Here is a 71,920-nt window from a genome sequence, read left to right on the forward strand (position 1 = left end):
GATCCTTGTGGATCCCTTCCAACTCAGAATATGTGAATCTGTGAGAAGACAACAAACAAGAGTTAAAATCTTGTTCGTTGATCACGATCAGTAAGATCACGATTTCGAGTATCTTATCTACAGTCTGGGGAGCACGCCATCCAGATTCAGATTCCAGCCCTGGGCATGCCTGCAGATTTTACGACTATCTCAAAGAAGTGAGGGTCCTGCACGAGAAAAACGATGCCATATATGACTGCTCAAATCACCTGTTGAAATTAAAAACGAAATACAGGTTAGCAACGGTACGAGATTTCTGTGCTGAGTTTATAACAGCTCCTGTTAGCAGACAGGCAGGAGTGATTTTAAATCTAATACTTATTTTAAAAGGCGAGAACGCTGGTGAGAAACCCGCCCCCTCCAGCCCAGGAGCCGCCACCGGAGCGCACCCAGCCCCAGCCCCGAACCCCAGCGAGCCCTTCCCTCAGCCCGGCACAGCCAGGCCGAGCCGGGAAAGGCAAATTAAGCGGAGAGACGTCTTTCTACGGGACCACAGCATTACAGAACGACTTGGGTTGGAAGGGACCTTAAAAACTACCCAGTTTCAACCCCCTGCCATGCGCAGGGATACTCTTCCACGGGACCAGGCTGCTCCGAACGCTCCCAAGCATGGGGCATCCACAGCTTCTCTGGGAAACGTGTTCCTCTGTCTCTGAGGAACCTCACGGCGAAAATGTCCCTCCCAATACCTCATCCAACCCCGCTGATTCCCAGCCGGATCCAACCCAGCCGGATCCAACCCCGCCGGATCCCTTCCCGATCCCTTCCCGCCGCCTCCCTCACAGGCGGGGTGAGGGGCGGAGCCTCCGCCGCGCTCCCGGCCCCGCGCGCGGGGTTCACTTCCGGCTCCGCGTCTCCCCCCGCCCCCTCCCAGCGGCGGCGGCGGCAGCGAAGGAGTTCGGAAGTTCAAAATGGCCGCCGCGGCCGAGCCCGAGCAGCGACCGCCCGAGTAAGGACTGGCTGGAGGGGGGGAGGCTGCTCGCCCTGGAGCTTTGGGGAGGAGGAGAAGGGAGGTGGAGGGAGAAGCGCGGGCGAGGGGATTGGGGAGGCGGGACATACACACGGGACGGGGACGACCAGAGCGGCCCGGGTGGAAGTGGTGAGGGAGGAGGAGGAAGGGGCTGTGGAGAGGAGGACGGGGGAAGGCGGCCGCGCCGGGGGAGAGGGGTTGCCGTAGGCGCCGCTGGCCCGCGGCGAGGCGGCCCGGCGGGGCCTGGGGCGCTGGATCGGCCCGTGGATTCGGGAGGGCCGCGCGGGGGGAGGGGGAAGGGAAGCGGCGGCGGGCGCGTGTCCCCGGGAGTCCCGCGTGCGCCTTCCCGCCCTGGGGTGCTCCCGCCGCGGGGAACCGGGATTGCCGCCGGCCAGCCGGGGTTGCCGCCGGTGCGGGGGACGTGGGACGCAGGGATGCGCATCTTCCGCGTGGCTGCGAGGCCGCTGCTGCCCGCCCGGGCGCGCAGGGCTCGGGCATCCCTGAGGCCGGTCCGGGCCGGCGCTCCCGGGATCCCCGCGCCGCTCAAAGCGCGCACACCCCCCACACCCTCTCCGAGCCGGGCCGGGGGCTCCGGGCCAGCGGGGCTGCCCTGGGGCCGCCGAGCCGCTGCCCGCCCTGCGGCGAACCCTCCTCCTCCCTCCCTTCTTCCCCCGGGCCCCGGCCGCTCTCGCGGTGTGGAAAGTGCCCGTGCGGGGGGAAGCAGAAAGTGATTTGTCGCCGCCAGCCCCTCCTTCCAGCCCTCGAAATGACTGGCAAGTGGCGGCTCCCGTTGGGAAGCGGAGATGGAGCTGCCGCCTCCCTGCCGGAACGGGGCTCCCGGGCGTGCGATTTCCAGGAGCCCCGGTTTGTGCCGCGGGGTTTGGGCTTGTCCACGCTCTCCTGAGTGAACACAATCTTCTGGAAATTCTGCTGGGAGTTAACGATCTAATGCTTGCTCTATCGCTCCTCTTTACTACATTAATATTTTAGCCATATAAACTGCTTTCTGTGTCATTTTTTCCTTAAAAGTTGTGATTTGAGGCTTGATTTTATTGTTTATCCTGGGAGTAGAAAACGGGTGAGGAAAAGCAGTGGGAGTATATGTGAGCCGTGTAAAACACATGCTCATGGAGAGTAGCATTTAGTATTGTAGAAAGTTAAGTGATAGGGTAGAAGCTGATGATAGGACTCCTGTGTGAAGGAAGAGATGGGTGAAATCGCTGCACATCCTTATGAACTTCCTGTTATTCTTCTCCTTGAATTCAAAAATAGGAAAAAGTAGGGCTGTAACAAGTTCATGTCACAGTTTCTCTCTATTTAAAGCCATTAGCGCCTAAGCATGTAGACATGCCTCATCACCTTCTGAAAAGGCTTTTTCATCCTTGTCATTATATCTCTGAAGCATTTAGTGGAAGTAAAAGTTTATCCCCAGTTTAATGAAATTACTTGAAATAAATGTATTCCCTATACATGAAGAAAACTTGAACTGTTTCTTGCACATTAATCAACCTGATGTTATTGTTGAGCTACACAGACAGCTGGCAGCTGTATTGGCAGCCTGTAGTGGCCTGAGATGCTGCTGTGGTGATGTGTCTTGTCTGGCACCTTAGCTACCAGCTGGCTTTTCCAGAATGTAGGATGAGGTTATTACATAACTCCAAAATAATAGCAAAATAACTTCCTTAAAGATTTTGGTGTCACTTTCTGCTGTTAAGAGAAGGAAGCCTTACCTGGAGCAGTTTGAATAGATGCAATTTGTATTGTATTTATTATTTTTATAATGTCTTCAAATCCCTTTAATGTGCTAACTGGGGACTTACATGGGATCCTGGATCCAACTAAAAGAAGTTTTGAACAGCACATAGTTCCCTTAGAATTCTCCTTGTCACATTTCCCCACTTATGTCACAGATAGACTTGCTCAGGATGGCAAATACAAGTTGAAGAAGTTTTGCATTTAATGCTGCTTCTTTTTTAAACTTTTTATAATGCCAAGTGCAAGATTAAATAAGCTCTTTTTAAGCCACTTTTTCCTCCTTTGCTCTGATACTCTTTTATCATAATGGTGTGGAGTGTCAGGGGGTAGCAGTTAAGAAAAACACCTTTCTGTGTGCCTTGAATAAACAGAAGTAGTAACAAAAACATCAAAGACAAGCAGCATTCTGAGTTAAGTCTCTCAGTATTTTATATTCTTAACTCTAATAGTTTGTTCCTTTTGGGCATTATTCATTTCATAGCACTAGAGTTTTAAAAAGTAATTTTAGCCAATAATTTAGTGTACTTTGCAGAAAAGCCAACTTTATTTACTAATACAGGAATTTGCCTAACTCGGGCAGGAGAGAGTAAATGTGCACTGCATGAAGATCCTGTCCTTAATTAGGAAGACACTAATCAAATTCATAGTGAGGTGCTGTCCTTTAGGTCTGGCTTAGAACATCTCTGATACATTTATTGGATCAGATGGTTGATCATATTCTTCAGCAACAACTGAGACCAGTAGAGTTCAGAAGATAATTTCCACATTTCTGTGTACATTCACCCCCTGCTCCTGACTGTCATGTTTGGGGGATTTCTTTTCACCTAATGAGGCTTAGTGTGCAGCAAAGAGCTATGTTTAAGTTATTAAAGTGGCAACTAGTAAATTTCAAAGCTGTTGTTTAGATGGGGTGAGTTTGTAGAGAAATGAACTCTGGCACCTGTGATATTTCAGAAGGCAAATGTCTGTATTAACAGCCAGTAACTTAATTGGTGTTCTGAAGGAGATCAGGAGGTATTTGCTCAACATTGCAAAAACCCCTATTGCTAAGCCAGTTTCAGTGGCTATGGAAGATAATGCCAGGAAATCTGTAATATCAGGACTGAATTTTATATTTTTTAAAGATACTGTTTGGAGAAATGATAGTTAATTGAAAATATTCTTCTTAGAAGAAACTGTATGTCTTTATTTTAATAACCTGCTGTAGACTTAGTTTCAGCAGTTTTGGTCAATGGCATTTTACAGGTGTCAAGATTAGCACATTTTTTTGAAGCTACTAATCTGCTGCATACGGTCAGAAAGCTGCTCTGAAATTAGACTTCCTTAATTTGTCCCATTCCTCAGCAGTGTTACCTGTATTGCATAAGTAATATAAATGTGTAAGAACATTTCTGGAACTTCTAACAGGTGTGTACACTTAGAGAAAAGAATTGCAGCTAAGAGAGTCAGCTCTGGATGAGATTTTGCAAGAAAGTTTCATAAGGTGGTCAGCATCATACCTTGAAATAAATTTTGATCTTTGGAGCACAACTGTTTTCTGCCACTTGAAAATACTTGTAAAAGCATGGCTAGGGTTAGGCATTGGAGTGGAGCAGAAAGTGACATAGATGATGGTGTAGTACAGACAAATAAATATTCAGCACTGTTGTATGCTGTTAACAGATGGGTCAGAATTGAATGTAAAGGTGTAAGCATGGATTCCATCCGCACTTTTGGTTTTGTCAGTGCATTTGCTGTCTGTTCCTTCTGTCCTGCTTCCTTCTGCAGCCATAGCTGTCTGTTCCTGAGGAAGTGTATCTGCTCTTATACCTTACTTAAATTACTGGTACATTTTTAATTCTCCAAAGGTAGGTGAATAAATGCCAGTTAGTTTCTATCATAAAAGGCTGTCTATTTAACATGAGATAAAGGACTACAGTGAGTTTATAGTACTGATCTCTGTGTTTCTTGCAGGGTTGAGGATGCTGAGGCATCCGAGAAAAGTGTGAATGAAGAAAATGGGGAAGTGTCAGAGGCAGACCAACCTCAGAACAAGCACAGCAGACACAAAAAAAAGAAACACAAACACCGAAGTAAACACAAGAAACACAAACATTCTTCAGAAGATGACAAGGACAAAAAACATAAACACAGACACAAACATAAGAAACATAAATGGAAAGAGGTGGCTGATGCCTCTGACAAAGAAGATGGACCAGCTAAAAGAACTAAAATTGACTTTTTGGCTCCTCTGGAAGACTTAGAGAAACAAAGAGCATTGCTGAAAGCTGAACTTGAAAATGAATTAATGGAAGGAAAAGTCCAGTCTGGGATGGGATTAATATTACAAGGTTATGAGTCAGGATCTGAAGAAGAGGGGGAGATTAATGAAAAAGCACGAAATGGAACAAGACCTACAGCAAAGTCAAATACTAAGGGAAAATTAGAGCCTGTGGACAATAAAACTAGTTCCAAGAAATCAAGTAAGAGTGAATCAAAAGAAAGGACTAGGCACAGATCTGACAAAAAGAAATCCAAGGCAGGAGTTGATGGAGTAAAAGAGAAGACTACTAGAAGCAAGTCAAAAGAAAGGAGGAAATCCAAAAGTCCTTATAAGAGAAGTAAGTCTCAAGATCAGACAAGAAAATCTAGGTCTCCAATACTTAAGAGGAGATCTCAGGAGAAAAACAGAAAGTCTAAATCTCCTCCAGAGGATAGAAATAAGGCTGATGATAAAAGTAAATCAAGAGACCGCAGAAAGTCTCCAGTCGTAAATGAAAGCAAAAGCAGAGATCGTGGTAGAAAATCTAAATCTCCAGCAGAACTAAGAAGCAAATCCAAAGATAGAAGATCACGGTCCAAAGATAGAAAACCTAGGAGATCAGAGACTGACAAAGAAAAAAAGCCAATTAAATCTCCTTCTAAAGATGCTTCTTCAGGGAAAGAAAACAGGTCCCCCAGACGGCCTGGCCGCAGCCCAAAGGGGAGAAGCTTGTCTCCCAAGCAGCGTGAGAAGTCCAGAAGGAGCAGATCCCCTCTCTTTAACGACCGGAGATCGAAACAGAGCAGGTCCCCCTCTCGAACCCGCTCTCCCATTAGAAGGGTGAGGAGCAGATCTGCAGAAAGAAAAAGGAGAGAATCAGAAAGGAGGCGTCTTTCTTCTCCCAGGTAACTTAAAGTGTCGTGAGCCGCCACAAAAATGTGTTAGGGGATGAACTATCTTCTAGTTTGCAGTTTATCTCCTCCTTTTGTTCAGAAAATAGGTATTTAAAAAGGTATACAGATAGTGCATTATATCATGAACTTCCTTTGTATGTATTCACGGGTTTTTTTAGGACTATTTTTCCCAGCTGTCAGAGGCGCAAATTCATCTTGTGGTTGTTAAAGTGCTAAGTTATTTGTTGCTCACACTCTTACTGTGAACAAGTTTTGTAACTGTATTCTTCTCTTTAATCAGAATTTGGCTACTATTTTGATTCTTTGTCAGTAGTTCTGTTGCTTTCTGAAACTTCTGTGGAGTGAGAATCCTCTACAGTGTTACATATTAGTGTTGGCTGAAAGTGGGTAATTAAACCCTCTTCCCCCTCAAGAAAAGCCCTTGTGATAGTGTCAGTATGTGTGAAAGTAAGCCAATTTTTATATCAAGATATTCTTCTCAGATTTGTTTTTTTCCTTCAAAATACTGTGGATTTTATTTGCTAGTGGAATGGTAATGTTGCTTTGTTATTGGACTGCCATATATAATTATCATATTTTGCATGCACTTAAAGGAGAAGGATGGATAACTCTTTATTGTATTGGTGTAGTCTTGGCATTTTTTAAAAAATATTTAGCCTATGAAAGCAGTTACCTTGAAATTTGAATGCTAATAATGCCTGGGTGGTGAGTTTCCAAGAAGAGAAGAATATGAGTGTACACGTTTTTGGAAGTTAATTCATTGGCTGTAAGAAATTTAAGAATTGAAAAAGTTCAGCAGTGGACAATAAATAATTTAAAACTTTATATCGGGGGTTTAGTTTCACCCAGGCTGAGAACTAAGAAATATGAATTTTAGAATGAATTGGAACCACAAAGCTTAGTGAATAGGCACCTAAAAGTGCGAAAGTTTCAGCCTGAATGACTGTGGTTACTCTGGTTTCGGGTATGGGGTATCTTTGGGTACTTTGGAGAGTGGCCCCAGTGATGCTAACCCGATCAAGCGAGAATTGTAAATGCTGTCAGTTTATCAGGAATGTGTCGGCCCAACCACTGAGTGTTTCTGGCATAGTAGTTGACTTTTCCTCTGCAACGTTTTGCATCTTTCAGTTTTCATTTTTCTTGACAGCTTGCATTGCAGCCAGCTTGAATTGCTTGTCTAGACACCTATTTCAAGTGATGCATGTGTCTAGAATTTTGCTGTCAAAGTCATGCTTCTGTAACTGCGTGGTGAGCAGCATGTGAGTGGGGGACTACTAAAATATTTTCTGCTGGAGGTGTTTGCAGATCAGCAGGAATAATCTTTCCTTGTAAGACATCTAAATTAATTCCACCTGTGTTCGGGGTTTAACTACTTGTAATTACCCAGACTGCCAGAGAATTTCAGGAGCTTTAATGAGCAGTTTTAACAAAAACAAAAATCCTTGTAATTTCATTTTTCAAGTTTGTTTCCAGTATTCTAATCTTGTAAGACACTTCTCAGGTCTTTGACTGAAGTTACTCATTATGTGATGTTACTATGAATTTTTAATCATCTTCCACTTTTTGTCTCACCCTTGTGATCTCTGAACTAATTTAGTTTTTGTGAGAGATATTGTGATTAGATTTTGGCAGTACAATGGCTCTGTTAGTCAGGAAGCCTGGAACTCTTCATCCTGTGCCTTTTTATGTAATATTGTTCACAGGAACGTAATATAAATTAATTGGGCTAAAGATATTGGCCTGTTCCAGCATTTGAGTGCAGTAATTCCTTGTAGAAACTGCCAGTACTCTGCATACGTATAAATTTTCCTTTTGCCTCACTGTTTACTATTTTGCATCAGTTCTGTATGTCTGATCATTGTGTCTAGTTAAGGTAATTGAGATTGATGTGGCAGTCTCAAAACAAACAAAATAAAGTCGCAGAATGAGTGGAATTAGTCTTCAGACCTAAGATATTTTGTTCATTGATGAGATAGAACGCCTGTTATTCCAACTTGTTCCAACTTAAAAAAAAAAAGAGCAGGAAAAAAAATAGAGTGGCAACATTTCCTTTGAAATAGGGTGAAACTATTTTCCGATTGCTAATGCAGCTTCGTAAGAGTAGTTGTTAAATTTATAATTTATATTCTTTCTAGTTTTTAACTGACCTCTTGCTGTCATGCAGTTAAGCTTTATAATCCCATCAAGGATTTTTTTTCCTTGAATAATTATGAGAATAATCTGTTTAGGCAAGAATAAAGACATTTTGAAGAGTGTATATAGTATCAGACTTGAATTATTTTTTAATTTGATAGTTTAGATTTTATTTAAGAATTCTAGTTTTCATCTGCTGTTTTAGAATGTGTGAAATGTTGAAGCCATGCAGTTGTAGTGCCCAAATTGAAACAGACATTGTTGTCAGTCCTGTGAAATAGCATGATCCTAAGCCTAAATTTCAATAGCATGGTGGGAAGTTGGTGAAATAATTCTCAAGAATAAGAGTTTGGGGTTTATGTATTGTTTCAGTACTGTCTGGTAAACGTGAAAACAGGCCACTATTTATGTAAGACCTAAAAACAAGCTTTGTTGTAAAACCTCTCTTAGCTTGTTGGTAGTAATTAATGAGCTGTTTCCAGACTTGTCCTGAGCTAGAGCTCTGCATAGGCACACACTTCCCAGGGTGGGAAGAGACACACAGGAAAGGCAGCCAGCTCTGCTGGCTACTTATCCATCCCTCCCTCAGAAGCCCATCTGGTGGTCCCTCACCTGCAGTAAAATTTTCAAGTGAGTTTTTAGAGGGAATAATTTATTTGTTTTCAGCTTGCTCCTGATTTTTACTACCACTCTCTTCCTCTGTTTTAAGAACACGGACCAGGGATGACATTTTGTCCAGGCGTGAAAGATCCAAGGATGTCAGCCCACCCAGCAGATGGTCCCCGTCCAGGAGAAGATCTCGGTCCCCCATTCGGAGGAGATCTCGAACGCCCCTTCGGCGCAGCCGATCTCCCAGGAGGCGGAGCAGATCTCCTCGGAGGAGGTGAGGACACCCTGAGATGTTAAGTGTATTTTGTAAGATATTACAGGATGAATAAGGATTGCCATCATATGTGTAAAGAGACCATGTTTGGGTTTTTTTGTCCATATTAATATGTGCTAGCACAGTTAAATTCATTTTGTCCTCCATTAATGAAGTTGTTTCATTACTTGGAATCATTTAATGTCTTACTTTTCTGAAAAGATTTTCCTTCTTTTCTTAAAAACAATCCCCCAGTCCAAAATCCAAATCTCTTGTTTTTATCAAACAGGGATAGAGGCAGGAGAAGTAGATCTCGCCTTCGGAGGAGGTCCAGGTCACGTGGTGGCCATAGACGTCGGAGCAGAAGCAAAGTTAAAGAAGACAAATTTAAAGGTAGTCTTTCTGAGGGCATGAAAGTTGAACAGGAGTCTTCATCTGATGAAAAGTAAGACTATATATCTAACTTACACTGATTATTTATAATCTGCAGTTCAGTTGATACCAGAAATGAACTAACATTTACCTTGATGCTGTAGTTTTGAGTTGTCACCTAAAACCATAATCATGTCTTTGTACTTGCGGTCTTGTCCAAGTTCTGTTGTGAGAATCTGAAAAACTTAGGAAGATGCAAAAAATACCAAGACCTGTTGGCTAGTGGGCAGACCTGTGGGGAGGATGTATCATTAGGTTTTTAGGATCCTAAACCTGATCAGGATCTTTTGAAAACTTTTGACCTGCTTACTAAAGCTTAATGCTTGAGGAAAAGCTTTAATAGCTGAAAGGATTAACTGCTGTCTGCAAATTGTGTTTATATTTCCTAAACCTCTGCCTATTTAATTGTGTAAGAGTATGCATTCTTAATGAAATTATTAAGGAAAAATGATGCTGCAGTGCAAAGGAACAAGGATTTTTTGTTTGTTGTGTTTTAGAAGAGAGTTGTTAATTGTTTGCAATTAAAAATAGAGTGCAGAAAGTCTCAGTGAGATACCAAGAGATAAGTTTTCTTTGTAAGGAAATGTAAATATATGCAGTGGGATACGCTGCATAGCTTTCTGAGTCATTTGAACAGCTATTGTTTAATATATTCTGTGCTTTATATGCCAAGCAAGTGCACTTGGTAAAATTCAGTAGATAATTATATGTTTATGAAGTCATATTAAAAAATCATGTTTTTGTAGTCTTGAAGACTTTGATTTGGAAGAAGAGGATGAAGAAGCAGAGATAAGACAAAGGCGATTACAACGACAAGCAATTGTTCAGGTACATGGTTACAGGAACTGATTGTGTGTTTTTAGTGTAAAATGTCAGGGTAATGGAAGGCTCTTTGCCTATTGCTGAATTGCAATAATAATGCCTATTGCTGTATTTTTCCAGTTAGTTCATTGTAAATGTTAGTCTCTCTTAAACTCTCCGCTTCTATTGTCACAGCATTGCTTTTAAAACTGAAGTGACTCTTCTGTGAGTCATTTTTTGCTACAGTTAAACATTCTCTGATGGTCTTAAGACAAGTTAAAAATGTTCTTCAGTTACCTTTTTCTGTAGGTTTTCTCCGTAGCTGCATCACTGATACAATAACATCAGCATAACAGAAAGTTACATGTCAATTAACCTAACCTGGTCAGTTTGTTTCAAGTCGAAGTTGTCCTTGTCAATTTCCAAAATTACGTAAAGCCACTGTCATGTTGTCCTCCCTGAAAGTACATGTGAGTTGCATGAACTTCATACTCCAGTAACAAGGTAACAGTAATCACAAGGGTAATGTGTGATCAAAACCCCTGAAAGAAGCTGTGGCCAGAGGGGCTGTCACTGTACAGTAGGAGTCAGCTATCTCTTTTCAAAGGTGGGATTTGGCACACAATTAGAACATAGTAAGCAAAATGCTGTAGTGTATTTATGTAGTATCAGGTACAAAATTACTGGCTTTGATGTAGTGCTTATTTTAAATAGCACTAAAAATATTGTTCATGGCTTTATGCAAAGCCCATTGTAAAATCCTTCAGAACTATGACTGAGCCAAACCATATAAATTCTTTTTAAAGACTGGTTACACCTGATGTTGGTGCAGGCTGGAAGCAAATTGCAGAGCTGAATTCCCTAAATGGAAAAACCTCTGCTTGTATGATTGAATCGTTCAGCCTGGACAGCTGAGTGGTAGCAGCATTTCTTCATCTTGATTTTTTCCTTTTGGGATAGGAAGTGAGGTCTGTATAATTTCATAGTACCAAAGGGTGACAAAAATTGGAAAGATGATGTTTCAAGTTTTTTAATGCTTTGGAAATTTTTCAACACAAATGAATAAATAGGATTTATAGTTCACATTAAAAAAACTAAATCTAAAGGCTACTTTTCTGTACTATAACACTAATAAAACTGGGAAATATTCTAGAATGTAGGATATAAAATAAGTAATTTTTCGCCAAAGACTGTATTTCAGTGTTTGTGTGCCAGGATGGTTTAGTAATAAATTTGTTGCTGCTCACATTTTGTTGTGCATAACTAAATAGTTAATATTCATTAATAATCTGTTTTTACAGAAATGTAAAGACCTAAAGAACATACATTAATATTTCAGTCTTATGGTCTGGACTGTGATGCATTGTGACAAATTGAATTTTCAGAAGTTAGATCCCATTCTGAAAATAATCTGTTGTCTTTATAGACATAGGTGATTATGAAAGCAAAGATTGTTTCAGCTGAAAGCTCTAACCATTGAAGGGGTGGATATGAAAATGTTTAAATTGTGATAAATTGTAACAAACTGTGAGATTAAAAACTAAATTTCTTTTTAGAAATACAAAGGCCAGACAGAAGACAGTAACATATCTGTACCATCTGAGCCGAGCAGCCCTCAGAGCAGTACGCGCAGTCGCTCCAATTCTCCTGACGACATCCTGGAAAGAGTTGCTGCTGATGTTAAGGAGTATGAACGGGAAAATGTGGACACATTTGAGGCATCAGTGAAAGCCAAGCACAACCTCATGACAGTTGAACAGAACAATGGTAAGATTCTGAAATCTCTCTAGTGCTATTTATGAAAGCTCAGACACTTGGCTTAGTTTACTTATGCGCTTCCAGACTAGGAAGTAGATTGACTTTTTGGATGGAATTTGTGCATGTTTTTGCAAATATTATAGTGCTTAAAGCATAGCATTAAAATAAGTCTTCCTCATTAGGAAGGATAATATGAGTGGAACACGTTCTCTGCATTTCTGATAACTCTTAACACAATTTGTGCTTTACATTTGGAAGAGCAAACAAGGATATCTGTCTATATAGTTAAGAATTACCCTTCCAAATTTTTCTTTTCACTCAGGCAAGTTGTTTTCTTAGAAGCTTAGCATAGTCCTAGACTTTATTTTGTGAGGGTTGGAAATTAGGCTCCTTTTTTATACCTTTTTTTGGTCAAAGCCACTTTTACAGAAGAATATAGGTGGGTCCATAGTAATTTAGAATGATTAAAGCTTTTGAGAGTCATTGCTAGTAAGTCCATTTTAGCAGCATAGCTAATTGCTCAAAAGGGTATTTCTTTTCTCTTCCCCCCTTCATGTACTCTGTTGTACAGCCATGTTGAAATGAAGTAAATTTTGATAAAAACCTGCCTTTTGCCAGCTGCAGCAAAAGGAGCATGGTAGATCTCCCAGCACACCCTGCAGTATTGAAAGTGTGCTGCTTTTTTTTGTCTTTTGAAAGTGGATTACTGTAAATCTTCCAAGTAGTGAGAGGTGTGTGCAGTTGCTGTGTGGTTCTATTTGAGCTAGTTTAAGGTGCTCTGGTTTCTCTCTACAGTTTAATTGCAATTGCAATGTTTAATGAGGGCTGTGGAGCCTGCCCAGCCCCTCTGAGGGAGAATTGCAGTTAGCTTGTACTTCATGTCCTGTGCCACACCTATCTTTGGGGGCTAAATACGCTGTCTCTAGTGGATGCTTCTCTTCAGAGTAATAAAGCTGCATCTCTTTGGGACTGCTGTACTGCTCTGTAGTTTATCCTGGCGTTCCCTTGAGCCATATATTTTCAGATTGTTCTCCTGCAACATTGGTGAAAAGAACTGTTATAGAGCTTTCGTTGCATACCACAAGTTTAGTTTTATGTTGTCTAATAGACAATGTGTTTTTCCTGTTTTGTCAAAGCATGTACTGCTCTAATTTTGTCTATTAAAGCATATGAAAATTAAAGTCTTAACTACCTAGGCATTCTCCCTATGTAAAAAAGATTTTTAAAGTTACATTCACATCTGGGTGGTAGGATTCTGGGTTGGAGGTGGCTGTAACAACAGCTGAAACCAGTGGGTTATCTTCCTCTGTAAAAGTAAATTTTTATTTCTATCCTTACCTCTTATAGGGCCAGAGTAGTAAGTTGCTAAGGAACTAGTCAATAACTCATTGTAGCCCAGTACAGGTAACTGGGACAAGGGAAAGCTTGAGGAAGTTTCTAGGAGAGTCTGCAGCTCAAAACAGTGGTCTAAACTGCCTCCCCATAAGTGTCAGGTGACAGTTCTGTACCTTGAAACAGTGGTATCAGCATGCTGGATGATTTTTTATGCTGTCAGATTTTAGTCTGGTTATTTGGTGTGGAAGGGGCTTGGCATCACGAGACCTGAAGCTTCCGAGCTGAATTAACTGTTTATTTTTCTTCACTGTGTAGTGAAGGGAGGGTCTCCAGTTTACCATGTTCATGGAGGGCTGCCATAATGTGTGCATGAATGAAATAGTTTGAAGTTTGCTTGCTTTTACTAATGTGTACTTAATTTATATTTCTTTGCTTTTATCTTATCAACCAAGTAAAATGTCTTTGGGATTTAAAGATGATTAAAAGGTGAGAAAGGGATTATCTTGCCCATAACAAAACTGTTTCTGTTTAACACAATAGTAAACGTTGTGTTTGACAAAAAGCTGTACACTGGGTCCTTTTTAGCAGGGTTGGAGAAAATGTTTTCCAAACAAAGAATTTCTGGGCTTTACAACTTTGTCTTTTGGTAAAATATCTCATGATTAGCAGAAAAGCCTGAACTTGTGTATTGAAAACATGACTGTATTTTTTTATGTAGACACATAGTAATTTTATACTTCTTTCTATACATATATATATATGTAGTCATTATTTGTAGGGAGCATTTAAGTATGTAGTTTTTTCTTTCTGCTATGTTTACTTGAAACCTATTGCACACAGTTTTTTAAAGAGATAAAAATTTTTGAGTTGTTTGAAGAACTTAACTAGTCTGAGTTTTATATTCTAGAAGGTGAAATGATATTTGCTAGAAACATCAGTAGAGCTACCTGTTTGCCAATGTACTGATCTTAGACTATGTTGTAAAGATACCAAGTGCCAAATTATACTGGCAACAGAATTGTCATTTGACATCTTTTTCATGTTGAGTAATCTGAATTTCATTTTAAGGTTCATCTCAGAAGAAGCTGCTAGCTCCCGATATGTTCACAGAATCAGATGATATGTTTGCTGCATACTTTGATGTAGGTAATTCTTGGAGATGAAATGTATGGGGTTTTTTTCTGCTTGATTTTTGCTAGAGTCACTGTCACTTGAGGGTTGTGAGAACTTTGATTTGTAAAAGCATGTGCTGCTAAGTGACTTGTATGTTCTTAATCTTTTGGTCAGCCAAGGCAGGCAAAGTGCTTCTTCATTAGTATTTCAGTGAAATAAAACCTGCTGAAATTAGTGGCAATTTTACCAGAGTTAGCAATTGGGGAATTTACCTGCTGTTTGAATACAATGGCACATGGTAAAAACATGAGTCTATTTATAAGTTCAGCTTTGTATTATTGTTACCATGTTGCCTGTTCTAAATATGAGCTTTTTCCAGAGATTCATGTGTGGTTAATGAAAAAATGTGTAAGATACTGTAATTGGCTAATGATGCTATGCTGGAGTAATCTGGTGGTTTATTTGGAGATTTTTTGGGGCGAAGACATACATTTCCTGGTTTTACTGTAAGACTTTTTCATTAGCTTTTCTCTAAATATGCTGCAGTGACCCTCAGATATTGGCAGTCCAGTGACTACTCTCGAGACTTTATGTGCCATTCTCTATAAATCCTCTGTGTTGTAGCTGATGCACAACACTGAGAAATAACTAAAGAACTTTCTTCTTAACTTAAACCAAAATTAACTGGAGAATTTTTATGGCAAATATAACACAGGCTGTGGTTTTACTCTTAATAACTCTGGTATCCCTCTGACCTGGAAAAATATGAATACTTGAAGAGTAATGTGTGTGTGAGGGTGCATTTTTAAAAGTTCAGAAGTTACAAGTGGGGATTTATATGGCTTGTAAGTGAGCAGCTCCCCCTTCCAGAAACTGTTGTTCAATTGAAGATAAACTTTACTACTCACTGTTTTGAATTTGTGGTTAAAATACTGTCCAGTCTATTAAGAGATGTCAACAGCAGTTGTAGAAGTGTTATGGTAGTATGTGTAACAGTATGAAATAAGTGGCATGTAATGAACAGAAATTCAGAGCTTAAACAGTTGTGCTTTCCTTGCAAACTGCTGAACTTTTTTTCCATAAACTTACTGTAAATAAGTAGTCTTACTTAGATGGTCCAAAATGTGCATTCTGACGTGACTTAGATAAATTCCTTGTCAGTATTAATTGAAACTTTGCCCATTTGTGTTTAATAATAATAATTTTGTTGGTGGATATCATCCTTTTTCCTTGCATCAGTCTTTAGATACTGGTATGTAAATAGCATTAAGTTGTTTCTCTCTCCTGCAAGATAAGTGTGTTTGTGTTGTGGAGAGAATAGTTTTTCAGTAGGGAAAAAGGGCTTTGGGAAGTAAACGTCAAAGGAAAATACAGAGCACACAAGCAAAGCTGTTACTTTTCTTTTTATTTCAGAGTGCTCGTCTAAGGGCTGCTGGGTTTGGAAAAGACTTCAAAGAAAACCCCAATCTCAGGGATAACTGGACAGATGCAGAAGGCTATTACCGTAAGTTGTGTTTGTCTGTCTGCAAGGACAGGTAGAGTGAGGGTGCTGAGTGAGGGTCAGAGAGTATTGAAATGTTGTTCTAATGTAGATGTATCCCAGATCCCTCTCTGAGTGTGTAATGTAATGGATGAAACAAGCATGCAGGTCTTAACCTCAGTTTTGAAAGGACTCCAGACTTAGAGACTTACCCTTTGTTCCCCATAATTTCCACAAAGTTAGGTGATACAAAACATTGTGCACCATGAAATTAAAGGATCTTGCTATTTGCCCTCATATTTTGTAATGATAGAGAGTGGTTTATTTTTCTTGAAAAGTTCCATTATGTGAATCCCTCATAACTTGAACTTGCTTGGTTGTATCCCTCAGGTGTTAATATAGGTGAAGTTCTGGATAAACGTTACAATGTCTATGGTTACACTGGTCAGGGAGTCTTCAGCAACGTGGTGCGAGCCAGGGACATGGCCAGAGCAAACCAAGAAGTAGCAGTGAAAATCATCAGGAACAATGAACTTATGTAAGTAATGGGGCCTTTTGATGGTAATAAAGCATGTGGAATAGTTGGAAGTTTTTCATGGTGTGATTTGGATCTCCCTGTTTCAAGTGAAGTAACAGATCACAGCTGTGATTCCTGCCTTTTCTGCTAATACGAGCCAGACAATGGGAAGCGCTTCAGGACTGTGTATCCACGCTTCTTTACAGCTATCACAGCAAGAAGGCTATTTGCATTTTCGTCAGGCACTTTCTCATTTGCAAAACTGAAGGAACAGTGCTAGCAAGAAACAAGGTTACAGCTAATTATGAGCCCTACGTTTGAGATGGGAGTTGTGAAGTGTAAAAATTTTATTTTGATGGACCAAATCTATTTGGCAGGCTGTGCGTTGGATCCCAGTCAATCATCTGCAACTTAAAAAAAGATCTCCATAGATGTAATTATTTTTGTATGTTTTCTAAACATTTGCATGTATATAAAATACATAGAAAGAGATGGTACTCTCACTGTTGAAATACAAAAATAAAAGAGGTCTTTCAGAATGAGTGAACATTAACAAGTAAGATCTCTTAAACTATGTCATTTGAGGACTTGACTTGTCTACAGTACTTGTTTTCACCATCTGCTGCAGTATTTATGCAGTAATTTCTTGTGTCCTCTTCCGTTAATGACAACTTAAATGAAAATCTTTTCCATATATTTTACCTCGGAAATTTTAGGAGTTGTCTTACTGTGTGTATAACTGGAATTGTTTTAGTTACATGAATAAGTATCCAGAAAAGTTTTAAAGGCAAAAGGGAGGGTGATAAGCTGTTTTAGTTTGGTGAGTTGTATAGGTAACAAGCTTGGATGTGTAATTGAATCCATAGTCAGTTCAGTTTAAGTCTTTTAATACTGTTGTATGTGTTGAAACAGTTTTTAAACAAGTAAACTTCTCAGGTGGGTGATGTTTGAAATTGGCCACGTTACAGGACAAAATCCAGTTTTAGCCTTAGATGCAGCTGAGAATGAGGAAAGAATAATTAGGTTGCAAAGGTACAGTGAACATCCAGGAATTAAATAAACTTACCTAGTGTGTAGTCACTGACAGCAAACCATTGTTGTGATTTTGGTTTTTCAGCTGTGGTACATTAAGTATTGACAAGACAGTTCTCATTCCTGGATAATTATAGCTACACAAGTGAATGTTTAGATTTAAAAATATATTAGAATCTAACTGATTTTGTTTTAGAGTCACACTTCTCTGTTTTCAGGCAAAAAACTGGCCTAAAAGAACTGGAATTTTTAAAGAAGCTCAATGATGCTGATCCTGATGACAAGTTTCATTGTCTACGGTTGTTCAGGCATTTCTACCACAAACAACATCTCTGTCTGGTATTTGAGCCACTCAGGTAAGATGACAAATGTTTGGGGTTCTCTGTAAAAGGTAAAGTACTACTGTATGTTCTTTACCTGTCTGGTTTTGGCTGTTGTTCAGATACCTTGTTGAATCTTGTGCCAAGATTCAAGAATGCAAGGAACTTTGAAACAAAAAAAAAATTGTCTGTGGGCACAAATTCACAGACTACTGGACTATTTCTGATTTATTTTTAGCACTGTTGTGAATTTTCTGCCTGGAAAATATTTGAAACAAGATAATGTACTAAAGATGGTTCATCTCTCTAGTACTGCTCTTAATGATTTTTTGGTCTTAATGATTTATGTCAGTGTTTTTATTAGTTTTCATAATTCTTCATTTTAAGTGTTTGTGTTAAGATGCATTCCCAGAGAGATTGAAGAAATGCTGTATATTCTGTAAAGAGTACACATACAGTAACAGCCTTAGGGAGAAAGTTGTTACAGTGATTCTTGCATGCTCACTTTCTGTTCAAGTAATTAAGCTCTTGTGACAGGTTGATTGTAGATATTGTTTTATGATCAGATGTATTAATTGCCTGTTTTATGATCAGATATATTAATTGCCTTAGTCCCCATTCCTGCTTAGAGACATCAGTTGTTCAAATCCTAAGTTTTTTGTGTATGTCATATTTTAAGTTTTGCCATATTTGGGGTGATAATAAGTTATATACTACAACAATGCAAATTTTGTGAGATTACTATCATGTTTCATGAATAAGCTGTAGAACAAATTGTTCTCTTGTGCTACACTGTCTTGATAACACACTTTTACCTTATTTGTGTCCAGTTATGTTTTTGTCCTGGAATGATCATCTTTTTATCTGCTGCTTAGGTCACCAAAAAAATCTCAGCTTTTATCTTTTGTGTGCTTCCTTTTCATTTATTTCTGGAGAAAATTAGTACAAACGGTTTACAGTTGTTAAGAAAATTCTGTTTGTGTGCAGATAAATCCTCTCATGTAAATATTGATTAAAGATATAATCTGAATTAAGTAAGTCCAGTGTAGTAAATAATTACACAGTGTAAGACAGATCTGATTGACCAGCCTTTTTATTTCAATTCTGTAGCTCACATAGTGGAATATGGAATGCTACATTTCTCAAAAAATATGTAAAGCTAACTGGTTTGTTCAAGTTTGTTGTAGAATTTAGGAGATCACTGTCAGTTTTTCTGTTAAGCTTTTTCCAATTGTTTTTTTTCCCCCTTTCCCTTAACAGTATGAATTTACGAGAGGTGTTGAAGAAGTACGGGAAAGATGTTGGGCTGCACATTAAAGCTGTGCGTTCCTACAGCCAGCAATTGTTCCTGGCTTTAAAACTTCTTAAAAGATGCAATATCCTACATGCAGATATTAAACCAGATAATATTTTGGTAAGTAGCAAATAATTAAAACTTTTTTTGCATAGTCTGTAGCGTAAAATGAAGTATTTGAAATTCATATCATTCTGTTAATTTAGGTGAAGTCAAATTTACTGAAAATGTTAAGAGTTCACACTTTGATATAAAATGATATTGTGGTATAAATAGTAAGAAAGGAATACAACACAGCATCTAAATAAAATCTTTTTCAAACAAACTTTAATCTCCTTCTGTCTTTATAGAAAGCAGACTTTCCAAAGCAGGACATTGCCTTACAGGAGAATTATTTCAAAATTTCCCTTCAAATTTTCCCATCAATAGTTGAGAGATGTTCTTGCTTTCTGCAAAATGGAAGCAGATTGTTTGAGTCTGAAATGGAGATTTTGTTTATGTGAGTGAGATGATGGGGAAAGGTCTTTAATGCCTCTTTTCTGGTAGGGCATGAGAGCTACATCAGAGGAATCCAGTGGTTTCCTTTGGTTTTTTTTTTTGGACATCATCCCTGTGACAAACTCAGATTTTTAATTTATCTAAAATGTTTTCTTATTACTATCTCAGCAGTAAAATCTATGTAAGCATGAGTGTGAATAATACACTGTTTTATAAGTGGTACTCTGGGTTCTGGAGTTGCAAGTCTAAATTGATAAAATTTCAATACCTGGAATGAAATCTGGGTCCGCCAAGGATGTTTTGTACATTCTTGAAAAGTACATGAAACTGACTTTTTTTTTTTGTATTTTGTAGGGTCTGAAGATATTAACTCTCACTTTCATTTTGAGCTAATGGATATTTATGTTTAACTTGCAGGTGAACGAGTCTAAAACGATACTAAAGCTTTGTGATTTTGGCTCAGCTTCACATGTTGCAGATAATGACATCACACCTTATCTAGTTAGTAGATTTTATCGAGCTCCAGAAATCAGTAAGTGCATTTTGGATTAGCTACATCTATCACTTGCCAGCAAGTGCCAGTATTAGCAGATGAAAATTTGACTTGAATTTATTCTCTAGTCTTAGCAAAACATGACTCTGAGAATACAATGGCTGTTAAAAAGTTCAGACTTTGAAGACACATTCATGTGACTCTTGATATATGTTGGCGGTCAGCTCAGTGAGAAGTCATTCTGATGGGTTATAGCTATGTTTCAATTTAGAGGTATTATTCTGACTTCTTGGATTTTGCTAACTTAAAGATATTCAGTTTAGGTGTTAGGTAAAAGTTTCCCTTTCTAAAATAGGAGTACTTCAAAAGCTAAAAGGTTTATGTCCTTCTTTTATGGTAGCTTTTTATTCCCAAGAAGAGTGGCACCAATATAGTTCACAAATCAGAATTTTTTCATCTATCTGCTTTTGTGATATTATATCAAAGTCTACTTGTATGGAATTAACTGGAATTGCTCTGTTTCAGTTATAGGAAAAATCTATGACTATGGTATAGATATGTGGTCTGTAGGCTGCACATTATATGAGCTTTATACAGGAAAAATACTGTTTCCTGGCAAAACCAATAATCATATGTTGAAACTTGCCATGGATCTCAAAGGAAAGATGCCAAACAAGGTAAGAAAAATAAGTACTTAATATATGAAACTGCTCTAATGTACAGTAGCACATACAGTCTTTTTTTTCCTGGAATTCTGTTTCTTATCATATACATCTTTCCTTAACAGTAAATAGTAGACTTTGTTCTGACTGTGTAATTTATACTGATTTAAAATCTTATGAAGTGAAAGTATACAGCTTCTTTTTCATAGACTAAGTATAAAGTGAAAACAGAAACCTTCTAAGCACTGACCTGAAAAACCTGCGTAAGTCAATGAAAGATACTGTGTCCTTTCTCAAAGGGTTTGAACTGTATCTTGGTATTCAATCTCAACACCTCTTCCTGTCCTTTGGGGTTTTTTTTATTGGTATTAAATTACATATGTTAGCAAATTAATAGACATTGATGTTAATTGTGAAATGTGTAAGACACAGAGAACTTGCCTGAAACTCTTGCCTCTTCCTCATTTTCCAGATGATTCGAAAAGGTGTGTTCAAAGATCAGCACTTTGATCAAAATCTCAACTTTATGTATATAGAAGTAGATAAAGTGACAGAAAGGGTAAGTCTAAGTCCACCATGTGTTGACTAACCCATCACTTTTTCCAAGCTTTCCTACTACATGGTCTTTCAAATGTACCTTGACTTCCTAATTAAAAACAAGATTTTATAAGCTGTTAGAAAGTCCTTTTGCGGCAGTATGGACAGTTTACATACTTATAAAATGGCCAAATAAATTTTTTTTCCCTAGGATGTAGGAACACAATTAAGAAAACTGAATTGAATCTGGTAGATATACAGGGTATCCCCATATAATCTGTCCTTAAATTACTAATAAAAGAAATTCTGCCTTTATTTTGTAGAAGGATGTTTTGTGTGATATGGTTATATTGTATGAAGTCACTATTAATTTTGGTATCATTTTGACATATCTAAGAATCATAAAATAGTGGTCAGATATGGGAACTTTCCATGTTCTGAGTTATGGGATTTTAGGTTCATGTGTGAACCTGTTTTTGTGGGCTCCCCCTCCACAGTGTTTTTTCCACTCTTTTCTCTGCACATGACGATTTTGTGAGGCCATGTGGGGGCAGGGTGTTGCTGCTCAGGTACAAGACAAGCCTGCTGAAAAGCTGCTGCTGAAGCTCTGTAGAAGGGACGGATAAGGGGTTTGTGCATTACTTCTGTTCTACAAGGCTACCATTTCTATGTTTGTAGGAGAAGGTAACTGTTATGAGCACCATTAATCCAACCAAGGACCTATTAGCAGACTTGATTGGGTGCCAACGACTCCCTGAAGACCAGCGTAAAAAAGTGCACCAGCTGAAGGACTTGTTGGACCAGATTCTAATGCTAGACCCAGCTAAACGGATTAGCATCAACCAGGCTCTGCAGCACGCCTTCATCCAGGAGAAAATATAAACCAGATGAAGAAGTTCAAAGGGTTTGATTAATTAAGATACAAAGACTGAAGAAATTTCACAGCAGTTATTAATGTATATAAACATAAATATTTCCCCTGCAAAGTTGAGGAAGAAATGATACATTTGAATTAACATCAAGGCCGATATTTCTTTTAGAAATGTTAGAGTAATTCTGTTTTGTGTCTTATGTGAAAATTTTCACTGTAGAACTGTTTTAATTGCCAAGACTGCACAAAAGTACAATGCTAATGTATATGGTTGCAGTTCGTATATATTATAAAAAGAAAAAAGCATCTGTTATAAAAAAAAAGAAAGAAAAAAAAAAGAGAGCAGTAATACTGGGTGGTTGATTTGTTTTTAGCAGACTTGGCTTCATTTTTGTCTTTACAAAATGGCCAGCATAAATGCTGTTTATATTCACATTTTCCTAGGTGTGTGTGTGCAGGCCACAGCAGCATGCCCTTGGTGTAGTCAGTGCCGAAGGGGGTCTGTTCCTTCTTGAGCCTGCCCGCAGGGATGGTCTCCTCTTTTAAAGCAGGTTGTGTACAACTTTCAGTACACTGAAGGTAAGCTAACCCATCAACATCACCGGTGTTTAAGCTGTTATTTTACTGGAACAACTGACAAATGAGAGACAATAGCATTGTGGCAGAATTCCCTGCATGTTTGAGAAATGATCTTGTTTTATTTTCTGGCATTGCAACCGTGGCATAGTTACAACTTCTGTTCTGTTCATCACATTTAAAACTGGGAGAGAGCGCACTTGATGGATAGAGCGCCTTCAGTGTACTGTTTCTTATTACTTTAGTTTTTTTAATCAACTTGCTATAGACTTTGTATACATTTTGTTAAATACAGTTCACTATGACATAGAACCAATACTTACAGAAGAGTTTTCATTTAGTAATTACATATGTTGGGATCTCATTCGAAAGACCTTATATCTAAAGGATAGATAGACAACATAATTTTTAACTATTTGTATGTCATTTTGAAAGTGTACTGCTTTATGCTAAAAGTGTTTCATTTGTTCATTGTTTTCATTATTTGTGATCATGTTGTCTTTCAATACAGGCATAAACCTTCCACTCTTGAACAAAGCAGCTGCTTTTTAAAAGCGGTAATTGCTTCTTTACCTTTTATTTCTTTTGTAAATGAAGCTTTTCTTTAAGAAATGTGACTTTAAAGTGTTGTCTCTTGCATAAAACAGTTGACACTTACTTATTGTAAAGTGAAGATTGTTCTGCTGCATGTAAAGTGGACCATGCAGATTTCTGTATGTTTTCAGTATGCATCATTAGATAATAAAGTCTTTTGTGAACAAGGCATTTGTAGCCATTTTTAAAAGAATCTGTCTTCAGTGATGGTAAATCAGGTAATTTTTAAGACCCGCCCCTGCATTTCCTATTAATCATTTAATTAAAGGGATTATTAAATGTTATGATCTTTGGGAGAGCTATAGGCTATATTAATTGGATATATAATTATCACTGCTTAAAAACAAAGCAAAAAGCCCTACAGATACTGTCTGTCTGCTTTCATTGTAATGAAATTATTCCTGTAGGACATGGGATTAAATTCAGGCTTTAACTAATGTTTGTGCTGTTTTTCTCACTTTTCCTTTTTGATGGTGCTGAAAGAGAAAAAAGGAAAGCGAGTCACAGGCCACTCAACGCCTACTCCATGGGTCTGATTTGCTGAGACACCAACTTCACCTTCCTAACAAGGTTATTTCTGACAGCATGTGTAGATAAACATTTAGCAACAAGTTAAAAGAGCTTGAGACAATTGAGTTGGTTATACAGGGTGAGGAAAACAGAAACAACCTTTGCAGGTCCATACTGCTGTTTTAATGTTCTCTTTGACAATGTTTAAAAGTTCATCTTTTCATTTTTTTATTAATATATTCTGACAGGCTGTGAAAACCCCACTGGTTTCACGTACTTTATAATACTTTGAACTAAGAAGGATTTTTGTATCCATCTAGGTACATAATGGCAACAGTCATGCACTCTTAGTGCACTCAAGAATGAGGAAAAATGCCACAAAGCAGGTCATTCTGCTGGTGGGGAATACCCCACCGAGGAGGTGTAATGAACTAACTACGAAAACAAGCAGGAGATGGGTGATTTTGTATACCTATTTGGAGCCTTCAACCTGTCTCTTCTCGATTTATATTGTAAAATCCCTAATAGAAACCAAACTCTCCCTATTTCTACATATTGAGGTGTCTTTTCCATACAGGAAATGAAAGAAGTTAGCTTTCATGTTTAGTGAAACACTAGTTGCTTGCTAGTTAAATACAGCAAGTGTAACTTGCATTTTATGACAGAGGCAGCACGTCTGAGGGCACTTTTACACAGATGTAGTAATAGCTTATTCTTTCTGTTGCTTTGTACTTTATTAAAATAGGAATATGAAACAATGAAATGAGTTGGTGATACAGAAACAAAGCAGTAGAAAAGATGCCCCTTAATGCCTACAGAATTGTTTTAAGCTGCTCTGGAGAAGCATAAAGTTGCTCGTTTACTTGTTCTTTGTGTTGTAGGTGCAGCTCAAAAGAAGATGAAGGCTACCAGAAGACATGAACAAAGGTTTCTGTCCTATAAAAGATATGAAAAATACTCTTCATCTAGTTCTGTCTTAATCTTTTAGTTTCCAGCATTTCAATTTAGAATTGATTAACACTGCTGCATTACTGATAATTCCTGAAACATACTTGCTGTATTAAAATTTGTTACATAGATTGTTTTGTTTCTGGTTGAAGAGATTTTTTTATTGCAATTAAATGCAGGTAAACTAGCATTACTCTTTAAATGTAGTTTTCTTAAAATGATAGAATGAGCAGTACAAAATCTAATATATTTAGGAAAAAAACAGGCCATTATATTTGGTTATTGTAAATGTGTTAACCAGAAAACATTTAAGCAGGTGATGTGCTTTTTTCTTCAACTTCAGTAGTTTTATTATTTATTTCAATTCTGTCAAACTTAATTATCCACACAGAGAATAGCTGGCAGGGGTTATTTAGAAAAAAAGCGGATTTCAGTCCCCCATCCAACTGATATTTCTTGTTGACAACAGTAGAAAACCTTAGGACTTGAGGATTTTTTGACACGGTTAAGGCCCCTCTCCAGTTTTGGGCAGTGCCTGTCCCTGTAGCCTGAGGTCTCTGAGGAGAGTAGCTGTGGCTGCCACTACAGGCAGCTGAATTCATGGATGTGGCTGGGTGTAAACAGAACAGCTGTGCAACAGAGGTGAACAATTTCTCAGCTTATCTAATAGGGAGGATAACTTACCTTTTCCTCCTGAGCACAAATTTTTATGTCTTTGCTAGAGGTCCTACATATAGAAGGTTTGGCTAAATCTACTGTGCTGATTTCTGTTTCCTTCTCCCTCATGGTGACAAGGAGCTTCACATTTAACAGACTCAGTTTTCCAAGCCTTCCAAACAAACAAGATTCCAGCCTGTGGAGTTAGAATATGTTTTTATTACCTTGGTGTATACTACTTAGTTTAAAAATTAATTACTGTTCAAGAGTTTTGAATAGAAGATAATGATTCCTTTAAAACCTTTTTAATAATACTTTATCTCCATACATAGGGTAAGTGCCATTAAACATCTGAAGAACCTTTATGTGTATATTGACCCCCATACAGAAGGCAGACCAGACTGTGATACTGCTGGAGATAGAGGGATCTTCTACAGCATGTGTAAAATTGTAATGTGGGTGGAGGATGTTGAGAAGTGGCAATTGCTTGAAATTAATAAACTATGCTTGAAACTTGCCTTCATCCTGTCTTCTGTTCTGCCTCCATATTCTGCTGCAAAGCTGTGAAATATATTAACAACTTTTAAATGCACTAGAAATTAAGTGTAGTTCTTTGAATGGGGTCGTTCCTTAGGTATCAGAGGCATTGGAGAATCTCTGGGAAAAGTCTTCCTGAACATGTAAAATGGAGCTTTTGTTAAGTTACCTCTCCTGTAGCTTTGGAAGCCCCTCAGCACCAAAGATTTAATGTGAATTCACTTTTATTTTTACTGTGTCTTTTTTTATCTTTTACAGCAAGGTGTTAACCTGTATTGAGTCAGGGGATGAAAGAATTGGATTGTATTGCAGTGAAGGGAAGCCATATATACTTAATCTTTTTAAGGGAAAAATAGGTGGGGAGTAGCAGCATGGTGAAGTGGGAGGGAATGTGTGTTTTCATTTATTAACTTGTAAATTATGTATCACATTATTAGTTTAAGTATGTTTGTGTGTGGGTACAGAATTGAGATTTAGCATGTGTGTTCTACACTTCTGTGTCTTAGTTTTGTTAATTTAAGTATGTAGATAATTAAAATTTAATTTTAACTTGTGACAATACTTACTCTAAATGTAAAACCTTGGCATTCCTTCCATCATACATCTCTTGAATTCTTCACTGTTAATTATTTTGTCATAAACATCAATTTTGATGGTTGTGACCCAGGTATTTCTATAAAGTAGGTATGAGGTAATTATTTATAAAATAATGAAAACCCACAAACATTTACAAAGATTCAGTGATTGGCTTAAGTTGCTGAGAAATAATTTTAAGCTTTTTATGGGAAGGTATAAATGAATAGGCTATATCTGACTAAACCGTTGATGGTTTAGTCTCAGAAGTGACTTTTTAAGTGAGAGTGCAACAAAAGAAACTAGAAGGGATCCCTGGGGATACCTGAAGTACACCCAGCCTGAAAAAAGGGACTGATAGTAGCAAGACTAATTAGCAAAGGAAGGAGTTGATAACAAAAGTTACTGGGCACAAGAAGGCAGAGAAGAAACTACTCATGATTGCCAGTAAGTGTTAAAACCCTAATTCTGTATTGTTAGAGGAAATGGAGCTTTTCACAGACTTAGTGAAACTCTGACACGTTCAAGGCTTTGAGAGCCAATTTAAACCTGCAGCTACACTAGACCTTTCCATTTGGAGAGGCAGATCTGTCACAGAATCTGACACAGTATCAGGCACAAGCTTAGTTTTTAAGAGGATGAAGTTGAATTCATTGGTGAAAAGACAGGTAACCACCTTAAGTATTCTTCTGTCTTAGGAAGAAAAAGTTATTTAATAGTCTGGGTTTGACATTCGGCATATTCAGTTTTGAAACAGCTCTTAACTACTGATAGCAAAACTCCTTGTGTAAAGGGGACAGCTCAGCTATTCTACAAATCTTTCTCCTATGTTAAAACAAAGCTTATCCTAAAAATGTTATCCAGATGAGGTACTCCATGTAAAACAACCTGACATTTGGGCTGCAGCTTTTCTATTGGAAGGAACAAGGTTTTGCCCAATTAAAGCCAAGCTGACCTCCACACCATGGTTACTTGAGTATCTACTAGTCAACTAGGAAGGCAACACACAATTCTGTAAATAATTTCAAAAATTATCTAGACAGATTAGGCCAGCTGTGTTAAACTGGTAACGGTGTGTTCTTTCAGCCTCTGGAATGAAAGATGCAGCATCATGGCTGAACGTGAGGACTGCCTGTAACCAGTGTTCCTTTGGGTGATCTCCTTCACACAGAATAATGACAATTTGATCACTGTGAGTTTTTAAATTAAACGTGAAATGCACAGAATGCCTGTGACTGTGTTCACAGGGGTTCTTGGATGAGGTAAGAGATGAAGATCTGACTCCATGTTTCAAAAGGCTTAATTTATTATTTTATGATACATATTACATTAAAACTATACTAAAAGAATAGAAAATGTTTCATCAGAAGGCTAGCTAAGAATAAAAAAGAAAGGAATGATAACAAAGGTTTGTGCCTCAGGCTCTGTGTCCAAGCCAGCTGACTGTGATTGGCCATTAATTACGAACAACCACATGAGACCAATCACAGATGCACCTGTTGCATTCCACCGCAGCAGATAACCATTATTTACATTTTGTTCCTGAGGACTCTCAGCTTCTCAGGTGGAAAAAATCCTAAGGAAAGGATTTTTCATAAAAGTTGTCTGCGACAGAATGCCTATCCTTTTTTTCCCTGTAGGAGGCTTAAATCTGGCAGAGCAAATTTAGGCCTAGAGGTTCCTCCTTTTACAGAGAACATCCAGCACTCTCTGACAGGGTAGGAAATGGGTGGTTTCACAAGTTGACCCAAATTGCTTTGTAGCTCATTAAGACTAATATACCACATCCATTCTTACTTGCAAGTAATTTGCAATCTATTTATAAATGTTTATAAGGCCTTAATAAAAAACCTGAGCTGTGCTTACATGAAAATCCCAAATAATGCCTAGGTCAAAACCTTTTTTTTCTTGGTTTTTTTTTTTCAATAATCCAGAAATCCTCATTTCCTGTAATAAATTACATAGCAGTTGAATACGTGAAATTGAGAGCAATTTAGGATATCTCACAGACAATCTGCTCCAAAGACTGCAACTAATTCTGTGTAACCAACTTCCAGAATTGTTCCAGACTCCCACAAGAAGGTGCACACCCACTTTACCTTCTCATGCTCATAGGGGAGGCTGAGGACCTTTTCTGTACTGTTCTACTGGATTCACAACATCTCTTTGATTTCTAGTACACTGATCACAGAACAGAACAAACACATAAACCAAGATATCAAAACACAAGTAACATCTAGGCAACACCCAGGCTTCCTTCCGGTTTCCCAGGTGCCCCTCAGTGACACAGTGACAGAAATTTGAGGCAGAGTCTTGTTCAGAATATGTGCTGCAATGTTGTGAATTAAAAGCTATCCAAACATCCATAACACAGCTAGATGCCAGGCAAAATAAATAAATAAACTAAAAATCGCAAACCACAGTGTGGTTTTGGTCTAAAAAGTGTTCTAGCTCAAATCTCATTTTTCCCACAACCATGAGCAGTCCAGTGGCCTGTGATGAATCCCCAGTAATAATACACTGGCCAGAAGAAAAGGAAGTGTTATCAGGGTCTTTATCTGTGATAGGAATGATTAAAGAAAATGAAGCTTGAAGGGCACAAGGGAAACCGTGGTTTGGTTTAAGCTGATTTTGAATGCAAGGGGCAGGAGTTTAAAAATTTTTAGTGGTTTCTTGGTTTAATATCCATCACAGAGGTAAAATATTATCTGCCTTTGCTGAGCACTCCTTAAGGCACTGGACTTCCACAGAGCTGTATGGAGTAGGGAAGGAGAGAGTGGCAGAAGCCCCCATCATGGTTCTCCCAGTTTCAAATTGAGCAGAGACAATCACACATAAATCCTGATTTACTATAGAAGAAGGCACAAGTGTTACAAGTTTGTCCTGTAACAGGAAATGTAATATCATAAACATTCTTCCTAAGTCTTATTTTAAAATACAGAGTTTGCAAAACACTCGCAAAAGCATATTGAAAAGAAAACAACCTTCCAAACCCTGGCCATGTGCTCTCTGCTAGCTACAGCACATAATAGCAAAACCTGGGACAATTCCCCTCTCCACCCCATCAGTATCACATTTCTATGTTTTCCAACAAGAGCAAAGGGAGGCACATCTCAGAGATGAAACTCTATGAGGTAAGGGCAGGGTTTGGGAAAGGAAAATGTTTAATAGAAGTTTTTGAGTTCTTAGTTCATATTGCAGAATTTGTTTGTCCCGGATGGGTAAATCCGCAAGAACTAAATTTGAAACAAACCATTATTGAAATTGTTCTGAGGTAAGAATTTTAGAGCAATTATGTCAATTCTTAGGGTATCTAACTGCACCATTGCTAGACAATAATTTTTTAGTAAAATCATCAAAAGACCATACAACAGTAGTAGTATGAGTGGAAAGGTGCTTTTCTTCACTGAAATTCATCCTATTGATTATGAACAATCCATCTCATGATTGTTAAAACATGGTGTAAGCCACATATTTTATAAAATAATGTTTTCTTCTGACAACCAACTAATTTACAAACACAATCAGCAAAAGCAGCAGCAGCAAATTCTTTCTGTGTGTTTTCCCAGGAAAAAGTACATGTGAAGATACATGCCATTACCACACTTTGGTTTTTAGCAGAACCTGTTGTGATATGCAGGGGTTAATGTTTTTAAACTGAAGGGGAGAGCAGGTTCACACTGGATATTAAGGCCAAAGTCTTTTACAATCAGGGTGGTGAAACACTGGAACAGGTTGCCCAGAGATGAGGGGGATCCCCTATGTCTGGAAAATTCAAGGGGATGTTAGATGGGGCTCTGAGCAACCTGATCTAGTCAAAGGTGTCCCTGCTCCTTGCAGGGAGGTTGGAACTAGATGATCTTTAAAGGTCCTTTCCAGCCCAAACTGTTCTGTATTTCCTGCAGATCCCAGTCTATGCCCTCTCACTTTGACAACCTTAGTGTTTAGTTGAGTGTTTCAGCCAATTCTACAACCCTACAACTGTGATTTAATTTAGATCCCATTTCCTGGTTTTGTTTATTGCAGAGCAGAACAGCACAAAATCCTTGCTAAACTTTAATGACATTCACGGCTGTCCACTTACACACCAAGCAGGTCACACTAATGAAGGAAATTAGATCAATTTGATACTGTTTGTCCTTGACCAAATGTTTTGTTCTATGTCTGTGGATTCTATTACTACTTAAGAGATTACCAAGAAATTTCTCCACTGATTTTGTGTACTTACCTGGTACCTTCTTTTACTTCTTTTACAAAGGCAGACCTTGATAAAAAATGGCATTCTGTACTTGTATCACAAAAGAACTGTAAAGTCACACATTTTCAAAAGATAAGGACTAATGGAACAATATCAGAATGTCAGAAGTTGGCTTTTGTTGCTCAGTTGCTTTTAAAAAAGTTTTTAAATGTTCCACAGTCATCACTTTAAATGTCAAAATGAAACAGAAAAACATTCAGCAGTGCTGTGAGACAGCAAAAAGATTCCTTTGTTGCAAATTGCAGCAACTTAGAAATTGTTTTCTTATCTTCTTTTAGATATGTTGCTACAAACTCCATGGAATTTCTGTAAATATTTTAATTCCTGTTTTTTAAGCTATGCAAATATTTCACAGGTTCTTAAATTAACATTTATCACTAAGTAAAGAATTCCTTATTTCATATATGTAAATTAGTTACACTACTTTTATCTAAAAGACAAGGTAAAAAATACATTTGCAATAGATATTTTACTTGTTGAAAAATATAAAACTCTACACATCACTAGATATTAATTAAGGTGAACACATTTCATACCCTTAATTTATTGTGAGGGATACAAATTGGTATATCATTATTTGTGTATACATTCAGGGGAAACAAGGTAAGTGATTATTCAAAGTTCAGGTTGGGGTTCCCAATCTGCATAAATGTTTCCTATGAATTAGAATACACGGTGCACAAGAAATGTTGTTTGAAATTGAAAGTACTGACATGGTTCTTGCAGTTCCAGGATCTTAACTAAATTGGAAGAGAAAGCCCAGTAACAATGAGACAAAAAGCCAAGCAAAACCTCCCTTCCTGCTGTATCCTACTTCATCAATAACTAAAACCAACAATTAGACAGAGAATAAAGATTTTCTACTGAAGAAATTATACTAATAATGGGGTTAATGAATTGTATATTTAGATGTCTACAAGCATCTTCAGGGTGCAACAGACTAACATGCTTGAGAGAAGACTCAGGGCTTACTGGAACAGACTGGGCTTTACCTCCCAAATGCCCTTTCTTAACTTTAATTTCTTAACAAAAGAAATTGACATCAATAAATAAAAACATGTTGAGTGCTCCAATTAGAAAGTACATTAATGTGATTACCTGCCGATATTTAATTCAAGTGCTAACACGTCTTTATGTGCATTGCTCTCCCCTGTTTAGCCTGGGTGGGTGCCTATGACATGAACTACTCAATTTAACTTTATATCATTATTAAAACATTATTTTACCTGCTCAGAAAAATTTGTCTTCTTCCAGGCATAAAACATTCATTTCTTTTGATATTGTAGCTGAAGTAAGGAAAATTTTGTTCAAATATCAGAAATTTGTTCCACAGTAAGCACAAGTAACATGAAACAAAACAGGATACCTAATTTATTTGGCCAACAAAGTTCATCTGTTATGCTACACTGATGTTCAGATAACCTCAAATTTAGCAAAAGGTCCACAAGAGTCCTGCAAAAAAAAGAAAACCAATTTGAGCTATAGTGGACGTGAAAACATTTCTCAGAAATTATTGACTTACCTTTTTCCTTGAATCTTTTCACTAGAAAATTTAAACATGCTACTTGTGTGTAACTTAGTTTCAGTGAGCTGAACTTGGCTTTTAACATACCTCAGGTGTTGGGTCTGCACAAACAAGATTTTAGGGGATTTTAGGAAAGGACAAAGGTTTTGGGCTTGCTTTTTCCTCCCCAGGTTTTACATGCTGCATTCTAAACCTACTACACCTACTCATGGCTAAAATGTATTGATACCAATTGATATTGACATTATGTACATGTTATAGGCAATACAGAGAGCATTTTAATATTTGCTTGCTTGCAAATCAAAGAAAAATAATTTTTAAAGAAACTCTTGCAAATGCAGACATTTTTCTTGATTTCTGTAAGATTATATAATGTGCATAGTTGTCTGTAATTCCTATACCAGGAAAGGTGTAGGAAACCTTTAAACAATGACCATAGTTTAGTTTTTCATCATAAATTCTAACCTGTTTGAAAACCTTTTATGACCTTGTTCAGCTCAGAGATCTATGACATTACCTTCATGGAAGTGCTCACATCCAGTTGGAACAATGGAGAGGCACTTCAACACAGCACACTTGTTATGGATATTCACTGTAAATTCAATGTTAGAAACACAAAAACTGGCTTCATAATGCAGCCTGAAGATACTGAGTGTATCACTTATAGGCAGAGTTTTATGGTTCTGACAGACTTTGGATTTCTAATTGTTGGTCTCAAATGTGCTTTTAGTCAAACAGGTGATGTATTAGCAGTAACTATAAAGAATACAATCAATGAATATTGCAGGTCTAATCAGTGCAAGCTTAGAACACCCTATTTTCTGAAGCTTGGTGCTGGTATCTTGCCCTCTGGTATTCATGTGGTCCATTTGATTATTTACCTGTGATTCTATACAAACATAGAGGCAGATAATAGGTGTGTATATCACTGTGCCAAGCAGGATCCAAATCCTATTGCAATATTATATTGCAATTTTCCTAATTTCCCCAATTGGGAAAATGGGCACCATCCAACAGTAATGCCTTGGAAGGGAACATTCAGGAACACTTATATAATTCTAACAGTCTAATTATAATAGATATAATTAATAAGTGACTGTACTTCAGAAGAAATTATCCCAAGTTGCTGCTTTGTTGTATGGAGTAAATAGAAATTAAGAGGTTCATCAGACTTCATTGTTCTTAATACCAGACACCCATAAAATGTGTATAAATTACTAAAGATGTTAATTTGAAACAAACATTTTGTGAACATAAAAGTTATGAACTTTCCAAGTGATCTGAGACACTGATTTAACTTTTCCAAAAGTTAACCAAAACCACACAGGAGTTTCATTCCCTAGAAGTAATGTTGATTTATTCTTATTACTCACAGAGAGCAGTGGTTTATCTCCCATTGCTGTAAGAGGTATGCTGGCATCTACTGATCAAGGCATCCCTGTTTCTGCTGTTTCATCCAACAACAGGTTATCACAGGCTGCATTTTCCCATGAGGAAAGCAAACACATCACACTTTTCCACAGAAAAGGAGTTAAATGAAGCAATTAATGGAAAAATACATTGGGGATTAGACCCACAAAGCTCAAAACAAACAGCTTTTGAGTTGAATGTGAAGTCAAGTGAATTTTTGTAAGATTATTACATTAACAGGGCTCCCAGGAACTAGTTGCCCTCTCACTCAGGATGTTTCACAGAAAGAATAAGAATCACCACAATGGTAATTAAATATTTCTATTTATTTTTTCATTAATACAGTATTTCCTTTGCCCCAGACAAATAAAAAGAATCATTCATAAGATATTTATTGAAGAGCTATCAAAACAGAGTGCTATAGAATCTCTTGCTTCCTTTAGAAGACAACCTGCTTTAGTATTATTCAGAAACATCACTGATGCCTACAGAATAATGAACCTTTTTCCCCAACCTAAACATCCATAATGGATCCAAGGCACATAACAGTGCATTAATTTTGGGAACCAGGTTTGACCTGGTACTCAGAACAGATATACCACATGGAAAGGTATGAGAATTACTATTTGAAGAGGAAGTTTATCAATGATGAGGTGATGCCAGATGGTGAATTACTCTACTGGTGAAGGTCAGAGTTTTGATTTCTTCTGGAAGAAGCTGACAATAGCATTTACACATTCATCAGACAGCCACCTCTCTGTCAGCACTTCACACTCTCTGCTGTTGACTGCATGGAGCTTCTCCTTTTCCAAACTTCGTAACAGCTGCTTGGACACTGCCAAGGACTGGAGGAGAAAGAGAGGAACATTGGGAAGGTAAGTTTTCTTTTTATACTTTAATGCTTCAGAAAATACAAAACCCACACCGGAATCCTAACCCAAATGCATTAACATCAGATCTCTTAGCTTTTAGTCAACCTTTTTGCTGGAAATATTTGCTGGTTTTAATTCCCCAGACTGCTAATAAGGTGGAGAAGGCTCATGGAAAGCAAACTAGCAGTTTGTTCACAAGTGCTCATAATCAGGGTAGATGGGCCAAAGAAACAAAACTCATTAAACTGTCTGCAGTGCCAAATGCCACTCACATTACCAGTCTCCTCCTGTCCAAGGAAACACAAGAACCATGACTTCAGTAGTCTTGGAAATCCTGAACTAGGGAGCAGGAACACTAAGGTCAGTAAAAATTAAAGCCACTCAGTGTCATCTTGAGTACCCAGAGTGCACACTCTATAATAATATTGCAGAACCATTGGTAAGATTCTTAAATATAAAATATTGCCAAAATAAAAACCTAAAAGAAGCCACCTAAGGCACTCACAGAGGCACTGCACAGGTGAATTAATCAGTACATTTTTAAAGCTTTTCAGCCACTGCATCTCTGTGGACAGTGCACTGTGTTAGATGCAGACAGAGTAGAAGAGAAGGATCTGATTCCCAGCAGCAGAGGGACCAATCTGTGCTTGAAGGAAAATATATTGAGGCTCATTATTTCCATTAAGGATGAAGTGAAAGCAAGCGACAGGATAGGTTTGGCAAAAGAAATGGGAATGCTATAGGCTTACAAGGTGGAGGAAAATTAAAAATACTGACATTTTTGGGGAGGCTTGCAAAACCTTCTAATCTTGCCCAAACTTCCTTCTGAAAACTGCTGTCAGGGAAGACTTCAGTCACAAGTCCCTGGGCACAGGCTTCTGCTGCAGTCAGCTTTTTGTTGAAAAGCAACATCTCATTTGCCTATATAAAAAAAAAATAAAGTGTGATTTAACAAGACACAAGACTTGAGTTATCTGACAGAGAAGCTGCATGCTTCCACATCACATTCATTTTACTCTCTTGCCTGTCAATATCTGCCCTCTGAAAAGAACACAGAATAGATGGTTATTATTATTATTGTAATTATTAAGGAACCTCCAGACACTGTCTACTTCAAAGGCCCTGCTTGAGCAGGGTACTCAGTCCCATCATCCAGGCTATAAGGAAGAGGTTATGCAAGTTTCACACACAGAATCAACCCTTGGACTCCATCACTAGGGACTGGCCTACAGCTTCTGCTGTTCACTAGGACTGTGCATGTCTTTTTGAGCAGAGCTCCAAGGTTGCAATCTGAAATTACCTCATCATAAATGTGTTTGTTCACTTTTGCAGTGATTCCAAAATTTCTAGAACATGTACTGGCAGGCTGTGTCTCACTGAACAGACTATTCTTGGTACTTGGATGTCTATGAAGCACTTGCTCTGCTCTTTAGAGATTTAAACCCTGCTCAAAAAAATACATTATATTAATGCATGAAATATAAGATAAGTATTTAAAACTATCCAGATTTTTTCTGCTGGATATCAAAAGAAGCAAAAAGGATTTATGCTGTTCTGAGGAAAAAAAAAAAAGATTCTGCTGTCTCTTCTTTTTTTTTTTTTTTTTTTTACTATAAATACTCCTTATTTCTACAATAGACATAGAAATTAGGAGTATGGACAGAAGACCACACAATACCAACACACAAAAGATCAGATGATCCCACAGGCTGTCCAGACATTCTTACCTTGGCTGAGCCCATAATTTTTGGAAACAGGTAAGAGGAACATCCTTCTGGGCTCTGCCCAAGTTGACTAAATGGGGTGTGAAATGTAGCCTGGAAAAAAAAAAAGAGAAGAAAATAAAGGAAACCTTAGATCAAAGCATGGAATTGAAATACTAGGACTTCATTTTCATTTTAAATCTTCTACTGAGACAGAGTTCACCAAACACAGCTGAACTATTGCCATAGCCTTCAAATACCATCTGGTAACATTGCTTCATCCCCTCAGTGCACCCCAGAGCCAACTTTGTGTAACTCCATTTCCACATCCAACAACCCAATTGATGGAGCTACATTAATTCAATACAGCACTTAAAGAAACTAATGTGTAGGTGCAAAAAATCTTTACAGAAAGGATGTTCATGCACATTTGCCTTAAATGTTATTAAATACATATTCCAAATAATTTATGAGGCAAAAAGCATTTTTGCCTTTCTGAAGCACACCAAGTTTATTCTTCTCCTGAAAAATTCTAGTCACTGAATCTTTTCCACCAAATGTTAAGCAAATCTAAAAAGAGCCTGTGCCAGAAATGCAGGAGTCATACAAAATAATACCATAATTGCAAGTCAGAACTGAACAGTGAACAATCTGTTAGAACAGAGAACAATCAACTTTGAGAAGGCTTCAATAAACTTGAAGGCAATAGGAAAACTGTCATGAAAGATTAAGTGAAAGTCTAGGTTAGATTCTACAGAAATCCTCCAGGGTTCAGGCAAAAGCTGTCCCAGTGCTGGTAGGAAGGTACCAGCAGACTCTAAATATTAATGAGCTTGCCATGGACTTTAAACACAAATATATAGAAAGTGAAAACTATGTCAGATAAGTATGCAACTAATATAATTAGCTTTAAAACTAATTAGAGATTTTAGAAAAATACAAAGGAAAAATAAGATGTATTTATCAATGATTATATACACAAAGTAAAAGGAAGTTCAAGTATGAACTTCAAACCATTCAAGAAAGAAGGACAAGACATTTCATGTGTATTTGGATTAAACTTCAACTAAATCCATACTAACTTATGGCTATAAGGAGATGATATGTTCAGGGCAAGTGATTAGACTTCCAAATAGTGTTGATAAAATTGAGAGGTATGAGTAAGAAGATAGTACTGATGGACAAATTAAAGTTTGTTGGGAACAACTTTGTATGTAGCATGTGATACAGAATAGGGAAACCTGTTTTACTGGCAACTTTGCAATAAGGGATCCAGGTGTTAGATCAGATCACAAGTATGTAAATCAAGTAACACAGTGGGATGTCAAATCAGAAATACAGCCTGCAGAATGTGGAGAAGTTCTTCTGCTCCATTTCATGTCAGTAAGACACAAGTTGGAGTGATGTGCCCAGCTTGTACCACTATGCTTAAAGAGACTCAGAGCAATTGGAAAGAGTCCTGAGGAACGTGACTGCAGGCCACACGAGGAAAAGCTGAACAACTGGCAGCTGTTCAGCTCAAAAAAAGGAAAGGACTGAGAAGAGAAGGTAAACCTGAGATATATTTAATAGGCTAAGTACACTGATGGCTAAGGCCATCCAAGGGAGGATGAATATAGACTTCTTTAAACTGAGAAACAGGGAAAAATAGGTTCACCCTGTAGCAAAAAAAGATCAGATGAGAGGGCTGAAAGAGGGAGAAGCTAACATTTTTCTAGTAAAAAAAGATCTGTGGGCTATAACTGACTGAATAAATCATGCACATTATACAAGCATATGTCAGGAGTGACACAGTCATCAGTGATCTGTAATTAATTACTTCAGCCAGTTACTGAACTTCCATTCCAGAATAAACTTTTGCTCCCCCTTTCAAACATCATTTCACACCATCTTAGAAGAGGGGCTCTTAGAAAAGAATCTCTGAAGTGGAGTCATTAACTTGATAAGCATAACTATAGCATGGGAAATTCCATGTATGTTAATCAGTGGCTGATACACCCCTGTGCTGTTTATTAATACAGGTGGGTGCTCCTTGATGTGATACACAAAGCCTTTAGACTTTTCTGAAGTGTTCTTTTCTTTCAGATTACCCAAAATCAATTAGTATTTAATAGAGAAAGAAGCTTTAAGACTGTCTTGGGAGAGGCCATGCCATGTACTTACCCTGTCAGAAGCATAGACAAGGTCACACAAACCAAGGACTGTTACACAGATTCCAATGGCTGGGCCATTTACCACTGCAATCAGTGGTTTAGGGAAATCAATAAAATGACCCACAAAGTCTCTAGAGAGAAGGGAAAACAGAAGATGAAAGATGTATGAGACACATCTCAAGTGTTTTTCATCCAATATAAACAAACTGCAAAACACGTAATTAGACACTGCGTAACAAAACCCATGAGCTAGACAGAAACTGTGTAATGTATGGGTTTTGAGCCTTTCAGAAATTAATTCTGACAAAACAAGAACTATTTGAAACAGCTGTATTTCCTTAGCAACTAAGAATCAAACATGTACATGTCAGCAGAGCTTTTCTAGCTCCTGTGATCAAGTTATGGAAGTATTTTCCTCTTCAGCTACAGCTGCTGAATACAGCACACTGACAAGAGCCCTCTGCCTATGCATCCATCCCAACTCCACCCATGGGACAGCAATTCCCTTCACAGACTCTGTTCTCCAGTGAAGCCCCAACAGGCACAAACACTGTAATGCTACCTCAGCACACAATTCCCTAGAGCTCTTCTGCACACGTTTGAGAAACAGCATTTTGTTTCATCTGACAGCTGCTTCTCCATCCAAGAGGTGCAAAATGCATTCTCAAAATAAAACATGTTCCAAAAGAGGACAGTGTTGTAAGAACTCCATTTCTCTGGCTTCTCTGTGCATTGGGTGTAGAGAACACTGCCTACGTAAGAGTAACTTCTCACAAGAGCAAGGCTCAAGACCATAAAGCACACAAGACCCTGCATTGTGCTGAACACCCTACAGAACACCGCAGGCTGGAACACCCGCCAAGTACCGCTGAGTAACATCTTCACAACAGGCTCCCACTCCATCATAAGCACTTTGAGGGGCAACTGTGATCCACAGACAGCTCACCTAAGTAAAAGCTGTAAAACTGAGTACTTTACTTGCAGTTCATCTTTAAAACATAAACCAAAACCGCTGATTTTCTTATTTTAGCTTTTTCACCAATATATAGACTTGTTTATATATATATATATAGGCACTTGCTTCCAAGTGCCTAAGGAAACAATCCAATTTGCAAGCATCTCTCAGATGCAATTATCACATACAGAAGCAAGAGTACACAAAATCTGCTTAAGTAAGGGAAAAAAAGAAGCAGACCCTTATGTGAGATGATATCCCAGATCTACTTGGTATCAGAAAATAAATTCATTTAACAGGTAAATTAAAACTTAAAGGCAGAACCAAGATCCCAGAATTACTGGGCAATTCTGAAGAAGCTCATCACACCTGTCTCTATTCAAAGAAGTCTGTCAGAGAAGGCATTTTGGCATTTCCTGCAAGCGTAGACACTGCTGGATATCAAAAACTCCACAATTTTTTCACATACAGTTAAAACAATCTTTTTGTCATTATATCTGTATGTACTTTGGGGACTAAACAAGGAAATCATGTCTTTAGCATCACTGCACTTAAAAAGACTTCTAATATTAATCTATTTATTTCATACAATTAATACCACTTCCTCCCACAGGATCTTTGTGTTTATGCACATGGTGAGCCCTTAGACACAGTCACCTAAAAAGATGAATCTGGGTCTCTGCTGCTGTTTTCTAACAATGCCTGCAAATTATATTTTTCCCATTACAATAACTTATGTCCATATGAAACTGAGATGTTCTACTTGAGTAATACTGCTCCATCTTTTGCCATCTTCTCCATGTCACCAGGCTGGACATTAGCAAAATTGTTCAGATCATTTCCACTACTGTAGTAGTCTCCATTTCCTGCAGAGAACACATAGGAGTAAATGCACCAATGGTTTCTGAGTAGGAAAGAGAAGAGAAGCTTTCATTTATCTCATTTACATAAGAATTTCATCCCAATCCCAAGAATTTCACCCCATGTCTAATAATATTAACAAATTAGAAGGATTTTCTCAAAATATACACAATACCTTAAAGGACATCTAGGGTTTAAATGTATGCTTTGACTGTCAATTTGTTGAAAAAAACAATCAGTAAAAGCCAAAGAACGCTAGCTGTGAAATATTTCATGGGGAAATTTAATTTTCTTTTTTTTTCTGTAAGTGTCAGATGGAAAAAAATATTTTATTTCTTTCCCTGCACACTTTCTTGGGGTTTTTTTCTGTCAATTTGCAGCTATTCAAACAATTAGATGTGATAAACTTTTTTTTAAACAGGACAATGAAAATGTAAGTTGGTTCATCTCCCTTCACCCACCTTCAAACCGATGAAGAAATCAAAAGGAGACAGAATAACCTATTTAATATATGGTAGAGTTCCACATTTTTAGGATCTATTTAGAAAAGGGCACAGTAGTCTAAGGATAAGACTGACAGCACTGCACTGAAATCACTGTATTGGAAGATGGATTCTTCAGTAAGAAACAGATAAGTTGGTATTCAATGTAGAAGTCAATGAGGCACCACCAAAAAAGCAAGAAGCATTTAAAAGCTGACTCCTGCATGACTCAATGGCCTAAATCACCCTATGTTCCATGAGCACATTCACAGGATGGGACCTACTTTACACTGCAGTGCTCTTATTCATTGTGTGAAAAGGAACAGAAAGGTTTTGCAGAGGTGTTTGCTGTTGACTCACAGCTATATAATGTGCTAGACTTTCCAGCTTCAGTTGTGTGAATCGCCTTTCTTATCTTGTAAGGGCTGTGGTGCACAGCCAGTGCTACAGAAAGGAAATCCAGCATCCTGGAAATGGGAACCAGGTGTTGGTAAAGCAGACAGTGGAGAGGAATTTGCAAGCAATTACCTCAGAGTAAACAGGTTCAAGCCCAAATTCACCTTGAATTCACACTACTTAGCTACCAGCCAAAACTCGAGTTTTGGCTAATTTCCTAAAAAGACACTTTTCTGCAATGGGGATGAGCCAGATAGGCAGCAACTCAATAGTAATAAAGCCTTTAGGAGTATTCCATATCCATCTTCTCAGGTGAGAAAGATGTTTTGATGTAACAGCAAGCTTGTTAGAAAATTTCAAACACCAGCTTAAAGAAAATTTGCCAAAACACTTTGGAAAACCTTTGATTTCCCCACTTAATTTTACCTTAGTCTAAACACAGGTAGGTATTTCAGGTCAGTACTATACCTTGGTATAATATAAAACATACCAGTAATAACTGCTATGGTAGAATCATTTTTTCCAGCTTCTTCAAGTGCTTTGATAATTTCTCTGTACATCTGCATAAAAGGAAAAATCAACAAAGTAAAAATGTGATGCTGCAAAAGAACCTAAAAATGAGATTGACACTGACAACAAGGAACTCAAGAGACAGATTAGCTATCATCCTTTTAACTGCTGAAAAATTTGTCATGCACAGAAAGTTTGGTATTACATGTGAAGTACTTCAGACCATAAAGACACACACTTGCAATACTGAAAACTTACAGTGCAAATCTAAAGGACAAAATAAAGTCCTTTGGAAGAACAAGCACTGATATGAAAGAGCTAATTTCAATACAGCAGTTTAAGTGGACAAAATAACATACTAAAGAATCAGCAGCAGTGGGGTGAAGACCCTGCTCTTGTATTTCTGCAGCTGTGAACCAGGATGATTGTGATGCTTCCAACAGGATGGACTTACTCATGAAGATAACTGTGGGAAACAGAAGATCACCTACACATAGGTCCAGCAGGACTGAGCCAAAGGCTGCACAAATGCTTTGTTATACTCAACATGGCAGTCAAATCTTGCATCCAAATCACAGGCCAGTCTTCCTGCAGTTTGCTATTTTAATTTACTCTAGACCATAATCCTATACTAAGTTTGAAAGAAATCAAGAGACACAGAAAAGCCTAATCTGTAAAATTTTAGCTGAATGATTTAATTGTTTACTGGATGTTTATTCCTTAGGTTGTTGTTGGATCCCTCACAAAGGTCAGACCACCATGCTTCAGAGAGTTCTGTTGAACCCGCAGTAAGCACCCTTTAAAGACTAAAGTAGCTTCTTCAGAAAGAACAAAATCATTAATCCTCCCAAGTTCATTGTTTTACCTGATGGTTGATGGCATTTTTCCTATCAGGTCGGTTAAACATTATCTTTGTGATATTGTTTTTGGTAGTAACTATTAATGTTTCATAGCCATCGTGTCTGCCCTCCTCTGGAGAAGCCTCTTTCTTCTGGCGAGCAGATTCTGCAGACACCAGACTGGAGACAAGGTCAGCATACTTCTGTCTGGCATCATCCTGCAACAAAAGACAAGAAATTTAAAAATAAGGTAGGAAAAAAAAAATAAAAAAAAACTTTAAGAAGTAAGAAGAAAATAACACACACAAGATTATGAAAAGGGACAATTGAAATCAGGTACAGTACTAATAAAATGGGTACCTGGGTGGAGGGGAGGGGAAGGTGACTGCTTCAGGCAAAAAAAAATTAAAATCTCCACCATGGAGAGGAGGGGTACATGTTGTATTTGAGCACTGCAGAACATGCTTTAAGTCACCTTAAAGGCTGCAGCAATAGATTCACAAAATGAAAGTGCATAGATGCTGGGATGATGACATTTATTTTGCTGGAAGAGTGCTCCCACCCATGATTAAGATTACCAGAGAGACCTTTGTCATACTCCCAGCATTTACACATTTCTATGGATCCTTTGTTTCTGCTTTCCAGTCAGACATTTCTCCAACAAAAGTTTTATTTTAGAATTGTGTTGCTGAAAATAAGATCACTGAAATGGGTCTTATGGCATTTTAAAATTGCTTGAAGACAATAGTTTTCATTTAGCACTAACATGATACACAGAAGCCTAAAGAATTCTGTCTCCCTATTTGTAAAGTAAGCAGTAATTTAGAAGAATTTTAAGTACTCGGTTGTTACAATTTATTGGCTTGAAAGGATAACATATTTTGAACAGTTCTATAATCCATAATGAGTAGCACATGAAATTGTCTATCCACTCTCCACTCTAAGTGGAGGAGCCAATTCTTTTCCTCAAGTATTTCTTGACTATTCCTAAAAGCTGCAGGGCCATCTCAAAAATAACCCTAAAACCCCAAACTAAACAAAAGATCAAAATGCACCCCAAAAAAACCAAAGCAGAACAATATCTTATACTCATGAGATTATGCAACCATATTTTCTTTAAAAAAAAAAAAATATATATATATAAAACCCCTCCTCTATATTAAAGAATCTTTTTGACTGAGCTCAGCAACTACTACTGAGCAGCAGGCCTAATGCAGCACTGACACAGATGATTTGAAAAGCTTGTTTCCTTCATTTAACAGCAGCTGAGGAAACCATGGCAGCTCTGTGCAGACTTACTAAAGCCTGCACGAAAAAGGATTGCTTATGTATCTCTGCATCTTTATTCTCCCTGCTTGTTTCATTTGACTTCTCTAAAGGTTATGAAAGATACTAAAAATATCAAGATGTATTGAGAAAGAAAGAATGAAGAGAGGCTCTCAATAAACCAATTTTTTCTAGTCTTTTAGTCAACAGCATAAGAGACTGACTGTTTAAAATGGCAAAGTTATGAATATGCTGAATTCAGAGATTTGTGTTTTGTTGTAAGAAGTGAGAAGTTCAATCCATCTTGCTTAAAGAGAAGAGCAGAATGGACCATAATGCAAAAAACCACTATTCTCATTGGAAGTCAGCACCTCAGATTTCTTACACAGATACAAGCTGGCAGTAATAATGTAGAACTAGGCTTACACACACAAAAAAAAAAAATCTCCAAACACTGAAGCAGTGAAGTGATAGAGGAATACAGCAGGAAACATTTTGATGGCTCAAGCAGAGATGCTCAACTAGCATGTAATACTTTTAGTCATCAGCCACTCACTTAAAGACCAGGCATTTCAAGGTGTAGAGTAATCTACAAAGTATCTAAGTGAAAATATGGGTTTTGTCACCTGAGACAAATTGCCAAGAGAGTTCCATGCATCCCATTTGGCTTTCTTGACAAAGTCCAGCATACCTGGTTTTGGAGCATTGCAGGGACCTTCAGTAGCCTGAAAAGAGAGAGAAACAGACTTATTTAAATCTTTGATTAAAGTTCAGATGACATGGTAGAAAACATAAATTCTGTTCTGAATACTTACCTGATCAGGATACAGAATTCAACTCTGAGACAGCATAAATACTGGTTGGACAATTTTCTGACAGTTCACACACTATGAAATTTTCAGTGTCTGCTATTTTCTAATATTGTATTGGGCTTCCAGAAGCACCTAGCCAGTATGAGAGACTGGTTTCCAAAACCCCCATGCAAGCTAAGTTCTCCTGCCACAAAAACTGTGAAAATTTTATACTTATAGAGAATGTTAAAGACTTATTACCTGTGTGAAGAGACCTTTGAATAGGAACTATTAATTTGGATCTTCAAAGTCTGCCCTGCTATGAGCAAGGGCATTGGACCAGCTGAACTGCAAGAGTTTGACCTATCCTGAAGTATCCTATCATCACTTTTCCTGAAGAAAAATAAACTATTGGACAGAAATATTTCAAGTGTGAGGCAGGAAAAAGAGAGAAAGAGGAAAGAGGAAAGGAAGACATTTATGAGCTCACTATTATTAATCAATAGAGCTGTCTTTAAGGTTTTTTAAATGACTTACTGACTGCCTTCCTCAACACAACAAGCCACAGCCTGTACTGACCCTGCAGTCAGTCCTGATCCACAAATACTTCATGAAATACCAATACAAGCCCTGCTATGGGCATAAAGTTATTTCTGCAAAGGTCTCCTTTCATGCTGTGGTAAAGAATAACCTTCACTTGAACTGTGGAGGAACAGTTCCTTGAATTAAAAATAAACAAACAAAAAGCCCCAAACAAAGCCTACAATGACCATACTAAAAAAAAAGAGGAAAAAACCCCAGAAATCAACTTTCAAATGTCAACACCATTATATTACAGGCCCAGATGACTGCTGATAGAAGAAATTTAAGAGGAAGCATTCAGCCTACTCTTTTTTTCCTAGGCATAAGCCATTTCCCAAAGCTGAATCAATACTACTACATGGAAAGTATCACACAATAGATGTAATTTTGCTCTATTTCTTTGAATAAAGGTTCTACTGAAAGCATGAAAAAAACAGGTTTGGTTTCCCTCAGAATTTAGGTTTTAAGGGGCTGGCATTTCAGGAACACAATTTGACCACATAAAATGAGGAGCCTGTTAACACACAATACATAACAGCCAGTATTTCAAACAAATTTTACAGGCCCATCCCCTCAGGTTATAAATACTCCTTGCCAAACTAAATAAATCAAGTTATGCCTACCTGTTTAAACAGGGCATAGAGTTTCAACTTCACTTCATTCCCAGGATCCTTTTTCAAAAGCTTCAGCTGTTCTTGAGCCTTCTGGAAGTCCTTCTGGCTGACCTGCATGGTGGCTGCAGTCATGTGCAGGTGAATTGCTGGAACCCAAACAGCTTGTGTTGGCCTGGGAGTAAGTGGGGAAAAAAAAGATCCCATTACCTCATTTTTGTGAAAGACTAGAGGAGAAACAAACACACTGCTTTTCAAGACATTTAAAGTAAATGTGAAACATTACATACAACATTGACCAGAACAACAACAAGAAGAAAGGCATTAAAAGTCACAAGAAAGTTGCTTTACAAGTTTGCTTTTGCTGTGATATAATTAACCTTTGGAAATTATTAATTTTTATTAATTATTTAAATCTCATTCCCTTGCGCTCAGCACCTTGAATAATGCATTCAGTTCTGGGCCCTTCACTACAAGGCAGACATTTTGGTGCTGGAATGTGTCCAAAGAAGGGAACAAAGCTGGCAAAGGGTCTGGGGCACAAATCCTATGAGGAGCAACTGAGGGAGCTGGGGTTTTTTAGCCTGGAGAAAAGGATGCTCAGAGGGACCTTGGCACTCTCTACAACTGCCTGAAAGGAGGCTGTAGCTGGGTGGGGGTCAATCTCTTCTCACAAGTAACAGGATGAGAGGGAACAGCTTCAAGTTGCACCAGTGGAAGTTTAGATTGGCAAAGAAAATCCTCCTAATATCCAGATGGGTGGTCAGCCTCAGGAAGAGGCTGCCCAGGGAAGTGGTGGAGCCACCACGACAGGAGGTATTTAGAAGATGTGTCTATGTGGCATCTGGTGACATGGTTTAGGGGTGGACTTAGCAGTACTGGACTTGATGATCTCAAAGGCCCTTTCCAGCCTAAATGGTTCTAGGATTAGCAGCTTGATACATCCATTAATTAAGATGAGTATGCAGCCTGGCTGCTCTTCGTGATCTTTTCAAGTGGGTGTGCTTCTAGCTAGAAACGTTTGAATTTCAAAGTCTGGTTCTCCTTTCAGGGGCAGCACAAGTGAAGACTAATTTCAATATGTACTTTGGAAAAGGACTGTAAGTAAACCAGCTTAAGAAAAAGAAAGGCAGTCAAAATATTCTGGGAGAATAACTTCCCACCAGAAAAAGGCAGTTCCATCAAAACCTCCCCCAAAAGTAGCAAACCTAACCCAATTCTATAATATTTCATAAAAACACTTCTTTAAAGTTTACTTCTGTAAAGTTTGGACTCAAAAACTAAGAAGTCTTAAAATTTTCATTTATTTCAAGAGGCCAAAAGCATGCTGTCACAGCTTTTTTTTTTTTTCTTAAATTGCAATATACATTAAGCATTTTTACTATTTTTAAAATATTTGCAGTTTACGTATGAACCTTTCTTCTCTATTCTAGTAAAAAGACAAAAGGCCCAACTTTCTCTACTCTAACTTACAGACACACCTGTCATGTTAGAACATCATATATGATAGATTTTATAATCAGTCTCATTTAAAAATTAATGAGTATCTCCAATGGAGACTGACAGAATGCTTAATCAATTTAATGTTAATATTTTAGTTACAGGACAATCATTTAAACATCATGGAAATGCTGCCTTTTTATACACACCTAGTGAGAATTTAAAAGATGTTCTACTGCCTACCTCAAAAATGTCCTCATTGCTCTTATTTCTTGAAGAAAATTTATTTTCTGCTGAAAGCCTAAAAGTTGCAGGCAGGAAGTGTGAAGAATGTGAACTGTTCCCCATTAATTTTATTCCTCTTTAATTTTATGTAGCTAGATGATGTCTTATAAAAAGCTTTGTAAGATCTACTGTTTTTATGTTCTATTACCCAAAGCCCTTCTTTGTTAATAAAATCAAAGTTCTGATATTTTGGAGAAACCAAGTTTGAATGACAGACATGGAAAGAATATTTTTTTGTTGTACATTGAATTTCTTTCAAAGTGAAAGGATTTCAAAATTTGCTTCAAAACCTTATGCCAGTAGCAAGAAACCTATCTGAACAATACAAAATGGAACAGGCTAGCAGAAAAGGCTGCAAGAACAGAAAGTTCTGTTAATTAAGCTGATCAGCTGTAAGCTTTTATTAAGATAGCAGTGCACCCAGACACACATGGGATAAACAACTCTCACTGTACCCAACATTGAAGTTGGTGTGTTCAGAAGACTCTGTCTGAGTTTCATCCCTAAGTTCATCCCTTAAATAGCCAGGAGGTTATTTAGCCAACTTGTGGACTCAGTTTCCAGCATCAAGAAAGTACCTTCAATAAGAAAAAGTGCACCTAAAGGGATACAGATACAAGATTTTTAACACTGCATCTCTTTCATTAGTCTGTCCCAGAGTCCCAGAACATGACATTTCAGTTCTTATTCCCAAATGTGTTTTTAAAGCCACATTAACAGGAAGAAGAAATGAGAGTGCTAGAAGAGCAGTTGTTTGTTTTGGTTTGGCTTTCTTTTCCTTCAATTTTGTTATCCATCTTTGGAATTACTGGAATGCTACTGTCCCCCAAGATGATCTGTGTATCTGCTACAAATCTTCTTGTCAGTCTACGAAGTGACTGAGGTAGAGCCCGTGTTTAAAAATGGAGATTTGGGTTTACGCCATGTTTGACAATCTGGATTTCACTCCAGCCTGGCTATGGTCAGTATCATAAAAAGGCTTTAAGAATCTCTTTTATATACTATTTGATAATGATCATAAATTAACAAAAGTTGAGCAGCTAGGGAGAGGAGGATGCCATAGCAGCTGGTCTGAAGGTATGAACAGACATATTTATGGTTAAGGCTGGTTTTGTTTGAGTTTCTTTGCATTCAAGCAGGTCACAGTTACTTACTCCTTATTAAGGATGCAAAGTAGAGAAGTTAGATGATAAGAAAACAATTAGGTGAATCAAAAAAGTTGAATGATTTTTCAGTAAGTCCAGGCTCAGAGGGACTTTGCTGTTTGGTTATATTCACTTTTGGCTTCTTAGTTAAATGTTTGGGTACAATTGTTATCTATCCGCTTCAAATACTTCATCTGTCATTCTTCTTTTCCTCCTTACCAACTGATTTGTAATAGGAAATTGTGCAACCTAGGTGTTTAATAAAGCCTGTTTACAAGAAAAGGCCTTTTATCTTTCATTCTTCCTTGCTGCTTGTAGCTCAGTTCTCTGCAGGACATTGATGATTCACCCCATTCCTTCTGCCTTCTGATCTCTACAGACATTTCCTACACATCACAGATGCTCATCAATTCTCAACACGCTAAGGCTAAGCTGATTACTATGACTTCTCTATTAAAATAACAACAAAGGATGAAAACACAAAGGAAAAATTAATTTATCTCACAATTAATTCATCTTGGGCAGGACTTAATTCTTCAGAGGCACACACAAACAGCAGTAAGAAAGCCCCTCAATCCCAATTAGATCACACAGAGTGAGGAGATGACTCGACACTGCTCAGCTGGCACAGCAGCACTGCCACCTCTGGCACTGCACAGTGGGGCCATGCCACAGTCCCAAGGACAGAGAATCAGGAGAGGCTGCTGCAGTACAGCGTGCCACAGCTGGCTCCCTCCATCTGCTGCTCCCTTGCTGTGACACTGACTCCTTCCTGCTCACTCACTGGGCAAATCCATGCCCCACTTCAGCAGCCACACAAGACTTTGTGGAAACCATGCAAGGCAGGCACAGAGCCTGGAACCTGACATACAGGATTTTAATCCAAGCAGAAAAAGACGCCTATGAAAGGCAACTAAAAACCCCTCTGTATTTCTCTTTCTCATCTACTCACTGCAACAAAGTGAAATCATTTCCTTCACAAAGTTTCCTGTTTATTGCCCTGCACCAAGTGCCTAGTTAGCTGCCACTGCCCCACTGCTACAAATTACCTTCACCGTAGGCACCCACAGAAGAGTGGTGAGGGCTGGGCAACCTCCCCCAGCTGGGTAAAAAGCCAGCTCCCACCAGAGAGACAGAAGCAAGATGAGTCACAACTTGGCAGCGCAGTCAGAGTCCATGACAAACGCCTGTGCTCTCCTGCAAGACCAGTCACTGGGGACTTCGCAAGTTGTACACTCTGAAAAAAGAAATAAATCCTGGGCATCACTGTCTGAACCTGAAACATGCAGGTTGACAACCATTCTGTATTTATTCCCTTGGTTCAGACATCTCTTTGCTGCCATTCAGTCATTCAGGATTCCTTGGAGGCTCCTCATTCATCCTATTCACTCCACCTGCTCACTTAAATGTCCCTTATCGCAATAAACATTCAAATGTCTCTTAAATTTAGGACTGCAATCACACTGAAAGTAATTTTTCACTGTTTATATTATTCACAAAAAGACTGCAGAGCCTGTTAAAGGCAGGCCTCTCACTTCTGGGTAGTTCTGTCCCTTGCATAAGGACTTTAGAAGAGTTAAAAATGCCAACTTTTTGTAAAATACTGACTGCTCACTTTCTAACTTTTAAAGCAACACAATACTGTCCTCAAAGATTAAATAGAAGTCAAAAGATCTCTTTGCACAGGAAATATCAGACACACTCAGCAAAAGAAAGGGAGGGATATACCTGAAATCTATCTTCCATTTACTTAGTACAAGTTTCCTTTTAAACATTAGTAGATCCTGGGGAAATAAAGCACATAGAAAAGCAGTTAAAAATCCTATTGGGATTAAAAGCAGCGGGTGGTGCTAGATACACATGGGTTTAAAACTCCTGGCAGAAATGGAAAACACTCATTTTACATTATTTTAAGTAGTTTTAGGGAGACAAGCAAGAAAAAGAACAGGAAGTTGTGTTAGAAGCAAGAAGCACATTAAACTGTCACTTGGATGAATCCTGCAACATCTTTTGTCCATTATGCACAAAACTTCAGACTCTGTGTACAACATCCCTTCTTTGCCATGATCTCAAGGTGCTGTCATTTTTTCCACTGCTCTTTCCACACTTTCCTCATGCAGAACAGTGAAGGGCATGGCAACCACCCCTTGCCATTTCCCACACACAGTTTTGCAGCATTATTTCTGCTCATGTTCTTTCCATCTCAAGAGAAAATTACATGAAACTCTGGTTTGCTGGTGCTGTTTGAAGAGTTATATGGGTACTTTTGTTTTTTTAGTTATGACACAAAGCAATCAATTCCCACAAACCTCATGGTGCTCAGTGCTTGATTATAACCTAAAACAAGCTTCTAATTGCATGCCTCTCCTGAACCCCTGCAAAGAAGACACAGCACACATTTCCCAGCCCAACCCACACCTGATTTGCAGGTGCCAGCCAGACCTCCAATTTTTATACAAGGCTCAGGAGCCTAAAAGCTATCCCAAGAGCTGCACCTGCCCCAGCACCAGCAAGTGCTGCTCCTAGAGACTGCTGTGAAGTCACACAGGAGGAGAGCACCCAAATCAGACCTCCTTGCTCCCTGTCCTGCTGTGGGGACATCCATCCACAGTGAGGAACCACAGGTGCTGCCTGCCAAGGTCACTGGGGCAGTCCTTGCCTGCTGGTGCCTGGACAGCACCACTCCAACCAGCTTCAGGCTTCATTACCCTTCGTTCAGTAGCACTTCTCCCACTTTGATCCACCCATAAAATTTTCCTGGTTTTTCTCCCTGGAGGGCAAAAGGGATCTGGAGATGGAATAGCAACTTTGGATCATCAGTTCAGCTACATCAGTGAGCAGAACTGGTGGAAAAGCTTGTCACCACTGGCAATTGTAGCAACTGTTAGGAAATGAGGAGTGTAAGGGGAATAGAAACCTGTATTTAAACTGTAACCATGAGAAAGTGAGTGAACCATCTGAAAATAATGACTTAAGTCTGACCTGACACACCAACTTCTCCCATTCGCCCACCAAGTTTTCATATCAGAATCTCTAACAAGATTTTAAAAAGAAAGTTTAATTATCAAATAATCATGACAATGAGCAAAGCATTAGCAGTACCACTCTTCCTTGGTAACCAGGAAAATATTTATCATTTTCCATATTCACTTACAGCATTTTCTGCACGCAGTAAATTTAAGGTTGTACTTCACTTTATTTTGCTGACAAGAGGAAGCTATTGTCTATGCTGTTAACATAAAAATGATTAGAAAATTTTAATCTGCAGGTTCCCCAAGTTATCATTCATCATGCCATTGATTATATTCTACTGAAACCAAACAAATAATAATGTAACATTAAGGACTCATAAATTTTTTACATAGCCAAGCACTTATACAGCAATATAAGAGCTTTTCCTATACTGCTTAAAGTGAGAGGGCTCATTTCTGCCATATCTCTCCAGTTATTCTCCCCCTACAAGCTACCTATACCTGAGCTGGGAAAAAGAAGAGGCACCTGAAAATGCTAAAGCGAAATGAGCATCCTGTGGCATGTCTGGAACACTCACTGCTCCTTTAATGTTGGAAAAAAAAAGGAGAGCTATGGAGAGTGTAGATGGTGTACCTGCAGATAAATTCTGGATAGTTTCTTCTGGCTGTAGAAGAAAGGTAAACCTTTCTTTCTTTATGCTATCTTATTACAGGCTGATCCCAAAGAAATTCATATCAACTATACACACTTCTCACCATATACTCTTTTCAGATTGGTTTTTTTCCTTTTCTTGCTATTAAATTACTTTATCATGTGTGCCTATCAAATCAACAATGCCTGCTGCTGCTGTTAGACTTTCAGCTGCAAAGCACCCTTCCTTTAAGTTGTATAGACAGATTTTCTTACAAACAGGAGCTGTGTAGAATGTTAAAAGCAACTTCAGCTTGACAATTTTTACACTAATAAAGGCAAATTGCTTCAGGCTTTTAGTTTTAGGTCCGTCCTTTCAAGTTTCTTCTCTTATACTGGGAAATGTGGAGTAGGAGAAAGGGAGAAACTAGGAGAAGGGAGGTGGTGAGCAAGCAGCTGCATGGTACTCCAGCTGGGGTTAAACCACAACAATCCTTTTTAATGCCCAGTGTGGGGCACAAAGGGTTGAGATAACAACAGATCTGACCACAGCACATTAGAACAAATTTGTTAAAAGCATTTAATAAATCAGCTTAATAGCTGCTGGTTACAATGCTTAGAGTTACATTTGCTCAGAGTTCTTGCACGTGTGCTCACAGTCCCTGTTCCATCCATGGGGTCTTATCAGCATCAAAGTTATTCTCTAGAAATCAATGTATTTGGTTCATTTGGGGAAATACTTAGTTTTATTAACCATGGCAACACCATGAAGGAGTTGATGACCCAGCAGACAGAACTCCAGCCTTCCTAAAAAATCCCCAAGATGTATCCCTTCCTGTTCCACCAGCATAATCCCTGGAAGTACCCCACTCTCCTGCAGCATGGAGTAACTAAAATTTACTGCTATTAGGCAATAAGAATGTTTCTAATGTTCTCATATTTCCAATGTGTCTTACTAGTAGAAAACATCAGTTCAAATACTCTATAAACAATTTACTTACTGCTACTTTAACAAACAGAAAGAAATGAAAGCCAAATTATTTTCCCCTTTGCATTAGAATGTTTCAAGCATTGTTCTAAAAACAAGTTTAGTGTATAAATCCTTATCAGCTTTTACTATTTTACACTCCTACACTGTTTTGACATATAAAAACTAGATGATAATTATGTGTCTGTTGGCAAATTGAAGTGCTGAATCACTGCTGTTTAGTGCAAGTGGCTCAGCTGTGCTTGATAGTTTCTTTTTCAATATTAAAGAACAGCTAAGAATGAAGGCTCTAGATGACCATTCCCTGAGATATGAAGTGATCTGATCTTTGTGCTCTATACACACACAGTTTTGTTTTATTTTATTTATGCTGTCATCACAGCTGCTGGGAGGGTCACTAGGGTCATCTCCTGAAACCTCCACAAGAACCCTCTCTTTCCAGCAGACTTAAGTTGGCTGGACATGATGAATGACTAAATCATGAGAGAACCTCCTGTATGTGCTCAGTCCATGTAAGACATCTCTAAAAGCAGGATGATTTACAGACAGAAACACACTTTAAAGTTAAAAATAAGAACCTCAGCAGAAAAAATATAGAGCTGCAATGCTCATACATGTGACATTTGCTGAGAACCACTCAGTTTATTGCAGCATTTGGAGAGCAGCAAACTCAAATACATTCCTTACACATCATTATCCAAGGTGACTTAACAAAAAGTTATGAATAAATACTCAAAATCCATGGAGAAAGGAAAATGCCATTTTGATTTGGCTTGCAGGGACAAATCATGTTGGCTGTATGGAGAGCAAGAACATGTATACTTTAATATTAATGGCTTATGGTCTCTTGACAAGGATACAACCAGCTCCTGCAGCTTCCACCCACCTCAGAACACCCACTGACACTCCTCAGTGCAGCTGAATCAGTGAAGGGAAACAAAAATTTTGTCTGAGGCTTACTTTCTCTCCTGAACCCATGACAGCCAGATACAATAAGGGTGGACAAAAAGAATACTGAACAAAACAGTAACAAAGCAGTATTTGCCAGTGGCTTATCCTGCACAAATCTAGATCTCTTTCAGACAGCTTAGAAATAAACAATTTAGGTCTAATCACAAAGTAGCACACTGCTCTTGGTTTTGTCAGTATTTCCAGCATCCATGATCAAACAGACCAACAGGTTGTCTTTAAAGACCTGGGGCAATTTATTCAACGAAAATCTGGTAATCTGAAATGGAAATTACACACATACCCAGGGACTTCATGGCATGTCTTATTAGGACAGTGTAAAAAGCTTAAATTATAGCATTTAGAAGGCTGCACCTAAAGCAGCATCTCCCAAGCAAGAGGTCAGAGGATTGTGTTGAATTGTGCCAGTTCTAAGTGGGTATGCAACACAGGCAGAGTCAAACTGGCTTCTGCTATCATTGTAGAGATCATGAAGAATTATTGATCTGGGAAAGAGGCAGACAATCCATACAACTTGGAAGTTCTTCCTCTGAATATAAAGGTGTTTCATCTGGCTTTCTATTGGCAATTAAGAAAATCAACACAAAACCAAACAGATTCTTTTGTTTCAGAAACAAGCTTATATATACTGACATGTATATATAAGAAACAAGCTTATATACTGACATGTTTGAAGCCACAGGAATTTTACAAGCGTGTGTATCATCGTATAAAATGACAGAATATTTGAAATTTTAAATTTGCCCTGTTTAATGCTTAGCTCACAAGGACCAAATCATTCAAGAATTGTTGGCCATTCTATAAGCTAAATTCCTCTTACACCAGACCTTATGCCAGAAAAAATATTATCAGAACACCATACCAGAAACACAGTAGCTGCTCTTTTGGAAGGCCAAAGAATCATCAAAGAATCCATACAACACAATATTTCTAATCCTCAAAAAATAATTTTTATTCATAATTAAGAATGGAATCTCTTCTACTCAACACAGGTGAGGCCAGACCTGGATTACTGCATCCAGTCCCGAGTTCCACAGTACAAGAACCATGGTCATACTGGAAAGAGACCAGAAAAGAACCACAAAGATGGAGCATCTCCCATATAAAGAGAGTCCTAGAGAACTGGGATTGCTCAGAAAGCTGTGCTCCACAACAATCCATCCTCAGGATTTCCAGACACCTTGGCTTGATATCAGCTATGGACTGTGAAATCCTGCTCGACTACACACAGCTTGCTGCTCTGGATTACATTTTGTTGATTTTAACTGCTGTGTGTATTTCCATTCAAAACAGCTTAAGAGTATGCTTACATAAAGGACAGAAGTTTACCAAGACACTTTTCTGCAAAACTATCCAGTCATCTCACCACTACCTTTTGTCTTTTAAGTTGTATTGGTAAAGCAGCATGAGCAAACAAGATGTGGTAACCCCTGCAATTAAAACAAGTATTTTCACAGAAAGCCTCCCATTAAGAGATTTAGTTGTTAATTTTGTTATTCATTCCTTTGACTAGTAAAGCCCAATATTCAAAACACAGCAAATTCATTTATTCCAGTGGCTATGTTTCAGAATCCTGGCCCTTAAAGAGAAATTCAAGATCCACTGGTGGATCTTGAATGAAGAACCTTTCTGAAAGACTCTGAAAGTTACCTTAAAATGCTATGGGAAGCTAATTTTACCAGTATTTTGCAAAAACCTACTGCAAAAGTCAAATGGCACAAGGTTTCAAGAAAGGAAAGAAGGTGGTTTCTTTAATATATAAAAGAAAAAATTACTACTTGAAAGGTAAGAAAAGTATGATGAGCTCTCTAAACTTCCTACTGACTTGCACCAAGACAGAAAAGACTAAGCTTAGGGAAAAAATAGGTTTAAAATCTATTAAATCTATTTTAAAATTCAAAACAGGAGTGTGTCCTGCTTGCTTTTCTGGTGTCCAGGCAAGGGTCTGTGACCCACATGACTTAGATCACAAACACCAACTGTGACTACAGACCTGACCTACCAAAAGGAAGTTTGCAAAGATAAGCATGGTTATCTTGAGCAGGAGGCACAGAGCAGAGTACCTGAGCACTACAGAATCCAGCACAAGCCAAGGAGGCTGATAAATGGAAATCTGTCACAGAAAAAGGTGTTGGTTGATAGGGAATATCAAAGAGCTGAGCAAGGCACACCAGTGCAGCCTGAAATACAGCACCAAGAGGCACAACTTCAGAGAGTCAGAAACCAAAATGACTACGTGACTGTCTGGGTTTGACCAGGAGAGCGCTCTTGGAGAAAGTCTCTGCACTGCTGCCAACTCCACTCCCCCAGGCTGTGTTGGCACATACAAGTCAGATCCCTTCTAAACTACATAAAACTGGGAGATGTCCCCCAGCCACTGACAGACATTCAGTGTTGGGATTGCACTACAACTAGCCCACCGGAAACCCCCAAAACAAGGACAGCACAGATGGAGGTTTCCCAACACCAAGCATTTGGTGCCCACTGGTCTGTCTGACCCACCCTGAGTGCAGATAAGGCTTCACAGCAGTGGTGTTGTGGGGTCCTCACCTCAAAGATCTGAGAGCAAAGACTGTCAAATGCAGACAGCCCCAGCAAGACTCTTCTGAATGTGCATTTGTGTCAGCATCCCCCCTCCTCAGATGAATTCAAACTTGAAATATTATATACTGCAACAGGGCAGCACAAGAAGAGCTTGTGGAACCCACAGTTCCATGTCTGAATGTCTTGCTCAGAAAAACAAACAAAACAAAATAAAGCAAGAGCAATTCTTGTGGTTTGCCTTTATATTTGTACAAGTCTTCCTCTTTCAGTGTTTCAAGGATGAGAGGCTTTTTTCCAAGTTTAGACTGCAAAAAATGCTTCCTAAATTCACCAGCACACCAATGTTGCCAGTGTCTTTGATAAAATTCTTCTTGCATACTGCTAAGACAGAAAATAAGGCTCACTTTTCTGGCGCTTCAGCATTAGAAAAATTGTACTATTTTTCTTTATTATAGCTGATTAAATACTAAAAACATGAACCCATGTTCAGGATGTATTAATAAATACTGCTTTATGAACTGCTGTCTCATATAGAATCTTGTAATTTCAAATACATCTGACTCCACTAGCCTAATGATGATCAGCAGCCAGTCTTTTATGTGTTTTCCCAATTCAGAACTGCTTTCCCTTTCATTGTAACAAATTAGCTACATTAAATAATATCATTTAGCTGGGAAAGCTTGCATAGAGAGGTTTTTTTTTTTTAAATGAGGGCAGAAGTCACACAATTCTCTTTGTTTCTCCCTCTGTCTTAGAATGCTCATGTACTTACTTCAAATAAGTTCTTACAAAGCTTTGGGTGAAAAATATTACAATTTAATGCATAAATGTCTTACAGTTTTCTGGCTAAGATGTGCTCATGCCTAACAGACAAACTTGGATACTTGAGTAAAAGCATTTCATTTCTGAAAGTGTGCATTGTAACAGTCAAATCTGAATGTTGTTGCCAATCAGAGTATCACACATCTTTCAATCTAATGGTATGACAATCTTTGCTTCACTACTCTATTTAGGAACTTGTTTATCAAGTATATTTAATATACCTTGCTTTTTCTTGAGTATTAAGCTATTTTTGATTGGAAGAGGAAATTCTATGAATTGGCATACTTAGTGATTCTTATTCATATACAAGCAACTTTATAAGAAACGTATACAAGCGACTTCACAGTGTAATTTCCAACAAAAATGCATATCACACAATTCCAAGTGTAACTGCAACTCAGGCCACCCCTTCTGCTTTCTACTGCCCAATTAACTCTGAAGGCACACAGCTGCTGCAGTGCATGCTCCTACATGTGACACTTTATTTGGAAACAGCTTAAAGGCAATATGTAATAAATAAAGGCATAGAAGATACTGTGTGATTGTCTGGAAAGCCAGAACAGTCTTAGCAAGGAGCCCTAATTAGCTGGACACACAATTAAGCTTGGTTTTGTCAAAGCCAGGCTGGATGGGGGTCTGAGTAACCGGGTCCAGTGGAAGGTGTCCCTGTCAGGAAAGTTGAATTAGATTAACTTTAAGGTCCCTTCTAACCCAAACCATTTATGGGATCATTACATGATCTATGAGACTGATAAAATAAAATACAGAAAATAAGAAAAGGCCCGAACACACAAACTCTTTTAAACATTTCAGTACATGGATACCTCACCCCCAGCCTAACCAAGAAGTTTTCTGGTGGTGAAATATTCGCCTCAGGAAGGCATCAAACACAGGTTTCCCACTCCCACGCTGTGTTCAAACACTTAAAGGTGTTTGGCACGGCCGGAGGGGTCCCCCAAGCTCAGCAGAAAGCGATTTTCCCCGATTTTGGGATGAGAGCGGCACCCGGCCGTGCAGCCCGGTGCATGCAGCGGCACGGCGAGGGCAGGGCACGGCAGCACGGGCGGCTCCGCACGCCGAGCCCCGGCGGAAGGCGGCGGGAACTGCCCAGCCCCGGCACGGCACCGGCACCGACACCCCCGGGCCCGCCGCTGCCGCCGCCCCGTGAGGGGCCCCGCCGGGCAGCCCCACAGCGATCGGCACCCACCTTGTCCCGCAGGGCAGCCGCCAGCACAGCCTCCGGACAAAGGTCAGGGCCGCGGACGCCATAACCAGGGGAAATGAAGGCGGGAGGGGAGGAGACGGCAAACCCCACCCCGGGCATGGAGCGCCGCCTCCATGGCCGCGGAGAGGGCGGCCTGAGGGCGGGGCCGGGGCAGAGCTCCGCCCTGTCGCTAAACGCGGGTGGGACCTGCCGTGTGCGGCACTCGAGAATTACGGGATCCTTGAGGTCGGAAAAGACCTCTGAGATCACCGAGTCCAACCTATGACCAAGCACCACCTTGTCAGCTAAACCATGGCACCTAGTGAGCTAGATGAACCTCGTGCACTTGAACGCCTCCAGGGATGGTGATGGCACCACCTCCCTGGACAGCCCATTCCAATTTCTTCACTTTCCGTGAAGAAATTCTTTGTAATGTCCAGCCTGAAGCTCTCCTGGTGCTGGTTGAGGCTACGTCCTCTCATTCTGTCGCTGGTTACCTGGGAGAAAAGGCCGATCCCACCTGGCTTCAGTCTCCTTTCAGGCAATTGTAGGGTGATAAGGTCACCCTTTAGTCTCCTCCTCTCCAGCTCCTCCTCTCTAACTCCCAAACTACTGATAATAAATGATGGAGAGCAGCTTAGTGCCCCAGCTCCCTCAGCACCCTTGGATAAAATCCGATTTAGTGCCCTAAGCTTGTGAGTGTAAAGGTGCTTTAGGGGCTGCTCAAGACCCTAAACTCACCCACAGCAAGGGTATCAAGAAGTCCAGACAGTTCCACATGCCACAAATTCTGCAGGGTCAGAAACGGAACCAGTTGTGGCACAAACCTGGTGGTCGGCCGAGGTCATCAGAGCAGTCAATGGAAAACAAAATTACAGGAAACTGGAACCCTTTCAGGGGGAAAAGTCATAAGCTTGTCCCAGTCCCTCCAATAGCAACTTGTAGTGGGCATTGCATCATTAATTACAGCCGCTTGTTGTACTAAGTTTCTATTTAGAAAGCTCCTAAAATGTTTGTGTTCTTGTTTGTACACACAAATCACCTGGCAGGCTGCTGGTTGACTTGGTGTCTGTACGTCAGTGGCACTGGCACTGTGTGAGGGCAGAATAAACACTGTGTCTGCCCCATCTCATTTGAAAGATATCACTGTTTATTGCTTAGCTTTTGGTCTTTCATCTTCAGCTCCTGAAGGTATATTTAATTTTCCCTTGCTAGTGTTACTTGCTCTGTGAAAGATGTTTCTGAAGATCCTCACAATTCAGGTTCTCAGCTCTGTTAGTTTCCTTTCGAAAGACATCTAATAAAATCACCTTTTAGTCCAGGGGCTTTCCCCCCCTCCTCCCCAAAAGTAAATGTGTTTAAGACTCTCCTCAAGGATAAATGTTCTGAAGCTGCTAATGATCTGCAGAGTTCTCCTTTCTTAAATGTTTGATTACAGTTTTCCAAATAGTACATAACTGATAGAGACCAGCAATCAGGATGGCACATTTTTTCCCTTATACTGTGGAGGTCATGGTGTGTGACCTGAGCCAAATCACATGTAGCTGATTTTTTCTAATGTTTCAAGTAGCCTTGGGTTCAAGAAAGCCTTGGGTTTCACGTATGGGTGTTCTTTGAACTTGGTATACGACTTTTACTCATGATTACAGATCTAAAAGCCTAGCATTTCTCAATTTCAGAAACAACCTTTATTGGTTTGCAGTTCTAGCAGACCTTCTTAAAGCAGGTATTTATTTGTGGTTTAGCCTCTCAGTAGCAATTCCCATCTCTGCTACACTAGACTGTGATGTTAAATTATTTCACATTTGCAGAAGGCTTTAAGAGCACTCTCCTGAAGATGCTGTAGTAAATACTTCCGTTGATCTATATCCTTATTTTCCCCTAATCAAGCAAAACTCATGGCTTAAAAGTATGTAACTTGCTAGAGACAGTATTTTGAACATATAAAGACAAACTGAGCTGAGTTTTGCTCTGAGATACAGCATCAAAGCTTATGCTGTGAATAAGAGGAGAATTTGGCTCTAAAATGCTAGCATTTGTTTTGTCAAGTTATAGAAACACTTTTTTTTTAAACTGAAACCTTATGAGCACAAAAAATTTAGTGTTGTTATTTGTAAAGGCCAGAAAAATCACTACAGAAATGCAATGTAATGAATATCAATTGAAAGTTTACTGTAGTAGTATTGCTAGCACTAAAGTAATGAATCTAGAAAGGGCTCCCTAGAGGACTCATTTAGTTGGTTGCTTCAGATTTATTGTTTGACAAACAAGTCCCTCATGGCAATGCCCTCTCTAGGGTTTTATTATTAATGGTAAGATGAAGATTTTTTTCGTGGCTGCACTTTTATCCTTGGGTAAAATTCTCATGTTCTTTCCTTTAGCTTATCTTCATATTTTCTGCTACTGCCTAGAAGTTTAATTTTGCTTAATTTCTTTATGCGGAATGTATGTCAGTTTTAATAGACCAGGCTTTTTAATAAAGTCACACTGGAGCTTCTGAAAATGCATGAACATTTTTCAGTTTTGCCTGAAGACTACAAGAAGGCATCTTTGCATTCCAAGATTGATTGCATACTATAGGATTAAATACAGATTCCAGCAGTATTCTGTGCTTACAGAGAGTGGCATAGAGAAATTGTAACCTCAGTGACTTATGTTTCTCATCACCTCTCTAAGATACAGATCACAAACCCTGTATTGTGTCTACAAGAGTGCAGTTTGCTCTGTCTGTCTCTAGAAACCTATACCTCCAGGTGTCCTCCTTCCTTTTTTCTTTTCTCTTTTTCCTTCTCTATTTTTTCTCTCAAATTCCTAGCATTCATCTCAATGCTCAGGTGAGCTAAGACATAACCACTCCCCCCTTTTATGAATAGCCCATCACATAAACCTCTCTCTGTCCTATAGGTGGTGGTATCTTTTCCTTACATGTGCAATTTGGTTATTTTCTCACCATGTTTTTAACTGTTTCTTCTTTGCGATGGATTCTTATTCCTGGAATTGTGATCCTGGAGGATCAAGGTCACAAACCCTACAGCTTGCAGTGTGCCTCAATGTTGTGCACTTTTCTTCTGTCCCTTTATATATGGGCTCATTTATGTGCTAGAAAAAACACGGGGCCCTTCTTATGAAATACCAATTCACGCGCTAAGTTTTCAGACCTCCAGATCCTGATGTTTTGTTTGCAGAATGATTGCCTGTTGTAATCTGTGCTTGCGTGCTGTGTGTTTCAGCATAATTGCAGGTTCTCTGGTGTGTTGATACAAGCCTGAACAAGTGTTTTGCGTAACTTTGTGGTGGAAGGGAGGAATGGTGTTCACACAATCAAAGCTGATTTTGATATACTGAGGTGATCACTCTATCATTTGTATCACCAGTTTCTTCAGGAAATTTGCATCACCAGTTTCTTCTTCAGTTGTGCAACATTCCGCAGTCTGACCAGCACAATCACCTTTTTCTTCTTTTTCTGTCATGATCATTCTTGCATCTTTGCAATAATTTCTGTACTCATTGTTTTGGATGTTTGATTGTTTTTCCTATAAATTTTCTAAAATAAGCTTTTTGTAATGTTACTGGACTGAACTCATTATTAAGGAGTTGAATATTTGCAGTTCTTTACCATGACAAGGCAGCTGCTCTCTCTTTGGTGGAAATGTTTATCCAGAAAGTGGATGTGTTGTGTACTTTATTATTCAGAACTTGATTTCCATGACAAATGGTTTTCCCCTTGAAAACAAGTCAAATAAATCCTGCAAGACTTACTTTGTGATGATTTTAGAATGGTTTTTGCATTGATGGTGACAACCTGTTTCAGACATGTGGGAGAGGGATTTTCATAGTTTTGCTGCTACAATGTAGAAAACTACAGTATTAACAAAGGGCATTAATTGCTGAAGCCTTTGGAATCTCCTGTTTACATGGAACCTATTTTTTTCTCAGCATGAAAGGTATGCTCAGTTCCTGGCACTCAAGGAGGAATTAGACTTGGACCTATTTACTTTAGCAGAGTTTTTTACCAACAGAGAAATATAAACATGAGACTTAATTGGGAGCTAACAAATTATATTCCACTTTTCTTGGCTGGATTGCTGGTTCATTTTCATGCAATCATACTTCTGGAGGAATAGCCTTTTTGCAGCATTGTGCTTACTTTGGATCTAAAATACCAAGTTTTTGGTTCACAATCTTCTTACACTTTGCCCTAATGTTCCATTCAAAAATATCCCTGTTACTTCAAACCACTGCAGTTCTTTTACCATGAATGTAAATTAATGTATCCCATATAGCTGCAGATTATCCTCATCTAAAAAAATATAATCTCTTCTATCCTGAATTATGAATCTTTCCAGAACTCTCAGCATTCAGTAAGGTTGGACAATACATACAATTTTTATCAAGACCCTTTGTACTGGACTATATGTTTAGGCCTATCTCACTGAAATATTTTCACAAAGGAATATCTGAGGGGCTGAGTCTCCTGTCTGGAAACTGCTGTAATTAGTTAGGCACTATACTGCTATTGAAGGACTTACCTCAAGTGTACCATAAAGTTAGCTGTCACATTGTAATTTATTGCTTAGTTCTTCTCCCTGTGTGCTATAATGTCTCTCAATATTTTCTTCCAGAATTTCACTGTGCAGTCTTTCTGATCCCTCTACAATACAGTTGCAGGAGGTGCCTGTGTTGTGCAGGGTCTAGTACAATTTTCTGTAGGTAGAATGTGGGCAGATTCCTATTTACTTTGGTCACCCACTATTTACTTACAGCACTCAGACACTGGAGAAGGCTGTTTACTCTGTAGTCATCATCATCATAACTTTTTACTTCTTATCACCAGCACTTAGCTACTCTCACAAGTCACAGGTTTAAACAAACTACTTGGCAATCTTGTTTTGAGGCCTCTCTCTCTAACCAGTGTATTGGTGATCAGAAATTGCTACACTTTCCCAATCTTGCTTGGTTAATTGAATGAACATAGGAATATTATTCTAAAGATGTTTAACCAGAACAGAAACAAAAGTGCAATTGCAAATAACTTTTTTTTAAAGGAAATAACATGGAAAGCAATCTCAAAGAAATTTTCTGAAGCTTTACATAGTAATCATCAAATCTATTTAGCTTTTGCAAGACCTGTATGTTTTCAAATATATTATTCAAATAGTAGATTTGCAACCTCTATTAACAACCTGTGGAACGTGTGCATTCTCATCCTCCTGTTCTGAAATGCTACAAGTATTTATGAAGGGTTACATATCATATGTCATTTGTCATTTGGCAAGATATCCATTGAAATTAATCTGAAAATGTAGGAAATAAGAAAATCCTGTTTGAATGCGTCTAAAATGATAGGTTGGGTTCCACTGGTTTTTCACACTAGAAGCACTTGGTAAAGAAACATTATTGCCTGGAATTCAATAAGGAGATGTAGTTACAGTATCCTTATTTTACATGTGAATCAAAAAATGGCAGAATTGTTGTTAATTAAAGGAATTTAAATCTTCTTAAGCTGGAGTCCCTCTTAGTGTCCTGAGCCCTTAAGTGAAGCAGGTGTTCATTGTGGGCTCATCAGACTCTTTTGGCAAATAATTGGCATTCCTCTTTTTGTGCTTTCCCTTGAAATTAAAAAAAAAAAACGTGTTTTGGGCTATCATTTTAGAGTTGAAACTTTCAGCCAGAATAAGCAAACACACTACTGAAAGGAGCAGTTTTTCTATTTTCCTCAGTCCCTCCCAGTTCACTCCCAAGCCTTGTTTTCTGCTGACAGGGCTGTTTTCATGGCCATGCTTTGACCCGGCTCAGGGAATCAATCTGAGTTACAATTAACCAGGTAAAACCCAGTAAGTAAATGAATAATGCTTAATTGTGACCCAGATCAAACAACTTATCCTTTTTGCCACACACATGAATGCAAGCTCATGCTGGTGCCAAGGAGGGGCCTGACAGGCAGTGGGATTGCTTCTTTCAGCAGCAGTTACATCAGCTTATGATATTAAAGCATATTAACTGCCTCTGGGGGATTTGTTTCAGTTTCTGTCATAGCCTTGAGGGATTTGGCATGCTTTCTGTCTTGGGCTGTTTATATTCCTAAAATGTTTGATTTTGCAGGAAGCACTCTACCTATAAGTAGGTACAAATGTGACTGTTACCTGGCTCCTCTAGAGGAAGCATGTTATAAAGTGACAGCAATCTGCCCCAATTAGCATAGTAAAATGAAGCTTGACAGAGAGCTAGGGGAAGACATTAAATCCCTACACATTTTTTTTTGTTGACAGAAGAAAGTGAAACTATTAATGGTTCCAGTAAGCAAAGGCTGCATCACAAGCTTTGTACTCTATCAAACAATTGTTGTAGTAAAGATTTTTCTCGTATGTGAGATTTTCTGGGCCTTGAGGTATTGTAAGTGGCAGCATTCTCTGCTTCTGCTTGTTTGTGATCACCCTTGCACAGCCCACTGTGCAGTGCTGACACCAATATTTGTGTGGGCATTCAGTGAACCAGATCAGAGAACTGATGCACTTAAAAAATAACCCACACAAGAAAACCCATTAGCTGGACCAGCGTCTCATTTTGGTTTAGCCTCGCTACAAAAATAGTGGAGCTGACACAGCTTGGAGCACAGTCACGCTTTGAGATGTCATGATTGCTGAAACATTTACATTTGGACTGCATCACTGTGTTTAGTAACACTTAGTTCCTTCATTATTTCACCTTTCCTTGTGGTGCCCAGTGTCAGCAAAGGAGTTTTAGCAGTAAATCATAGCTGGGTTGGAGTTAAGTACAGCAGGGCATTCTGCTTGTACCCAGTGTAATTTGAAGACTGGGTCCTGCTAATTCATTTCCTCCAACAGCCCGGGGCTTGGATGACCTAGCAGACTCCAGTCCCCCATAAATCTGTTGACAAGGCACAACTCAGGCGTCAGAGACTGGTGATTCCCCTTTAAATTTGAGCTTGTGATTTTGTGGGGTGTTGATGATGTTCTTGGAAGATACCCTAATACATAACATTTTTCCTTTGTAATTCTTATTTGCATTATTTCTGCTTTTAGGCAAGTTTAGTTTTGAAACTGTTGTCAGTTTTAGTCAGTATGTATGTCTTGCTTTAACCCCAGCTGGCAACTAGGTAACACACAGCCTCTGACTCGGCACACACACACAGAAATGGATGGGATGGCAAGGAGAATTTAAAAAAAAGTAAAACCCTTGGGCTGAGGTAAGAACAGCTTAATAACTGAAGCTAATAATAATGATGATGATGATGATGATGAGGGAGAAAACAAAAAGAGAGGTAAAACCCATGAACCAGAACAGAGGCATTTGCTCACCCCCACTGACCAATACCCAGCCCCAAGCAGGGATTGGCCTCTCCAGGACAATTTCCCCCAGTTTATATACTCAGCAGGATTCTGTAGTATGGAATATCCCTTTGGTCATCTCAGGTCAGCTGTCCTGGCCATGCTTCCTCCCAGTTTCTTGTGCACCTCCTCCCTAGCAGAGCATGGGAAACTGAAAAGTCCTTAGCTTAGGGTAAGCACTACTTAGCAACAAACATCAATGTGTTATAAAAATTTGTCTCAACTTCAATCCAAACCACAGCATTGTGCCAGTTCCAAGGAAGAAAATCAACTCTATCCCAGTTGAAACCAGGGCAAAGTATTTCATGCACTGCTCTTTCTTCTTCCACTGGCCTAACAAGTCTTGATGGACTAGGAACAGTAGGAACACAGAAGGAGTGATCCATGCCAATGGCAAAGGTGTGCATAAGGACATCATGATATTGAGTGACTGGATGATAAAAAGTCAGATTAATTCGGTCTAGAAAATTTTATATGATATCCATTCTATTTTTAATGATCTGCTGAGGTATTGAGCTGTAATAATTCTGTGATAGTATCAGTTTTGTGCTCAATAGCAATTAAAACAGAGCCGAATCTATCTTTGTTCACATCTGTATAAATTGGATCAAAATGCCTCTATATCATATAAATCTTACAAGGTTAAGGAAGTAAACCCGCTACGTAGATGCTTTGATACTAGAAGTATATTACTTTGAAATGGTGTGAACTAACCTGATTTATTTAATTTGTTTGAAAGTTATAATTTTGGTTTCAAATTGGATTGATAAGCAGGTGATATAAAGGAATCTATTAATCATTAGAATAATAGGAGTACTTTCCTGAGGGAAATCACCCCCACACATATTCCCACACATCCCTTAAGGAGTCTTGTAACTTGAGAGTCAATTTAAGTAAAAACTTATTTATTATATTTAGTCAAAATTTTGAAATCTTTATACTTAAAATCTAGTGTCCCTCGTTTTTTCTTAAGTAAATTATCTCTTTTCCTCCTGTAAGATTTTCTTATCTACCTCTTTTTTCCTTTTCTCAAATTACCCCCTCACTCTCTATTCTCCTGCCTCTTCCGTGCTCCCCACCAACCCAGCGTCAGATTTCCTCCTGTGTTACTGGTTTCTTTAAATAATTTCATTCAATATTTATCTAAGGCAGGTTAATCCACATAGCTGAGCTGCATCTCTTACAGGAGAGTGTTTATAGAAATGCCTTTTCCCAATTCCTACGATGGCCTAGAGACCCTCAGCAATGGCAGTGATTCATTGCTTTCAGTTATGAAAGCTGTTAGTAGAACACCTCAGTGCTCCAAATTATCCTAATTATTAAATCCCAGAAAGCAAAATTGTGAAGTTCTTGCAATTAAAATAAAACTTTAGCTTTGACTAAATATGCTGGGATGATATTTTTGAACATGTTAAGTTGGGAAATAGGAATTGCTTTTGCAAAGTTAAATACAATCCTAAAGAGGCATGTGAGGAAATTGTACCAAGTTCATTTTTAATTCCTAGCAAGATGTCCAGATCATACCAGTCGCTGGCACCAGTTGTTATGCTGGTAGACAGCAGCAGGCAGCAGAGAAGCAAAGGGATGAACTGACATGAAGAGTGAGCTGATTTCTACTGCTCATATATTGGGAAAAAGAGAATGATAGAAAAGGTAGGGAGTGAAGAGAGATAAGGAAAATACTGAAGTATCTTCTCCTTCTCTGAAAGAGAAGGCTAAATGATGAAACACAGAAATAAAATTTAAATAAGAAGGATATAGTGGCGTTATTTTACATATATATATATATATATACATATATATATATCCTGCTAATAAGTGAAAAAATTGTGGTGATTTTCTCAAACATTTCTGCTTCATAAAGAAATGTGCCATTTATATGGGTTAGAAATAAAACATCTCAGAGCATGTTTGACTTCTAAAATATTTGTCATGATTATTGCTTTGAAGAGCATGCTCACAGTATGCTGGTGGTGTTTTACATCTCTATAACTAAATAGTAAAGCTGCTGTAAAACTGAGCAGGAAATAACATAAAATTCTATAGCCTTCAAATTAGATTCTTTACTAATTTCTCCATGGGGACTTGTAAATTATGTGTACACTAAATTTTTAGAGGACACTGGAGTGTAATACATGCTAATTCATTTTTTCCCTCTTCTCTGGAGAGAACTCAGCCAGTTCAAATATAGATTTCAGCTTCTGGTAGACTTTCCTACTTGGAAAAAAATCCCACCTCCCACACAGAAGGGACCTTTGCATGCACACACATGTGACTATGCATGAATCCCAGAAATAAAAATTAGTTTCATTCATCCTGTGTTTGGGAGAAAGAGTAAAAGCTAGGAAAAATAGCTTAATATATTTTTTAGTGACTTTAAATGGTTGGATTTTTTTTTTAATAGAAATCACACTGGATAATTTCAGAGGACAAGAATCTAGTGCAGCCTTTATCCTGATCATAAGAGTTGTTGTAAACTGTTGTCTGAAATACTTGTACCAGCAATGGACAAGTCTGGAGCAAATGCTTGCCGAGGGTGTGCTCAAAGATAAATTTTCCAGGGATTTTCTGTCTCGTTACAAGGCTCCCTACAGCTCCTCCTCGTGGTAAAGCACTGGAAAAGGAGGGCAAAGTAAACAATAAGGCGGCAGGCATCCTTTTTATTGGACCATCACAGATAATCAAATATAACATAAAACCCAAATAAAACAAACCTAATCAAAGGATTCTCTCTCTGTCGAATAATTAAGCTGAGTACAGATAAATGAGAGTGTTGTAGATGCCTACTTTCCTATGGAATAGTTTTCAGATGCAAGATGCAGTGCAATCCGAGTAAGTAAATGAAGCAGGATCAGAAACATTAGCAATTGGTCACATTTGAAGCATAAATTCTAATGATGCTTAACTCTACACCCAGAGCTTAGTAATCTATGGTAACCTGGAGCATAACAACATTGTGTATTTGTAATGTCATTCCCTTTATCCCTACTGACAAACACAAGCTGTAATGCTTAATCCACCTTCTTTAGTAATCAAAGACTCTTAACACAATTTAAGAAATATAACACATGCCTATTGTTTTATAAATAAACACGGTTGCTGTCTTCTTGGAGTAAGGCCATTAGGTGCACACTAAGTTAATTATAAGGAATTAAATGTAAACTTGAGACAACCTACTAATTTTCTTTCCACTAGTTAAGCTTAAAATTATTTTTAGCACCCTTTACTTCACTGTTTATTTGAACAATGTAAATTTATGGCTAATACAGCTCTATGTTCTGCTTAATTAACTGCAACCCAGCCAGTTGCCTAAGACTGTTTCCATGGGCCAAACCTGCAGAAATGTCACAAGTCCAGCTTTGGTTTTGCATAGGTACAAGCTGATATAGATGGCTTTTGCAGAGCAGGAGCTGTCTGGATTGAACTGGAAAATTTCTGGAACAGAAGAATTGCTAATGGCTTTCAGTTATATCAGTTGTTGCACTTGTAGTGAAATGGGTTCAGACTGAAAAGGCTGCATTGATATTACACTTTAGGAAGAAATTTTTTACCATGAGGGTGTGAGGCCCTGGAACAGGTTGCTCAGAGAAGTTGTGGATGCCTCATCCCTGGAAGTGCTCAAGGCCAGGTTGGAGGGCTCTGAGCAATGTGGCCTAGTGGGAGGTGTCCCTGCCCATAGCAGGAGTTGTGGAAGTAGATGATCTCCAAGGTCCCTTTCAACCTAAACTGTTCTATGACCCAACAATATAGATGCTGTGACAATTACTGCAAATTTTGAGACAAAACTGAGGAAGCTCCAGATTTGCTTAAGCCCAGAAGAGGTCTGCTTAAAAATTCACATGCTTGCCAAGAGTGGAGTGTTTTCATTTTTCCCTTGCACTACTGATGCAATTTGTAAACAAGAATGCTGCAAAGGCTGGTCCTGCTTTGCAAGTATTGATTACAAGCAAGCACACTTTCTGATTGAACTTTGGTTTAGTATTTCCCTTGCTCCATTTTTTTCTGGTATTCTATGCAGGATTTTATTCCTATACTCCTCTTGATGGAGTGTCTTCAGAAGTGATTGATTTTTTTATACCTACTGAGAGCAATTTATCTGGCATACATGTCCCTTCCACAGATAATTAGAGGAGTTAGGCTTCCTCACAGTGTTATTTGGCTACCATAAAGCACAGGAACTGCTTTAAGTATTATGGTGTTACAGATACCTTTGTTATGCTTATACTTGTAGTATCTTTTAATTATCCTTTTTGGTCAAGCATTTAATGAAATGCAATTTATTGATGAAGCTCTGCAAAAATGTATTTATCTATCATATTGTGATCTGCAGATGTGTTCTTAAACACTTTTGTAAGTCTCTGTTGTACCTGTCAGCACATTTTATTGCTGTGTCCCAGCAAGTATGGATTACCACATCAATTCTGTTTTTGCACTGTTTTGATTTGCCAATGATGTCTCTACAAACTCTGCAATTTACTATTAGCAATATTTGTTCTTTGGCTCAAACTTAGGCCAGCGATAACACTAACCTGGCCAGGGGCTGGGTTTAGCACCACTTGCATTCTTTGCTGCTCCTTTTCCTGAGGCTGCTTCATTCTGGGTCGTTAATCACAGTCTGTAGAAATTGAGCCTACTATGGGAGGAGGAGAGCAGTTCTTGAAGCAATGAAAAGGACATTAGAGCAACACTTAATATGGTCCAAACAAATGTGTCTTGTTTGAGGATAACACTATTTCCTGACAGTCCCTTTTCATTTAGATGAAGTCCAAACCCTTGTAGAGTTCTAGTAGGTATTTTACTATGACATTTTTCTTTTCTTTCCAGGCAGATCCGGAAGCTGTCTCTCCTTGCTCCAAATAAAAATGACAGGACTAGTATCACAGGCTGTCATCTGTCTGATCACTTCTTGCTGGATCCATCCAGTTGTTCTTGAATATTTTGATCAAGGTCCCCAAATCCTCTTGATCTCTTTGAATCCCAAACCTCTGTCGTATGCAAGAGCTCAGAATAATTATCCAGTTGCCTTGTGTTTATCCAAATGTCTAATATACAAATACTCTGGTGTCAGCAATTCTGTGATGCTTATCGCCTTATAAAATGAAACCCTTTTAAAACCCCTAAAGTCTGAGAAACCTTATTTACCATCTGGACTAAAGGAGTACTTTCAAAAGGGCTTTGAAATACAGTCTGAACCAAAATCTTTTATTTCAATGCATGTAGGCAACTGGATGTCAAGCTGACAAAGTTATTATGTGCACATTGTAGACAAACAGATGTCCTGGGTTGTTCAGCTTGTCTGGTCCTCTCAGTAATTACACTTGTAGCACCCAGTTCCTTTTATTAAATGCCTCTACTCATACGGTCATGATGGGCATTATAGCAAGAAGAAACATCAAAAATATTAGGTTTCCTAGCCACAGTCTCTTGAGTAAACAAAGAATGCTTCAGTAAACATGGTCTGTGAAAATGAATAATTCTGAAAGGTGGTATTACATTTTTCTTGGTAGATGTCATCATAAGTACTGCCGATTCGCTGAAGTACCCACTTTGGGAAGACAGTATCAGTGAAGTAATTAATCCTTCATGATTCCTTTGTGCCTTGAAGCTTTTGTTTCTTGTCTGACAAAAGAAACATTCTGTCTCTGTGTTGTTGTTTCACATGAAATTTGTCACTTCCTAGAAATTTATTCTTAGCTGGAGTTGTAGCTGCATTGCCCTTTTTGAGACAATGATATTTGAACCTCTTTTCACTGAGAACAGGGGTGCAGCATTTTATTGAATCTGTTTTATTTAATTCTAGTTCAGAAGTTCAGACTACATATGAATTTGCAATGTGATCAAAGCTCTGTGAGCTCTTCGGAGGCTGTCCCATAAATTAATGCTTTGGAGGAACACTAGGTGGAC

The 71,920-nt window shown here is 38.6% G+C and overlaps 2 protein-coding genes across 5 annotated transcripts; one reads left to right on the top strand and one right to left on the bottom strand.

Moving 5' to 3' along the window:
* The first annotated feature begins 887 nt into the window (after positions 1 to 887).
* On the top strand, positions 888 to 23,397 carry PRPF4B (pre-mRNA processing factor 4B). Of its 2 annotated transcripts, XR_008483625.1 has the most exons (16): positions 888 to 988; positions 4,718 to 5,911; positions 8,763 to 8,936; positions 9,205 to 9,360; positions 10,094 to 10,175; positions 11,705 to 11,915; positions 14,310 to 14,383; positions 15,768 to 15,858; positions 16,225 to 16,372; positions 17,602 to 17,739; positions 18,964 to 19,117; positions 19,913 to 20,027; positions 20,514 to 20,665; positions 21,123 to 21,209; positions 21,866 to 22,637; positions 23,146 to 23,397. XR_008483625.1 is itself a non-coding variant. In XM_054285019.1 (15 exons), the coding sequence occupies exons 1-15, from the start codon at positions 951 to 953 to the stop codon at positions 22,067 to 22,069; spliced, it is 3,018 nt and encodes a 1,005-aa protein (XP_054140994.1). In that variant the 5' UTR covers positions 888 to 950; the 3' UTR covers positions 22,070 to 23,397. The 2 variants fall into 2 exon arrangements, 1 of the variants encoding a protein (XP_054140994.1); XM_054285019.1 differs by having other exon boundaries at positions 21,866 to 23,397.
* Positions 23,398 to 33,953: 10,556 nt separating this feature from the next.
* ECI2 (enoyl-CoA delta isomerase 2) lies at positions 33,954 to 58,761 on the bottom strand. Of its 3 annotated transcripts, XM_054284936.1 has the most exons (12): positions 58,671 to 58,716; positions 50,266 to 50,321; positions 49,587 to 49,774; positions 45,680 to 45,842; positions 44,310 to 44,408; positions 42,444 to 42,635; positions 41,559 to 41,628; positions 40,093 to 40,195; positions 38,385 to 38,505; positions 36,246 to 36,335; positions 35,296 to 35,439; positions 33,954 to 34,491 (listed from the first exon to the last, which is right to left on the bottom strand). In XM_054284936.1, exons 4-12 carry the CDS (start codon positions 45,800 to 45,802, stop codon positions 34,336 to 34,338), a joined length of 1,098 nt encoding a protein of 365 aa, XP_054140911.1. In that variant the 5' UTR covers positions 45,803 to 45,842; positions 49,587 to 49,774; positions 50,266 to 50,321; positions 58,671 to 58,716; the 3' UTR covers positions 33,954 to 34,335. The 3 variants fall into 3 exon arrangements, with proteins under 3 accessions (XP_054140911.1, XP_054140909.1, XP_054140908.1); XM_054284934.1 differs by lacking the exon at positions 50,266 to 50,321 and having other exon boundaries at positions 58,671 to 58,761; XM_054284933.1 differs by lacking the exons at positions 49,587 to 49,774; positions 50,266 to 50,321 and having other exon boundaries at positions 58,671 to 58,758.
* Between the last annotated feature and the right edge of the window lie 13,159 nt (positions 58,762 to 71,920).

This window comes from Melozone crissalis, unplaced genomic scaffold, assembly GCF_028551555.1.
Source record: "Melozone crissalis strain CALT ecotype California unplaced genomic scaffold, PUWL_Pcris_2 ptg000042l_1, whole genome shotgun sequence".
In the NCBI taxonomy this organism is placed as follows: Eukaryota; Metazoa; Chordata; class Aves; order Passeriformes; family Passerellidae; genus Melozone; species Melozone crissalis.

Excerpts from the sequence above, each read along its gene's own strand:
- PRPF4B (XM_054285019.1), top strand. The coding sequence starts at position 951 with ATGGCCGCCGCGGCCGAGCCCGAGCAGCGACCGCCCGA. Across the intron at positions 5,912-8,762 it reads AGGCGTCTTTCTTCTCCCAG|AACACGGACCAGGGATGACA; the intron begins GTAACTTAAAGT and ends CTCTGTTTTAAG. Across the intron at positions 21,210-21,865 it reads TAGATAAAGTGACAGAAAGG|GAGAAGGTAACTGTTATGAG; the intron begins GTAAGTCTAAGT and ends CTATGTTTGTAG.
- ECI2 (XM_054284933.1), bottom strand. The coding sequence starts at position 58,732 with ATGGCGTCCGCGGCCCTGACCTTTGTCCGGAGGCTGTGCTGGCGGCTG. Across the intron at positions 44,409-45,679 it reads TCTATGCCCTGTTTAAACAG|GCTACTGAAGGTCCCTGCAA; the intron begins GTAGGCATAACT and ends CTCTCTTTTCAG. Across the intron at positions 36,336-38,384 it reads TTGTCTATGCTTCTGACAGG|GCTACATTTCACACCCCATT; the intron begins GTAAGTACATGG and ends TTTTTTTTCCAG.